Source organism: Scyliorhinus canicula, unplaced genomic scaffold (genome assembly GCF_902713615.1).
Source record: "Scyliorhinus canicula unplaced genomic scaffold, sScyCan1.1, whole genome shotgun sequence".
NCBI lineage: Eukaryota > Metazoa > Chordata > Chondrichthyes > Carcharhiniformes > Scyliorhinidae > Scyliorhinus > Scyliorhinus canicula.
Window position 1 is genome coordinate 5,007,047 of NW_024055728.1, and position 72,089 is coordinate 5,079,135.

Here is a 72,089-nt window from a genome sequence, read left to right on the forward strand (position 1 = left end):
CAAAGGTCCGAATGGCATCCTTCTGATCCCATTTTCTGTGTCCCTTTGAAATGTCAGTGAAACGCTGGTTCATTAAGACAACAAGTCGTGAATCTCAGTACTCCACACATTCTTATTTGATATTTAATAAACTAAATCAGATCTTTTATCGTGAAATGTCAGATTATTGTCATGGCCATTTTGTTGGAAATTTTTGGGTTATTTTCATTTGTTTAAAACTGAACATTCGCGCAGGTTAGATAGGTAGACAGAGCAATACAGCGCAGAACAGGCCCTTCGGCCGACGATGTTGTGCCGAACTTTTGTCGTTGGTCAATCATAGAATTTTGGACACTAAGGTCAATTTATCATGGCCAATCCACCTAACCTGCACATCTTTGGACTGAGGTAGGTGAGCCTTTTGTCAGTGGTAGGGAAATTACTAGAGATAATTCTTCGAGACAGAATCTACTCCCATTTGGAAGCAAATTGTCGTATTAGTGAGAGCCAGCATGGTTTTGTGAAGGGGAGGTCGTTTCTCACTAACTTGATATATTTTTTACAAGAGGTCACAAAGATGATTGATGCAGGTAGGGTAGTGTATGTTGTCTATATGGATTTCAGGAAGTCCTTTGATACGGTCCCTAATGGAAGACTGGTACAAAAGGTGAAGTCACACTGGATCAAGGGTGAGCTGGCAAGATGGATAAAGAACTGGCTCGACCACAGAAGACAGAGAGTAGCAATGGATGGGTGTTTTTCTGATTGGAGGGCTGGGACTAGTGGTGTTCCACAGGGATCAGTGCTGGGACCTTTGCTGTTTGTAGTATATATAAATGATGTGGAGAAAAATGTAACTGGTCTGATTAGTAATTTTGCAGACGACACAAGGATTGGTGGAATTGCGGATGGCGATGAGGACTGTCAGAGGATACAGCAGGATTTAGATTGTTTGGAGACTGGCGGAGAGCTGGCAGGTGGAGTTTTATCCGGACAAATGTGATGCATTTTGGAAGGTCTAATGCATGTAAGGATTATACAGAGAATGGAAGAACCCTCAAGGGTATTGACAGTCAGAGACATCTTGGTGTACAGGTCCACAGGTCACTGAAAAGGGCAATATAGGTGGACAAGGTTGTCAATAAGGCATACGGCATATTTGCCTTCAATGGCCGGGGCATTGAGTATAAGCATTAGCAACTCATGTTGCAGCTGTATAGAACATTAGTTAGGCCACACGGAGAAGGTGTTCAATTCTGGTCGCCACACTACCAGAAGGATGTGGAGGCTTTAGAGAGGGAGCAGAAGAGATGAACCAGGATGTTGCCTGCTATGAAGGGCATTAGCTATGAGGAGTGGTTGAATCAACTCGGTTTATTCTCACTCGAACGTCGGAGGTTGAGGGGCGACCTGATAGACGTTTACATAATTATGAGGGGCATAGTCAGCGGATAGTCAGAGGCTTTTTCCCAGGGAAGAGGGGTGAATTACAAAGGGGCATAGTTTTAACGTGCGGGGGGCAAGGTTTAAGAGGAGATGAACGAGGCAAGTTTTTTTGCACAGATGGTAGTGGGTGCCTGGAACTCGCTGCCGGAAGACGTGGTGGAAGCAGGGACGATAGTGACGTTTAAGGGGCATTTGACAAATCCATGAATCGAATGGGAATTGAGCGACACGGACCCAGGAAGTATAGACAATTTTAATTTTGACGAGCAACATGATCGGCACAGACTTGAAGGGTCTAAGGTTCTGTCCCTGTACTGTACTTTTCTCTGTTCTTTGTTCATGCCTTGGGATGGTGTCTACTTGTGCTTCATCATTCAACCTGAAACGTGCAGAGAAACGGCCTTAAGGATAAAATCACTATGATTCAAACAAACCTTACAAGTTACATGTAAACATACTGGTATTTTCAACTGTTAGTTGAATAAAAGCCGGTTAAGGGCAATACCCGTGGGTCTGAGTGCTGTCTACTGTGTGGAGAAAGAGAAGTTGGATTAATAATGGGATGACTGCCAGATAGATGGCGCTCCGGCGGTTTATGCATGGTAAAAGCCTGAGGGTGTAGAACTTGTCTGGTGTCAGAATGAAATAACATTGCTTTCCACCAGCATTGTTGTGTTGTCCCGCTGGGTTGCAACAGATGCGCCCTCAGGGTCAGGAGACTCAGAATGAGTACTGGAAGGATTTCCTGCTCGGTGTTTTACACTGAACAAGGATAAGCTTATTTGATGAATCAACTCATTATTTGCGAAATGTAATTGTGCCGAATGACAACAGAAACTGACATTAACACGGTTCTGTGCCACATCCGGCTGGAATGGACTACATATACAGTAATCATTTATCGTCACAATTATGAAGTTAATGTGAAAAGCCATTCGTCGCCACATTCCGGCGCTTGTTCGGGTAAGCTGGTATGGGAATTGAACCAGCGCTGCTGGCCTTATTCTGCATTGCTAACTAGCTATCTAACCCACTGAGATAAACCAGCCCCTTACATGAAATGAATTGAAATGAAATGGAAATCGCTTATTGTTACAAGTAGGCTTCAAATGAAGTTACTGTGAGAAGCCCCCAGTCGCCACATTCCGGCGCATGTTCGTGGAGGCTGGTACGGGAATTCCCTGCAAACGACATGGTATGGGAATCCCCTGCACCCTCTCGCTTGCCCATTGCTGCCACATGGAACTCGGCTGTGGGACGCATCAAAGGCTTATCTCACCCAGAGTAGAGGCATCACCACCAGAAATTGTCAGCGTTGAAAGATCAGCAGCAGCGAGATCGAGAAGTAAGTGTCGGCGCCTGGAGTCAACAGTTTCTGCCTCAATGTCATCATCAACGTCTGTAAGCGAACAGAGAAGAGAATGGTAATTTTCACTGCAGCTAATTATACTTCTTGAATAATCAGGATGATTCCCTAGAATGGTAATCCACCAACAAAGAGAAAGGCAGAGAGTGGACTATTTTGGTCTGCAGGATCAGTGAGTTTATCGATTGGAAAATCATTGTGCCACGTCAACTTTGCATTTTTATTTTGTGGTTTATTGTCACTGGATTCCAACGAATGACGGTAACATTTTGAGAGGTGGTGGCAGAGCGGTGTCATAGAATAGAATTTACAGTGCAGAATGAGGCCATTCGGCACCTTACCTAAGGTCAACACCTCCACCCTATCCCCATAACCCAGTAACCCCACCCAAAACTAAGGGCAATTTTGGTCACTAAGGGTTATTTATCATGTCCAATCCACCTAACTGCATATCGTTGGACTGTGGGAGGAAACCGGTGCACCCAGAGGAAACCGACGCACACACGGGGAGGAGGTGCAAACTCCACACACACAGAGACCCACGGCGGAATCAAACCTGGGACCCTGGAGCTGTGAAGCGATTGTGCTCTCCACAATGCTACCGTGTCACAACACAAATAGTTCTCTAGAACCCCAGGGTCATCGGTACATACCCGTTTTCGATCACCCGATGGCACAGAGTGAAATTTGAATTAAATAAATAATAGAAATTTAATGTCCAATGTGTATTAAATAATCTGCTTCATTCCTGCCCCCTGTCCCATGAGGGAGAGCAATCAGCCACCTTGATCTGCTTTGCCGCACATGTGAATCTAGATTTAAATAATTCCGTTTAATCATGAATTCCCGCTAAAATTGTCAGGGCAGGCCCGTTCGGGATGGACAATAACATATGGTCGGGTCAGGGATAAATGAATGCAAGTCAAATAAATATCTGCGCCCACATTTCACTTCTCACTTCCTGGGGGAAAACTACATGAATGGAATGTTTTATATCTCTGTACAACATTCAGCGATCTCTATGAAGTTCATTTCGTCATAAAGTATGTTTGCCGATTTGCTTAAGTTAAATTAAAAACTTCTCCAGGATGTGGATCATTGCTCTTTGCGATATTTACATTCTTATTCTGGATTGAAAGTGTGAACATATCAACTAGAAATTGAGAATCCACCCATCGTGAACACTAGCCGATTGCCAGTTACCGTTTTCTGATTCAGAATCCGTGTCACCCAAACTGTGACTGGTGTAATATTCGATCTGATTCAGGGAGTCAATGGAAGCAGAATCTGTTGAAGACAAAGGACAATGGATTATAATTGTATATATAGATCACCTGGAAACACTTTAGTGGAAAACAACACAGATACATTGTGTTCCTTGGAGGAGAGATAACAATCATTTCACAGTGCCCATATAATTCCCTGGTGTTTGTGAATAAACAAGATGTTGGGAACAGTCACAGTGGGCAATTCAGTGAGAAGAGGAAGATTCAGCAGCATCAGATCAGGACAACCGGAGATAAACAATACATTTAGCTGCAATCCTGTAATAGGCAGGATAACACATAGTGCATCCCAATTAGTAATGTAGTGTATTGTGTAACAGAAAAATATATATAATTTCAAATATAACCCATTATTACAATATCCGTTTGCAGGCTTTCATTCTCCAGAATCATATCCTGACCCCAACGATCTCCCTCACTTTTATTTTAGAGCACTTAAATGGTGACTGGGGAAAGAATTATCTCCGGTAAAATCAGAAGAATTTTTTCTTCTCACGTCAGTTATTCTGGAATGCGCCCGTGGAGCATCTTTGCAATTGGTTTGCACAAGCCCCTGTTAGTTTTTATTTGAATTTGATAACATTCAGACCAGAACCGTAGCCAAATCTCCAAATGCTACCTAACAGATATTGTTTGGTGGTTCTGCTTAACGTCTTTAAATCACAATCACATCAATCTCGAAATAAATGCTTACGTTTGTTTTAATTTTGATGGTGTCGTTATCTGTACCTATATATTTAGTGTTTAGTATATTTGTACACCGAAATCACTTTGTTCAACAATCCAATTAGATTTCTCTCCAGCATTATGTAACATCCAGATTATTATTGCCAAGATGTAAATCATTCAAAGTACGTATGTCGACATGCATTTGGTAATTGTACGTGAAGACTGCAAGTGTTTCATGTTGCATCAACAAGGTGTGTGTTGTTCACTGGTTTAGATACATCAGGAAGCCATTGGGCTGAGGAAATGCAAATAAGAACAAACGCTCAGGTCGCTATTTACTAAGAAGTGGAACACAAAACACCCTTGCAGCAAAAATGGGCAGAAACAATCTTCACCAATTCCATTGTTCTTCTCGTTGTGTACAGAACACTGAAATGACGCTGTTGCATACGAGCACTTTCAATGGTGTTACAATTAAACAGTAACTTGTCCGGTGTATAGTGCATTTAAAATTGAAAATGCAAACCTGATGCACGGGTATGGATTGACTCCTTTCCAGGAGGGATATTGTCAATTTCTTCATAAATTGCCGGTTCCAAAGCTACTGGTGAAACCCAGTCGCCAGTTACGACACCTGGTGGAATGAAAACGGAGCGTTTCATTTGTTGCATTGCACCGCCTTTAGTATTTGTGAATGAAAATAAAGAAAGTTTCAAAGCGACGATAATCAAGAGACCAAAACAGTTAACTTGAATGTGATGGTATGTTATTACATAATTTTATCCTGCGTGTCTGAGACATGGAGATACAACGAGTTGGAGAGTTCGCGAGCAAGGGAGAGAGAAAGGGAGATACATTTCGTGTCTCGGCGAGTGAACCAGTGACTGCCTGTGGGTGTCTGAGATTGAGTGCCGGTGCGAGTTACTGTTTTGTGTGAGTGGGAGAGCGAGCGAGAGCGGGAGAGAAAGATAGACTGGCGTCGATGTCTCTGCAAGTGTGTGAGTGAGCACATATGTTTGTGAGGGAGCGACTGGCGATGTTTATGTCTATGTGCCTATTCGACAGAGAGCAGAAGAGAAAACAAGACACGAAGAGCGTGTGTGTATGTCCATCTGTGCAAGTAAGTCAGTGCGTGTGTGTGGGTGTACGTGAGTGTGCGTGTGAGTGTGTGTGCGTGTCTTTATGTGAGTGTAACTGTATATGTTGCTATTTTTGTCATCGTGCGAGAGGGAAAAAGAGATAACCTGTTCCCGAGTGTCTGTTTGTGTGTGAGAGATAGATAGATAGATAGAAAGATAGATAGATAGATAGAAAGATAGATAGATAGATAGATAGATAGATAGATAGATAGATAGATAGATAGATAGATAGATAGATAGATAGATAGATAGATAGATAGATAGATAGATAGATAGATAGATAGATAGATAGATAGATAGATAGATAGATAGATAGATAGATAGATAGATAGATAGATAGATAGATAGATAGATAGATAGATAGATAGATAGATAGATAGATAGATAGATAGATAGATAGATAGATAGATAGATAGATAGATAGATAGATAGATAGATAGATAGATAGATAGATAGATAGATAGATAGATAGATAGATAGATAGATAGATAGATAGATAGATAGATAGATAGATAGATAGATAGATAGATAGATAGATAGAAAGATAGATAGAGAGAGAGAGACAGGGAGAGGGAGGGAGACAGCGTTTCTGAGCGTTTCTCTGTGTGTGAATGAACAGGTTTGAGGAAATAATACGATAATGTGTAACGAAGTAAATCTATGACTGCTTGTATATGTCTATGTGAGACAGTGTGAATTTCAGAGATAATATGTGCGTGTTGAAACGAGTATGTGTGACTTATTGTATGTGTGGAAGAGGGAATGAGTATGTTTTGGTGTGTGATAGAGTGTGAGTGAGAGGTAGTGTGCATGGGTATTTGTTGGTGTGTGTATATGCACATGAGCAAATTAGTGAGACAGCGTGTACGTGAGTGAGTCATTTCATAAGTGCATGAGAGTGAGTGCGAGCGTGTGTATTTGTGTTTGTTTTCAGGAGAGATGAGTTATGGACGTGTGTGCAAGTGAAACTGCATGTGTGAAAACAGTCTCTGTGTGTAAGAGGCCGGGTGAGTGTGCTTGTAGCAGTGTCTGTATGCGTGTGAGCGAGCATGAGGGACAAATATATAGATTTGGAGAGAGACCATTTGTACCATTAGACATGAATGAGTTAGTGAGTGTGTGCATGTGTGTATATTCGTGCATGTGTGTGAATGCGTACATGAGTGAGTATATAACCAGGGGCTGGTTCAGCTCACTCAGCTAAATCGCTGGCTTTTAAAGCAGACCAAGCAGGCCAGCAGCACGGTTCGATTTCCGTACCAGCCTCCCCGGACAGGCGCCGGAATGTGGCGACTTGGGGCTTTTCACAGTAACTTCATTGAAGCCTACTCGTGACAATAAGCGATTTTCATCTCGTTTTTGATATAGGGTACATGGGTGTGCGTACATGCGCACATATGTCTGTATATGCATACATGCATGTATATGTGGTACATGTATGTGTATATGCATACATGTGTCTGTGTGTATGCGTACATATGTGTGTGTATAGGCGGACATGAGCGTGGAGATCTCTAACTGTGCAGGTCGTTTTTTGTACCATTGTATGAGAGAGATGTGTTCTGAATCTGTACATATTTATCTGAATCCAAAGAGATGACATATAAGTTAAAATGACTTAATTTAATATTCGGGAAAGATCGATTGGTTCTGATTGACATGGGAATATATTGGAAGAGACATTGACATAAACCGTGATTGATCGCTGACGACAGCATCAGGTGGGAAACACGATTGAGGTGGTGATGTTGCCGAAAGTGACACATCTGCGTGAGAACAAATTTGTCCTTTACTTCGAACGGCAGGTTGTTGATGTTTGGGATATTAGTGCAATAATTGCGTTAGGATGCGGAATAATCATTGACTAATTCAGCAAATTACAAATAATTGCCATATTGCAGATATAGTACATAGACATAGAACATAGAGCGCAGAAGGAAACCATTCAGCACATCGAGTCTGCACCGCCCACTTAAGCCCTCACACACCCTCCCCCCGTAACCTGGTAACCCCTCCTAACCTTTTTCAGTCAATAAGGGCTAGTTGTCATTGCCAATTCACCGCACCCGGACGTCTTTGGACTGTGGAAGGAAACCGGATGACCTGGAGGAAACCCACGCAGACACGGGGAGAACGTGCAGACTCCGCACAGACAGTGACCCAGCGGGGAATCTAACCTGGAACCCTGGCGCTGTGAAGCCACAGTGCTAATCACTTGTGCTACCGTGGTGTTGATGGATTCCGGTCAGGGAGCTCGAGGTTAGCAACCTTACCGACAACCTGCACTAGTGGAACGGATACACACGTATAAATGACCTAATTGAATAAAGGAAGAAGAGTGATTAGAATCGGATCACAGGAGCCAGAACGGTTTACTGAAATTTTCTGATCCAAGGCAGGAGCATCTTATGTACGGGCAGATTAACTGCGAACTAGAATTTGCACATTTAGGCAACTGAGTCGACTACTGACGTGAACAAAACCAATGAACAAAACCAGATTAAGATTTTAAATCAGCTTCAAACAAGGAGAAGTGACAGTCTTTTCAAATGGCCAATGAACTAAAGGTTGGTCTGTATATGAATCAATATGCGAGATCCAATATGAATGCACCAGGATAACTGCGACCTCACCTTTTCTATTTGACTTCTTCCGCATTACCAGCTGCAGTGCGATCAACTCACAGATTAACAGGACTCCCAGGGTAATGCAGATCACTACCGGGGTGTAAGTGGTTTCTGCTTCCTGTCCTTAATGAAAGGTTAGAAGACGATTTAACACAGGGACGCCAACTGATATTCTTAATGTTTCTAAAGATCTGAAGCCACACATATAATCTTAAGAAATTATCAACAACAAGAAAACATCAACAAGAAAAAATCAATACTAGTAGGATGCTAACGCAAATACGAAGGATATGTGTTCGTAATAAGTACCTGCAGCTGTGGGAGGAGATCTCTGCGGTAATTCTGGCCATGAGGAATGTATTATGCAAAAGTAATGGACAACACGTTATGAATTTCCTTGAAATAAAACATGCGTTTTATTTTTCCGAAGAGTTATATCAAACACCACAAATTCCAAGCCTCCCGTTCCGCAACAACGCCCACCATCCCTTGTGCCGTACCCTTACCAGAACAAATCACACTAGCATCTTCCTTGTGATGACAATCAGGTTGATTTGCGGCTGAGGATGGACAGTCAGAGAGGATGGATTCGCTTCCGGTGCACCTCACCTCATCGAGCCAGACAGCACCGTCACCCGTGCCGAACGCGGCCCCACCCGGAGCCTGTAGAGCCAGGCCACAATCCAGCTGCCTGCAGACAACATCAGCATCGGCCATATCCCAGGAGTCATCACATACAGTGTCCCAGGTGTTATTACACAATATCTCCACTCTCCCGGAACACCTGGTGTTACCTCCAACCAGCCGCACCTTCAGCCCGGAACCTGGTAAAGAGATCAGTTATTATTGTCCACATAATAAAAGCCAGGAATACAATTCAAACGAAGTAGATAAAATACAAAATTCCAAATACCTGTTTGATCAGTGCATTGCCGTGAACTGTGGGGCTCCGTCTCTATCACACTGGATTCTGTTGCGAAAAGAAACATGATGATTCTATTACATACCAATGTTTACAATGACATCCGAACATCGATCAATGTCTTTCCTGACCTGCTCAGAACTCTGGCAACACCAGGTTGTAGCCCAACAGGTTTATTTGGAATCACTTGTTTTCGGAGCGCAGCTACTTCATCAGGGAAGTCATCATCTCTCCCTGATGAAGGAGCTGCGCTCCGAGAGCTAGTGATTTCAAATTGGACTTTAACCAGGTGTTGCAAGACTTCGTACTGTTTCCAGTCCAGTCCCAGGCCGGTACTTTCACATAATTTTCTTACCTGAACAGACAACACTTGCATCTTCTCGGTGATAACAGTTGTGTTGCCCCCAGGGGTTTGACTGACACTGCCATAGTGTTGACTCATGTGAACCACAGTCTATCTCATCGAGCCAAATCGGACCGGATCCTTCACCGAATGAGCGAGCGTCATAGTTAATGGACATGTGGGGACCGCACTGTAACTGTTTGCAGATCACTTCAGCATCGCGCTTATCCACATTGTCAGAACACAATGTTCCCCAGATCCCATTGTAAAATATTTCCACTCTCCCCTCACAGCGATGCTTTCCATTCACCAGCCGAAGCTCTTTGTGCTCTATCAATTAAACACACACACACACATGGAGTTAGATTGACTGGTGAATGTTGAACCTACATTGAGTCACACTATACGAATTGCAGTCGTTGTGTTCAGCATTTGCTTTCATTACTTCATATCGGTAACAGCAAATGAGCTGAAATTTAATTATACAATCAAGAATGATCGGCACGAATCCCCTCAGCAAACCTTTGCACGACCTCCCGCCGTTGATCATTTGAAAACTTTGCAGGATGGTTAGCCGGGGAATGCAGCGAAGCTCGGCAGGATGATTATCAACATGATTTCGACCAGGCTCGACACTCTGACTTATCAATAGAACTTGTTGAAAAATGTTTACAAAACAATGGTAACTTCGGCGAGCAAAATATTGGACCTGGATTGTCCCTGTGGTCGCCGAAAGTGTACATTGACATCGAACATTTGGACCATCAATCGGAAAAATTATGTCAAGCTGTAACTGAGGAAACTGAGATGTGTATTCAATGCACAAATGCACAAAATACACAAAAAACAATAATACACACCAAAGGCCAGGTCAATTGTGAATTTTTGTGGAGCTGTTAAAGATGCTTCATACTCATTGGAAAATAACAGTCGACATTTCGCAGAGAAAATGCATGTTGTTATACAGAGGGATCTATAGCCCCCCCCCCCTCCGCCCAATTAGTGGAGTTAAATCTATGTTAAGTATGAAAACATTTTGCGCACTGCCCAGAGAACCCGATCAAATTAGTACTTGGAATGGGTAACCTTTGTGGAGAATGGTGCCGATGTATTTGAGGAGAACTTAGAACAGTACATAGGAGAGACAATGAGGAGTTTAAGGAAACATCGAGAGGGGTTTATTAAGTAATATTTTGGGGACAGAGGTGTGCACATGGGATGATCCAAATTGCCAGTTTATCTTCTCTTTGTTCTTACTTTCTCTCTATCTCTCGCACTCTAATTCACTAAAATATCTTCTGTTCGAATTTTCACTGGGCACTGAAGAATATTCAACTACTGAGATCACATTTACCTGAGCACATGACCTTCACATCTTCTTTATGACTGCAGTCATGACTTCCCCGTGATGCTTTGGGACAATCCCAGAGGAAAGATTCGTTCCCGAAGCAATCCAGCTCATTCAGCCAAATTGGCCCAGTGCCTGGTCCACAAGAAGCAGGAAGTGTCAGCTGCAATGCATCTCCACAACCCAACTGTTTGCAAACCAGTCGAGCGGCGGTTAAATCCCAGGAATCATCACAAACTGAGCCCCATTTCTTATTGTAATAAACCTCAACACGGCCAGCACATGGGCTTCCACCGTCAGCAAGCCTTAGCTGCTTGTGTTCTGATAGAAAGAAATACAGTAAAACATGTTATTCCTCATGTGTATTTCATCATTCAATTTGAACGATATGATGTGCAGCTCAACTATTTCTGATCCGCCTCTGACATTCGAATAGATAGATTACACAGACCATCGATCTATACTTACCGAAAAGAAAGATTGCTGAATATACAGACATTTATAATGCTCCTCCACCTGTCCTCGGCGATGGTCTGTTTCCCACTTTGCCTCTGTGGGCTAAATTCATTTGTTTTTAATATAAATTTGCAATACCCAATTCATTTTTTTCCAATTAAGTAGCAATTTAGCATGTCCAATCCGCCTGCCCTGCATATATTTGGGTTGTGGGGGCGAAACCCACACAAACAAGGGAACAATGGGCAAACTCCACAGGAACAGTGACCTCGAGCCGGGGACGGCGTCGTGAGGCAGTAGTGCGAACCCACTGCTCCACCGTGCTGCCTTGTGGGCTGCATTCTGGTTGTACAGTTTTACCAGCAACTGCATGTGTTCTTATTAATCACGCCACTTACACTCTTTTGATTTAACAACTTCCAATGTTCCTTTTTGCTGCGCATTTCTGTCACGTGAACTTCACGTGATCTCTCCACTCAGTAGTTCACATTGGGAAAAATCAGAAATTTCTCAAAATATACAGCATCTGTGAAGAGATCACCGGAGTTGAACTTTCAGGCCGTGACCTTCTCTAGAAACTCAACCCATCTACTGCTGAGATGTTCATCAGAGCCTTAATGTTATGTACTGGGGGATCGTGAAAGCTCGGTAAAAGGAGAGAGTATTTACACTTAGTGGAGAATATAGAACTACGTGGATATTTTAAATTAAGTGTAATCCACGTATCTAACTGAAGTTCACGAGTCGTTGGGAATTTCTATCTGTAAAGAAGCGGAGTGTTTGTATTTTTATGACAGAGATAGATTCTATCTTGATAAACAAGGAGGTGAAATGGTATCTGAACGAGGCAGGAGGCAGCTATAAGACCATTATTGATCTTATTAAATATCAGCGCGGACTCGATGGACCGGGTTGCCGACTCCTCCTAATTGGTCTGTTTCCATGTTGACTGATATTCCGCTGTACAGTGCAGTGGAGGGGGAATGGACGGGAGGGGGGGGGGGAGTGATGGCGATATCGAGGGTAGTAGAGGCAACGAGAGCAAATAAGTGAGAGGCGGGGAGAGATACAAAGATCGAAGAGAGAGAGCGAGAAATAGAGAAAGCGAGAGAGAGCGAGAGAGCGACCGAGAGGGAGAGAGGGTGAAAGAGAAAGAGAGAGAGAAAGAGAGAGAGAGAGCGAGATGCATGGCATTAAGGGTAAGTTAGTAGCATGGATAGAGGATTGGTTAATTAATAGATAGCAAAAAGTGAGGATTAATGGCTGTTTCTCTGGTTGGCAATTAGTAGCTAGTGATGTCCCTCAGGGATCCGTGTTGGGCCCACAATTGTTCACAATTTACATAAATGATTTGGAGTTGGGGACCAAGGGCAATGTGTCCAAGTTTGCAGATGACACTAAGATGAGTGGTGAAGCGAAAAGTGCAGTGGATACTGGAAGTCTGGAGAGGGATTTGCATAGGTTAAGTGAATGGGCTAGGGGCTGGCAGATGGAATACAATGTTGACAAATACGAGGTTATCCATTTTGGTAGGATTAACAGCAAACTGGATTATTATTTAAACGATAAAATATTAAAGCATGCCGCTGTGCAGAGAGACCTGGGTGTGATAGTGCATGAGTCACAGAAAGTTGGTTTACGGGTACAACAGCTGATTAAGAAGGCAAATTGAATTTTGTCCTTCATTGCTAGAGGGATGGAGTTTAACACTAGGGAGGTTTTGTTGCAATTGTATAAGGTGTTAGTGAGGCCACACCTGGAGTATTGTGTTCAGTTTTGGTCTCCTTACTTGAGAAAGGACATACTGGCACTGGAGGGTGTGCAGAAGAGATTCACTAGGTTAATCCTAAAGCTGAAGGGGTTGGATTATGAGGAGAGGTTGAGTAGACTGGGACTGTACTCGTTGGAATTTAGAAAGATGAGGGGGGATCTAATAGAAACATTTAAAATTATGAAGGGAAGAGATATGATAGATGCGGGCAGGTTGTTTCCACTGGCGGGTGAAAGCAGAACTAGGGGACATAGCCTCAGAATAAGGGGAAGTATATTTAGGACTGAGTTTAGTAGGAACTTCTTCACCCAAAGGGTTGTGAATCTATGGAATTCCTTGGCCAGTGTAGCAGTTGAGGCTCCTTCATTAAATGTTTTTAAGATAAAGATAGATAGTGTTTTGAAGAATTTATGGATTAAGGGTTATGGTGTTCGGGCCGGAAAGTGGAGCTGAGTCCACAAAAGATGAGCCATGATCTAACTGAATGGCGGAGCAGGCTCGAGGGGTAGGATGGCCTACTCCTGCTCCTAGTTCTTATATTCTTATGCGAGAGAGAGAGTGGGAGAGAGAGAGAGAGAGAGAGAGAGAGAGAGAGAGAGAGAGAGAGAGAGAGAGAGAGAGAGAGAGAGAGAGAGAGAGAGAGAGAGAGAGAGAGAGAGAGAGAGAGAGAGAGAGAGAGAGAGAGAGAGAGCGGGAGATAGATTGATAGATAGAGAGAGAAAGAGGGGGAGGGAGAGAGGGAGAGCGGGAGGGCGAAGAGAGAGAGATAAAGAAGGAAGAGAGAGGGAGAGAGCGAGACAGGGGGTGGGGGAGAGAGAGAGATAAAGAGAGCGAGAGATAGAGAGAGCAATCGAGAGAGAGCGAGAGAGAGAGTGGGGGAGAGAGGAAGAGAGAGAGAGAGAGAGAAGAGAGAGGGAGCGAAAGTGAGAAAAAGAGAGGGAGAGAGCCGATGAGAACGAGCGCGCATCAGAGAGAGCGAGATAGATAGTGAGAGTGAGAGAGATAGAAGGGGATGAGAGATTCTGAATTGGACATTCTGAATTCTCCCTCTGTGCACTCGAACAGGCCCGGAATGTGGAGACTAGGGGCTTTTCACAGTAACTACATTGCAGTGTTAATGAAAGCCTACTTGCGATAATAATTAAGATTTTCATTATTTTTATTATCATCATCCATAATATTCGTTTTATGCATCACAACTTGCTTCCTGCATAATTTGTGGGCACGATTTAGACGATTGATCAAAATATTTGAATCCCCTCCTTAACGATCATCTCCTTCCCACGCTCAATCACAATGATTTTCCTCATCCTCTGACGAAGACATGAGTCACAGTAACAAGTCGCAATTTTTGGATAAATCTTAATTTAATTTCTGATTATGTAATTGATCCATGCGTTGCTAAAGGCGCAACAGCATTTACTGCTCTGTTTGCTGTTCATTTACTGCTGTCTCCTCATATTCTGCAAACATATTCCACTGTTAATGAGCGTGAGTAAGGACCACAGTTAACCCTTGACGCTTGGGGACCCCACTTCGGAAATGCCCCCTCATTTTTCCGTAAGAGTTAATTTATTACCTGAACACATGACTCCGACGCCGATGCTGTTATTGAGAATCGGTTTCCGCTCAAATGAGCTGCAGTTCCAGAGATGTGATTCATTTCCTCTACATTGGACATTATACACCCACACAGGACCTTCACTCTCGCCGTACTTTGAAGCATTATAAGCGGCTATCGCGCGGCCGCACTCCAGCTGTCGACAGACAACTTTGGCATCATCCATGTCCCAGAGGCTGTCCTGGACTCTGCCCCAACTGTGGTTGTAGTAAATCTCCACTCGCCCCTCACACCGGTTTCCCCCATTCATCAATCTCAGTGACAACATTGTGTCTACAGGATTAAATAAAATGTGTTAAAGGTCAGCAACTTTATCCATTTGTTGTCACTCCTGACCTGGGCGGAATTTTTAACTTAATGTCTTTTCTTGGCAACAGCCAAGCAAAATCGCGCCACTTTGAAAATTCTTGCTCCGTGTCTGGAACAAGTTGAATGATTGAAATGATCCCTGGGATTGTGTTTAATGCACCTGGGAACAATCTAGCAAGCAGTATGTCAGCAGCAGCGGCAGCCTCATTAATCCCAGAATGACTGGGGAGCATAAAAGGGGGGAGAACAGTTGCTTTCGAGATGGTGATGGAGGGAAGACAGACAGCCCTACGACACTGGAGCAGTTTGGCGAGCTAGGGACCAATTGCAGCTGGGATGTCATTGCAGATGAACAGAGCAGAGACAGATATTTTGATTAATTTGCTTTCGAATTAAGTAGGCTTCAACGAATGTCGCAAGGAATTGGGGAGCGGCAGGTAATTTTTGGGTGAAAACAGCAAGTGCGCTGGGAATTTGTAAAATGCAGATGGCATCGCAGAAGTAAAGAGCGTCCTATCAGTTTGTGTAAGAATAATAAGAGAGTGCAACATGACCGAAAGTAGTTTGAAAGTGCTGATATACAAAAATACTGTAGGATAAATTATGTTTTTTGACGCTTCAGCGCAGTTAGCCACTTTCAACTTGATTCCATGGCGCAGGTGGGCCTGTTTAGCTCAGTGGGCTAGACAGCTGGTTTGTAAAGCAGAACAAGACCAGCAGCGCTGGATCCATTCCCATACCAGCCTCCCCAAACAGGCGCCGGAATGTGTCGACTAAGGGATTTTCTATGTAACTTCATATTTGTGACAATAAAAGATTATTATTATGATGGGAGCTTGACTCAACCAGGTGTTGGATTATGTTAACGCCATAGGCCAGTGGACGAATAGAGTGTTTGAAGTAAACAAAATAGGAAAATCTGCCAAAGGAATATTTCATGTGGCTAATACAATTGTGAACATAATAAAATTTAGATGTTTCAGAGGAGAAAAGCGCAATATAAAGAAATAAGAGCAAAACAGGAAAATACAGACAGGCAGGTATATAGATAGAAAGACAGAAGACAGGGTATATATATATATATATATATATATATATTATAGATTAATAGATAGATAGATACGTAGATAGATAGATATTTTTACAAGCATGGTTGTAAAACGTTAAGCACATCAAAGGGTACGTTCGCATAGTCGGTAATAAACAGACTGTTTCAATTCGTCTCAGCTGGTGATGGCAGATACAGTATTTACTTATCCTTTGTTAAATAAGTTATGCAAGTATTACGTTGTTACTATGGGTTATTCCGTGGAACGTTACCAGTTGGCAAATAATTCGAAATAATAATTTGGAACAAAATTCGCAGTCCATTGGACCAATATGGATTAACATAAAGGAACGCAACTCGGTAACTGAAGGAGAAATCCTATTTAATCAGATTCATGAAGTTTGATGATAAGGTGCCAGCGAGTTTTAATGAGGGTGCTACGGCTGATGTGGTTTTTCTGGACTTCCACTATATATATATGTTAAAGGGTCACATAGGATTATCAGGGAAGCTAAGTAATCAAATGGACGAATGCTGCAAGCATGGGCAATTGACTGTTTGACTGGAAACATCTAGCAGTGTTAAATAATCGGGATTCGTTATTTTTCAATGAAAGAAGAGATACTCTGCATTTCAAAATGGTCATTATTTTCCTGAAAGAGATATCAATTAGCCAGTCGTGATATCAAGGTTACAATTTCAAACTCTGCAATTTAAAAAAAAAGCTTGAAGTGCAGTCCACAACGGAACATGTAAACTGCAAGAGGACATCGAGAGACTGGTGCAATGGAAGCAACAGGGCAGATAACATGTAACACAGGAGAATATGAAGTGACTGTTGGAAATAAAGTAATCAGACGTGCACAACAGAAGGATATGCAATGCCTCATAGCACGTTGCTGTAAAAAGCTGTGCGTATTGAAGAGCAGCTGTTGTTGCAATATAAGCACAGCGGGCAGCATGAAATGCCATTCTCCCACAACTGACAAGGCCAACATCACCGCATTATGTGCATTTTGTCATCAGAACACCATGATTGGTGGCATACTGGACAGTGAAGAAGGTTATCAAGGACTGCAAAGGGATCTTGATCAATTGGGCTAGTGGACTGATGAATGGCAGATCGAGTTTACTTTAGATAAATGTGAGGAGATATATTTTGGTCGATTGAATTGGGGCAGTTAATGGTAGGGAGTTGGGGATAGTTACAGAACAAAGAGATCTCGGGGTACAGGTTCATAGAACAAAGAACAAAGAAAAGTACAGCACAGGAAAGAGCCCTTCGGCCCTCCAAGAACGACCATGCTGCCCGTCTGAACTAAAATCTTCTAAATTTTCTCGGTCCGTATCCATCTATTCCCATCCTATTCATGTATTTGTCAAGATGCCCCATAAATGTCACTACCGTCCCTGCCTCCACCACCCCCTCCGGCATCTAGTTCCAGGCACCCACTACCTTCTGTGCAGAAAACATGCCTCGTACATCTCCTCTAAACATTGCCCCTCACACCTTAATCCTCCGCCCCCTAGTAATTGACCCCTCTACCCTTTGGAAACGCTTCCGCCAATCCACTCTGTCTATGCCCCTCATAATTTTGTAGGCCTCTATCAGGACGCCCCTCAATCTCCGTCGTTCTAGTGAGGACAAACCGAGTTTTTTCAACCACTCCTGATAGCTAATGCCCTCCATACCAGGCAACATCTTGGTAAATCTCTTTGCACCCTCTCTAAAGCCTCCACATCCTTCTGGTAGTGTGGCGACCACAATTGAACACGATACTCCAAGTGTGGCCTAATTGAGGTTCCGTACAGCTGCAACATGGTTTGCCAATTCTTACACTCAATGCCCATGCCAATGAAGGCAAACATGCTGTAAGTCTTCTTGACTACCTTCTCCACCTGTGTTGCCCCTTTCACTGACCTGTACACCTGTATACCTAGATCTCTCTGCCTTTCAATACTCTTGAGGGTTCTACCATTCACTGTATATTCACTACCTGCAGTAGATCTTCCAAATGCATTACCTCACATTCGTCCTGATTAAACGCCATCTGCCGTCTCTCCGCCCAAGTCGCCAAACGATCTAAATGCTGCTGTATCCTCTGACAGTCCTCATCGCTATCCGCAATTCCACCTACCTTCGTGCCGTCTGCAAACTTACTAATCAGACCAGTTACATTTTCCTCCAAATCATTTATATATACTGCGAACAGCAAAGGTTCCAACACTGATACCTGCAGAATACCACTAGTCACCGCCCTCCAATCAGAAAAACACCCTTCCATTTCTACTCACTACCTTCTATGACCTAGCCAGTTCTATATCCACCTTGCCAGCTCACCCCTGGTCCCGTATGACTTCACCTTTTGTACCAGTGTACCATGACGGACCTTGTCAAAGATTTTACTGAAGTCCATATAGACAACATCCACTGTCCTACCTACATCAATCATCTTTGTGACCTCTTCGAAAGACTCTATCAAGTCAGTGAGACACGACCTCCCCTTCACAAAACCGTGCTGCCTCTCACCAATACATCATTTGCTTCCAAATGGGAGTAGATCCTGTACTCCAAAGCTCCTTTGAAGTTGGAGTCGCAGGTGGACAGCGTGGTGAAGAAGGCATTCAGCGTGCTTGGTTTCATTGGTCGGAACATCGAATACTGGAACGTCTTGCTGAAGTTGCACAAGATAATGAATTTAATGAAAATTGCTTATTGTAACAAGTAGGCTTCAAATGAAGTTACTGTGAAAATCCCCTAGTCACCACATTCCGGCGCCAGTTCGGGGAGGCTAGTACGGGAATTAAACCTTGCTGCTGGCCTACCTTGGTCTGCTTTAAAAGGCAGCTATTTAGCCCAGTGAGCTAAACCAGCCTCAGATAATAGTGAGGGCACACTTGGAATACAGTACAGTTCTGGTCACCGTATTGTTGAAAGGATATTATTAAACTAGAAAGAGTGCAGAAGAGATGTAATCTAAGATGAAGCTGTTTCCTTATTTAATGCAGCAAGCGGATTAGATCTGGAAGGAACATTGCAGGGAGGTGATGGATAAGGATCAATCGTGTTTCCTAGAAGCTAATTTGACGAATGATGGGAGAGAAACTGGCTTGTCCAGTGGGCGAATGCGGGAGGAGTGACTGGTTGAGTTACTTTTGCTGAACAGCGGAATGGACCGTGTGAAACGCGCGCCTTCTTCCTGTGCTGCGTCAACATCCCTTTATTCTCAGTCTGGAGAGATTCAGCGAACTCACCCGAGCAGACCACATGGACGTCATTCTGGTGTGAGCAGTTAAATTGTTCCGCGGATGAAAGCGGACACTCCCACAACCGGGATTCATTCCCGCGGCACCTGTAGTTCTCCTTCCAGATAGGACCGGTTCCCTTTCCAAACAGAGCGTATCTCGGGATGTCCTTCACCGCCCCGCACTGCAGATGCTCACAGATCACACTGGCGGCTTCTAAACCAAAGTGAACATCACACAGCGTCCCCCATTGCTCTCCATGCAGTACTTCCACCCGACCGGAGCATCTGTCCTCACCACCAACCAATCGAGGTCCATGGTTCCCTGTTTGGATCAAAATAGAAAGACACAAATAACTGGATATCTGATCATTAGAAGTAGATGGTGAAATGTCGAGATGGCCATAGGTTGATCCCATTATTTGCCCCAGGATTCTGTCGACTACGTGCCCGGTTGCGGAAATTTGATCGATCTTCCTTTGCTGGTGGGGGGTGGGGGGGGGGGGGGGGATGGAATAGGACCTCAATCCTAAAGGGCCTTCAATAACAATGCAAGGAGATGGTGATTCGGTCACTAGAGTTTTGGTCAGAAACCATCGCCATCCCACTGGCTACTTCCAGGAATAATCTATTGGCCTTGGAATGCTTTACGGAAATAAATCATATCTGACATTAATAAATATATTATTCTACCAGAATTATAAAACTGTCTTGCAGAATTTCTATCAGGTAGATTCATTCAGTTTAGATGTGTAAAATGTTAAATTAATTCGCTGATAGGCAGCATGGTGGCGCCTTGGTTAGCATTGCTGCCTCACGGTGCGGAGGTCCCAGGTTCGATCTCGGCTCTAGGTCACTGTCCGTGTGGAATTTGCACATTCTCCCCGTGTCTTCGTGTGTTTCACCCCCAGAACCCAAATATGTGCAGGCTAGGTGGATTGGCCACGCTTAATAGCCCCTTAATCTCGAGACGTCGCATTTATGCTTCATCCCGCTTGTTCTTGAGAAAGTAATTGAAAATGTCACGATTGAACGACTGCTCTCCACATGGACAAGGTACATTTGCAATCTATGGGAGCGTCTCTAATTGGGTAATGTGTAGGTACTCTAATTGGCAGGATGTGACTCGTGGTTTACTGCAGGGATCTATATTGGGGCCAATTCTTAACAATATTCATCAGTAACGTGGATAGCACAGAACTACATATATCCAAATTTGCTGGTGATACAAAGTCAGATGGCATTGTCGACATGGCAGATGATAGCAGATATTGGCAGACGACGCAAATGGGCAAAATTGTGACAGGTGGAATTCAATGTCTTCAAGTGTGAGGTTATCCATTTTGGACCAGAAAAGCATCTGACAGATTACTTTCTAAATGGAAAGACGTCGACGTCCAAAACTTTGGAAATACAAGTGCAGAGATCATTCATACACCACGAACAAGTGCAAAATATTATTAGCAAGGCTAACGGAATGCTCGAAGACTGGCGTGTAAATACATTTCGGTTATGCTGCAGCTGCATCAAACCCTAGTTCGACCCATTTGGAGTACTGGCAGCATCAGAGGAATGGCCATTTAGCCTTGGAGGGAGGGAGGCATAGGTTTACAAAACATATATCTGGACGACAGGGGTGAATTTAGGACGAGGTTTTAAGAAAATTAGGTATTTTCCGTTAGAATTTAGAAGGTCAAGGGCTCATCGGATCAAAGTATTCCAGATATTGAGGGCAAAACACGGTAAATAAAGGTAAACAATTTCCACTGGTTGCGGATTCCAAAAGTAGGGGGCATTGTTGCAAAATTAGGAGTGGACGGTTCAGGAGAAATGTTAGGAAGCTCTTCTTTACTCATATCGTTGTAGAGGTTTCGAACTCTATCCCACAAACACATTTGTATCCAGAACAGTTGTAAGTTTTAAATATGAGATAGATATATTTCCCTTGAGCAAATTTATTTGGGGATATGGCCAAAGGCAGGTACGCGGAGTTAGGTCACAGATCAGCCCTTAACTTATTACATGGCGGGACAGGCTCAAGAGACTGAATGGCCTAGCCCTGATCCTATGACAATTGCAAATTGCTACTCCTGTAGCTGACTTTCGCCAATAAAGTCCTTCTCTAAAATAAGAACTGTTATTAACGAAGCAGTTTGTGTTGTTTATCTGCACTTGTAGTTCGTGACGTGACACTTGTTAGTGACATAAAGCAAGACTGGTTAGTTTTTAAGCCAGGCTTCTGTCGAATGTGAAAGCGAAACCCGTTTACACCGCAGCCAGTAAACACATTAGCAGCACATCTGTCCTTTTGCAGAACAAAAGCTGAAATTTTCAAATTTGTAATTTTTAAATACACGGGAATAAGATTAAAGTGAGTCCAAAACAGTCAACATCTGGGAACTGTCAGGTCACGTTTCGATATGGACACTTTCGAGAGAATAAGTGAATACTTGTTTCTTTCAGTTTTCGAAATATTAGCGGAAATTCTCTGTTTCTCAGTGGGTTTCTACTCACCGGAACAGATCACACTGATATCGTTCATGTGGCTGCAACCCTGGTGATTTACTGCAGACAGAGGGCAGTCATTTAGGTTTGTCTCTTTCCTTTACAATCGAAGCTGTCCTTCCGTATAAGCCCAGAACCCTCGCCAAAATATGCGCCTCCTGGCATGCGTACTGCGACTCCACAGTGCCGGTGAGCACAGACCACATTAGCGTCATTCCAATCCCAGTGACGATCACACACTGTTTCCCAGGTTGCACCATTACTGATCTCCAGTCTCCCCGAGCAAAAGTTGTGTCCCGATTCAAGTCGAGGAATTAAGTGGGCTGACAAACAATATATCAATCGAATTATAGTGATTAGTATATTAATACAAGTCTGATGTATTATAATCAATCATGTTTATTGCTCAAGCTACTTCAATTCTTATCCAATACCTTATGTGACCTTCAGCCTCGAATGTTATTGTTTATCCAGTGAGTTCACGCTTCTGATATTTGCGTTATTTGTTGTAAACTCAGATATTTGGCTTCGGTTTATTTTTATACAAGCGCTATGTCACAAGTGAGAACTCGGTGAATTGTCGACTAGAAGATGCGGATGAAATTATTCCACTCTACCTCTGATTTTCTAGCTGCCACGTTACCTTCAACAACTGCCCGCCCCATCCATGTTCTCCTCCAGAAAACAGATGCAGGCAAGGGGTCGCAGGAAACTCCCTCACCCATCCTTCATTTAAGGAGGCGGCACAGTAGCCCAGTGGTAGCACTGTGGCTCCTCAGCTCCAGGGTGCCATGTCCGTTTCCGAACTTGGGTAACTGTACGGAGTCTGTGCGGAGTCTGCACGTTCTCCCCGTGTCTGCGTGGATTTCCTCCGGTTTCCTCCCACAAGTCCCGAAAGATGAATTGGACATTCTTAATTCTCCCTCTGTGTACCCGAACTATCGCCGGAATGTGGCGACTAGGGACGTTTCACAGTACATTAAATGCAGTGTTAATGTGAGCCTGTTTATAGATTTTCGTCGAATTTACAGTGCAGAAGGAGCTCATTCAGCCCTTCGAGTCTGCACCGACTCTTCGAAAGAGAACCCGACCCAGGTTCCACACCTTCACCCTATCCCCACAACCCAGTAACCCCACCCAACAGTAAGGGCACTTTTGGACACTAAGGGCAATTTATCATTGCCAATCCTCCTAACCTGCACATCTTTGGACTGTGGGAGGAAACCGGAGCGCCCGGAGAATACCCACGCACACACGGGGAGGATGTGCGGACTCCACACAGACAGTGACCCAAGCTTGAAGCGAACCTGTGAGCCTGGAGCTGTGAAGCAATTGTGCTAACCACAATGCTACTGTGCGGCCTCCTTGTGACAATAAAGAATTCTGCTGTCACTAAAGAATACAAAGAATACTGTCCGAACACATTGTCTCCCCCACGATTAACCCACCTCATCACAGTATTTGACTTTAAGTCAATGCTACACATTTATTTTGAATAATCAGGGAAATAAATATATTTCCATCCTCTTTTACAATGTTCAGGCCCTTGAGAAAACTAACCCCTATCGCAGTGTGGGAAGAGGCAATTCTAACATTTCCTTACCGGAACACATAATCTTGACATCTTCATGATGCCCACAGTCATGTTCTCCCCAGGGGTCTGAGGAACAATTCCAGAGAAATGGTTCGTCACCAGAGCACTGCACCTCATCCAACCAAATTGGTCCCGATCCTGGTCCAGAAGAAACATGGGACGCATCCATTGCATTTCCACAACCGAGTTGCCGACAAACCACTCCTGTGTCAACATTGCCCCATTCGTCATTACAAACTGTGCCCCACTGTCCACGATAAAATATCTCCAATCGTCCAGCACAGCGGCTTCCACCTTCGGACAGTCTTAACTGAAGATTTTCTGTCAGAGAACGCAACAGGATTATACGTTTCACAAACGGTAAATGCTTCAGTCAATATCAGCTTAACCATCCAGAAAAAATAAAAATTATGTATCACGTCCACGAATGGGTATGAAGCTGCATCCCCAGCATCTGCCTACACGAACCTATTGCTTAGAAATGGTTCTCTGTCTCGGCTGATCTATATTGTTCTGATGTCCAAAATGGGCCTCTTGCCACACCACGTCGCTTACATTCACTGACTACAAGCAAATCCACCCATTCCTCCAGTTTTCACTGTAATCTATTATCTTCAGAAACACCTGCTGTCGCCCAGTCCATTTCGGAAAATTTGGGGGCAAATACAGTTTTGCAGAATTTAGTATTGTTTCAATAAATCTTTCTCTCATGTTGATGGCAGTTGAATTTAGGTCACTGCTCGAGCAGAAACATTATCTTCTTTTTAAATTCCAATCAATCAAACAGTTGTCCAGAAGAAGGAGTTCTGCAAATTACGCCCCACTCGATTATTGACCGAAAAATAAAACATTTTTTTCAGATGCTGCGGACTGTTATACGCGTTCAATTCCTCGAGATTCGATCTACATCGTGTTTCGGCCTGTCTCTGTGTATGGAAACATTATATAACATGAAATTCTCTAAAGAGATCCAATCAATTGTGTGGGTTTAGTGAACTTAATCTCTCTAGTACTTAATAAAATTCCTCGAGTAGTGAACACTGTAAGAAGTCTTACAACACCAGATTAAAGTCCAACAGCTTTGTTTCAAACGCGAGCTCAGGTCCTGGGAAAGGAGAAGTGCATCGAAAGGTTTTGTTCGAAACAAACCTGTTGGGTTTTAACCTGGTGTTGTAAGAGTTCTAACTGTGCTCACCCCAGTCCAACGCCTGGCATCGCCAAATCGAGTAGTGAACAACTGTTAACTGTTGCATATTTCTGAAGTAATTGACTGAAGCCTACATATTAGTGATTTGTGTATCTGAGCCATTAGAACATGCTGCGCATTTCTATCTGTCCTTCCTAAAGGGCTCATAGATTGTCTGCTTGAAACGTTGCATTCCCTCTGATGAGTTATCTTCGTTTCGGATATTGGAGCGGAATCCTGATTATGTGAAGCACTGAGGATGACATGTGCAATCTAAGGATGACATATACAATGTGGGAATGGTATGTCCAATCTGAAGATGACATGTACAATGTGAGGATGACATGTACAATCTGAAGATGACATGTACAATGTGAGGATGACATGTACAATCTGAAGATTACATGTACAATGTGAGGATGACATGTACAATCTGAAGATGACATGTACAATCTGAAGATGACATGTGAAGTATTAAATTGTTGTGAATTGCAGGATCCAGATATCCTGGAGGTGGTGATGTTATCATGAACCTGCTGTGCTTGTCCTGCTAGTCGATATAAGTCGAGATATTCGAAGAATTTACTTGGCAAAGCACGGTAACTGAATGTGGCCGACCTGCTAATGACGAACCATTATCCGAATATATCGCTGTTTCTTATTTATTAAAACATTACTAATCCGGTACTGTGGACAGCATTTTATTAGTCGTGTATCAGGTTATGCTGGAGAGCTTTTGGTAAACCAGGTGTTGAAGTGCTCGTCACAGACTATTCAGATTCTGACGAGCTTCATGAGCCTTCATTTTGTCATCGATGAGGAATACAAGACAGTGGGATGGGGCTACTGTACCTGGGCTCGGATCCCAGACATCAGGCATAAGACTTGAAGAACCCAAGTTCAAATCCCACAATGATATATGATGCCATTTGATTCCAATTAAATCTGGAATTAAATGTCAGATAATTACACTATCATAAAATTCATCTGGTTCACTAAATACCCCTCAGGAAATTTGCCACACTCACCTCGTCTGCATGCACCCGGATCCACAATAATGAAATTAACTCTTAAATCCTATCTAAAATGCACTAGCGAAACAATCAGGTCAAGGGGTAATTATTTATGCACAATTAAATTCTGAACCCGGCCAACGATACAAAAATCGCATGAATAAATAGAACAATCCCACGACATGGAGGCTTCAGATAGACTGAGTATATAGAATTTGTTACTGGCTGCATCTGCGTGATTTAGTGACGTTAGTTCGGATATTGTGTTTTGTCAAATACCGGCTGTAATACATAGAGAACATTTTCTGAACACTATTTCCTCGTGATTGTGAGTCTCTTTAATCTTTTTTTTAGCAATTTAGATTACCCAATTATTTTTTACAATTACGGATTTAGCATGGCCAATCCAACTACCCTGCACATCTTTTGAGTTGTTGGGGCGAAATCCACGCGCTCACGGGGAGAATGTGCAACCTCCACATGGACCGTGACCCAGTGCCAGTACCGGGATTCGAACCCGGATCCTCAGCTCCGTAGGCAGCAATGCTAACTACTGTGCCACCGTGCTGCCCTGGGCCTTTTTAATCTTAGTTGGCCTTATGCTTACTGGGTATACTGCCTTCATGTTAATCACAAATAATTTAATTTTTCCTTTGCATCTGCGTGGGTTTCCTCCGGGTGCTCCTGTTTCCTCCCATTGTCCTAAGATGTGCAGCTACGGTGTGTCCGTGTTTACGGGGAAGTGGGTCGAGGTGGGTGCTCTTTAAGAGGCTCAGTGCACTTTCGATGGGCCTACTGCCCTCCTTCAGCACTGTCAGAAGTTCTTGATTAACTTTCAGAACGCAAACTGAGCCTCGTTAAGTTTGTTATTATTGACTGCCAACTGGAATAATGTCAATGTTACATTGCAACAAGCTGTGAGGATCGGGGTGTAACGGTGAACAGTAATTTATCGGATATGATCTTCTCTACTTTTGACAAACGAGATACATCTCGCCTATTTTCCACATTGTCAGTTAAAAGTCAAAATCGCAGCTATACTGGGACAGGAGGATCAGTGGGGCAGTGATTCCGGCGCACAGTTCTTCACTAATTTGTCCCTATTTATTCTCGAGTCCAGGCCCTTAACAATGTCAGATCACAGAGCATGCTGTCTCATATAGAACATATAACATAGAACAATACAGCGCAGTGAAGGCCCTTCGGCCCACAATGTTGCACCGACATGGGAAGTCAAAAACTAAAGGCCATCTAACCTACACTATGCCATTATCATCCATATGCTTATCCAATAAACTTTTAAATGCCCTCAAAATTGGCGACTTCACTACTGTTGCAGATGGGCCTCACGGTAGCATGGTGGTTAGCATCAATGCTTCACAGCTCCAGGGTCCCAGGTTCGATTCCCGGCTGGGTCACTGTCTGTGTGGAGTCTGCACGTCCTCCCCGTGTGTGCGTGGGTTTCCTCCGGGTGCTCCGGTTTCCTCCCACAGTCCAAAGATGTGCGGGTTAGGTGGATTGGCCATGCTAAATTGCCCGTAGTGTAAGGTTAATGGGGGGATTGTTGGGTTACAGGTATACTGGTTACGTGGGTTTAAGTAGGGTGATCATTGCTCGGCACAACATCGAGGGCCGAAGGGCCTGTTCTGTGCTGTACTGTTCTATAGGGCATTCCACGGCCTCACAACCCTTTGCGTAAAAAACCTACCTCTGACGTCTGTCCTATATCTATTACCTCTCAATTTAAGGCTATGTCTCCTCATGCTAGCCACCTCCATCCGCGGGAGAACGCTCTCCCTGTCCACCCTATCTAACCCTCTGATAATTTTGTATGTCTCTATTAAGTCGCCTCTTAACCTTCTTCTCTCTAACGAAAACAATCTCAAGTCCATCAGCCTTTCCTCATAAGATTTTCCCTCCATACTAGGCAACATCCTGGTAAATCTCCTCTGCACCCGTTCCAAAGCTTCCACGTCCTTCCTATAATGAGGCGACCAGAACTGTACGCAATACTCCAAATGCGGCCGTACCAAAGTTTTGTACAGCTGCAACATGACCTCATGGCTCCGGAACTCAATCCCTCTACCAATAAAGGCCAACACACCATAGGCCTTCTTCACAACCCTATCAACCTGGGAGGCAATTATCAGGTATCTATGTACATGGACACCGAGATCCCTCTGCTCATCCACACTGCTAAGAATTTTGTCATTAGCCAAATTATCCGCATTCCTGTTATTCTTTCCAAAGTGAATTACCTCACACTTCTCTACATTAAACTCCATTTGCCACCTCTCAGCCCAGCTCTGCAGCTTATCTATATCCCTCTGTAACCTGCAACATCCTTCCATACTGTCTACAACTCCACCGACTTTAGTGTCGTCTGCAAATTTACTCACCCAACCTTCTGTGCCCTCCTCAAGTACATTTATAAAAATGACAAAAAGCAACGGCCCCAGAACAGATCCTTGTGGTATGCCACTCGTAACTGAACTCCATTCTGAACATTTGCCATCAACCACCACCCTCTGTCTTCTTTCAACTAGACAATTTCTGATCCACATCTCTAAATCACCCTCAATCCCCAGCCTCCGTATTTTCTGCAATAGACGACCGTGGGGAACCTTATAAAATTATTTACTGAAATCCATATACACCACACCAACTGCTCTACCCTCGTCTACCTGTTCAGTTACCTTCTGAAAGAACTCAATAAGGTTTGTGAGGCATGACCTATCCTTCACAAAACCATGCTGACTATCCCTAATCATATTATTCCTATCTAGATGATTATAAATCGTATCTCTTATAATTCTCTCCAAGACTTTACCCACAACAGACGTGAGGCTCCGGCCTATAGTTACCGGGGTTATCTCTACTCCCCTTCTTGAACAAAGGGACCACATTTGCTATCCTCCAGTCCTCTGGCACTTTTGCTGTAGCCAAAGATGACATAAAAATCAAAGCCAAAGGCTCAGCAATCTCTTCCCTGGCATCCCAGAGAATCCTAGGATAAATCCCATCAGGCCCCGGGGACTTATCTATTTTCACCTTGTTCAGAATTGCCAACACTTCTTCCCTACGCACCTCAATGCCATCTATTCTAATAGCCTGTATCTCAGCATTCTTCTCCAAAACATTATCTTTTTCCTGAGTGAATACTGACCAAAAGTATTCATTTAGTATCTCGCTTATCTCCTCAGCCTCCACACACAACTTCCCACCACTGTCCTTGACTGGCCCTACACTTATCCCAGTCATTCTTTTATTCCTGACATACCTATAGAAAGCTTTTGGGTTTTCCTTGATCCTACCTGCCAAAGACTTCTCATGTCCCCTCCTTGCTCGTCTTAGCTCTCTCTTTAGATCCTTCCTCACTTCCTTGTAACTATCAAGCGCCCCAACTGAAACTTCACGCCTCATCTTCACATGGGCCTTCTTCTTCCTCTTAACAAGAGATTCCATTTCTTTGGTACACCACGGATCACTCGCTCGACCCCTTCCTCCCTGCCTGACTGGTACGTACTTATCAAGACCATGCAATAGCTGTTCCTTGAACAAGCTCCACATATCCAGTGTGCCCAATCCTTGCAGCCTACTTCTCCAACCTACACATACTAAGTCATGTCTAATGGCATCATAATTGCCCTTCCCTCTGCTATAACTCTTGCCCTGCGGGGTATACTTATCCCTTTCCATCACGACCGTAAAGGTCACCGAATTGTGGTCACTGTTTCCAAAGTGCTCACCTACCTCCAGATCTAACACCTGGCCTGGTTCATTACCCAAAACCAAATCCAATGTGGCCTCGCCTTTTGTTGGCCTGTCAACATATTGTGTCAGGAACCCCTCCTGCACACATTGTACAAAGAACGACCCATCTAATGTACTCGATCTATATCTTTTCCAGTCAATATTTGGAAAGTTAAAGTCTCCCATAACAACTACCCTGTTACTTTCGCTCTTTTCCAGAATCATCTTCGCCATCCTTTCCTCTACATCCCTTGAACTATTAGGTGGCCTATAGAAAACCCCCAACAGGGTGACTTCTCCTTTCCTGTTTTTAACCTCAGCCCATACTACCTCGGAAGAAGAGTCCCCATCTAGCATCCTTTCCGCCACCGTAATACTGTCCTTGACTAGCAGGGCCACACCTCCCCCTCCTTTTTTTGCCCCCTTCTATGAGCTTACTAAAACACCTATGGAGTGAATCGCCGTAAGTCAGCATATTACAAATATCATCTTCTCACCTATTGCCCTTTGATAAACAAGGATCATTCCAAACTATTCCTTGTCAAATAAATTAACTTCAAACTAAAATGAAATCTTTTCAATTAAATATGGGAGTAGCTGGTACCGAATACCCTTTGGCCATTAACATACAAACTACCTCACTTCCATCCTTCACTGCAGAGTATTTAAAACTGTTGCTTCACAGCTCAATGGTCCCCAGGTTCGACTCACGGTTTGGGTCACTGTTTGTGCGGAGTCCGCACGTTCTCCCCGTGTCTGCGTGGGTTTCCTGCAGGTGCTCCGCTTCCCTCCAAATGTCCGTGCGCCTCCAGGATAAAAGTTAGCCTAATTGCGGAAGTACAGAGTGGCCATTGAGGCCTCAATAAATCCAGTTGGCCTGTATAAATTTTCTAAATGGTGGCGAGTTAATTTACAGACATGTTTTAATGTGAGGACAAGGGACGGCCTGATAGAAAAATTTCCTCTGGGCATATTCACGGGACATTGTGGCTGCTGAATCGGGAATGAAAATGAAAATTCATCGCAAGACCTGAGGATTAGTGAATCCAATTCCTATAATTTCAATGCCAATTACACGTTGTTTTTCTCGAGAAATGTGGTCAATTTATTAATAAAATTCGTCATATATTGTGAACCAGGGGACGTGCGGAGAAGGACCGATATAAGGCAATTGGCATCAGAATCTAATAGGACTGGAAGAGACACGTATTAATGATCCCAGTAGTTTGATCGTTGGATACATTCGCTGAGGGTCTGGTCCGGGCTTTTCATGGGCAGTGCGGGCAGACACTTGCAAGACTGCAGAACAAGAAACTAGATTCAAGCTTGCTAAATTTTACTTGCAGCGAGAGAGTTTCGAATTGACGGTTTGATCGACTAATACCCTCGTTTAAACAGTGCTGTCGAAACAATGAACACAGGCGCTCAGGCGAGCTGCAAATAAATATCCTCTGTTGATTGCTACATTGAAGAATTCAGGGCTGGATTAAGATGGCAACATTTCTAGTGGCGCAACTCAATGAATGCGGCTTTCGGTGAAGTCCAACTGGAATCATGTTCTTTCTGTTTTGGAAATGTGCCGAGTTACAGATTGCGACTGAACCCATTGGAAGGCATTTGTCAATTCTATGTGATAGTGTCACAACCGGTGGCAGTGGAAACATACTATATTTCAGGTGAAGGAACCTTGTACCTCTGCCAGGCCAGTTCTTCATAACGTTCAGGACTGACATGACGAACGAAGAGAGAAGCAAAGACCATTATGGATTGCAAGATATTTCCAGATTTTTAGCTTTGTTTGCAACCTGAGCAAGTACAAAATGTAAGGGGCTGAATGTCAATTTCATCTTCACGTTATCACTGATTTGTGTGGTTGGAAATCGTTGCTCCTCTGGCGCCAGCAAATGTTTGCCTGCATCTGATTCATCCCAATATGCTTTTAAGTAATGCCACTTATTTGCGTTCTTCAGGAAGGAATATATGTTTCTTATTTGACAAGTTACCTGAAATGGCTAAATGAAGCTGTGCGGGAGGATTGGATGTATTTGTGTTTTGGAAGAGAGCGGTGAAGACTTAATTGAACCATCAAAATGTATGAGGTGTATGCTGAAGAGTTTCCAATGCGCAGATGTTAGTAGACATGAAAGATACAGTAAAATGATTGGTGGAACGATTAGAGTGACGTACGCATCTGGACCTCAATATCTGTGACACAAATCCTGGATAGAGTTAACATGCACCGGCATTTCGATCTCGATACATGGAGATGTGAATTGGTCTTAAATTCACAATGTATTATTCAGAGTGTTAAGTACATCAAGGGTCAAATGGCAGCCTTGTGTGTGTTAAATGTTTTAATGTTTCTTACGGTAGCTTTCATTGGGAAGCGGACGGGAAGCGGACAATGGATAGTTTGTTTTAAAAAAAAGAAAATGCGAGTTTCTGTATTCAATGCAAATGCTAACGCAAAACAATGCCACATAACGTGACAATAAAGTACATTACCTGACGGGCTATCTTCGCTGTTCCCAGGTTCATCTGAAATGAGATGCCAAAAATTAGAGTTGGCTGTGGTCAGAAATTATTGAAACTTTCACGCAGAATTGTCACACATGGAGGAAAATTTAAAATGGCAACTTCCACCAATCTGTGGACTGAATTGCAGAAACGGATTTGTGATCTACTTTGCATTACAGGTCATATTGTTTAGACTGTGTTTTTAAAAATCAATTGGTCAATGAGCCTTAAGCACTTGATCCCGGGTCAAACCAAGAAGGGATAATTTATTAATATGATGCAAACTCAAAGAAATGGAATAGTGAATTCCGAGGCCAGGAGAAAGCCAATGCCGATGTAAGGCAGAGTTATATACAGTGTTGCATAGAACTAACTTGGGCGGGCACATGGTTTCCCCGTTCACAGAGGCAAATAGAAATAATTACTTTTCCTATCCCACTCTCCTCGAGTCTCAGATTCCAATAGATACTGAAAAATCTTACTGAAATTTACATTGAATAGTTTGTTCCAAACCATTATTTAGAATGTTAGTAATCCAGTTTAACTTCTCTCATCCGATATCAGCAATGAAAGGAAAGCAGCACACAGTAATATAAGAAACAATTTTAAACTGACGGTACAATGATGGGAGAAATTTGTCACAGGCTGTGGCTGGGACACGAATTCTAGAATGAGAGAGAACGTCACAAATGGTTCATTGCGTCGAAGAGAGGTGACTTAAAAATGATACAACGCATTCAATGCAGAGCTAAAACGGGAATCGTGACCGAAAATAAATTGAAGTGCGTTATCAATAAGAATAATTATTCCACATTCAGTTTTCATTTCCAGTATTCAGTTGTGATTCTAAATACACTCATCTACTGTTTTGTAATGCATTTTCTTTGCTGAAACATGCATCACTTCTTCTTCACGAGACGTGTAATCAAACTGGAGAGAAATATCTGAGATTAAAGTGTTCCTGTTTCCCTGTTTGAGCTGAGATCTACAAAACTGATTGGAAAAGCAGAGACCCCACAATTAAAGTGGGTCAAATGGAGGTGAAACCAACAATCCGAACTTGTTGCGACAATAGCGTGAACACTATTTTTTAAAATCAAAATGCATCATTACCCGTTAACCCACCCTGTTTAAAGATTGCAGCTATTAGGCATTAGCCAAGGTAAATTGAATATTCTGAAGTGTTGGATAATATACTCTGATCGCTAACTGTTTAAGTTTAATATACAAAGGGGTCGGTGATTTGTTGTTCAGCGCGACCAGATTAGATTCCTGGTGCGTGTCAGCATAGGTCTCACCCCCACAACCCAAAGTAATGCCGGGTAGCTGGATTTTCCATGCAAAATTGTCCCTTAATTTGAAAAGAAAGAATTGGGCCGTTTAAATTTACATAAAAGTTCCCTGGTGTGTTGTGACCAGCTTTGCGGGAGTTCAGAGATACAAGGCAAATCACTTGCAAGTCAATGGACCGGCGATTGACTCTCCACGGTTTCGAAGAATCATGTTGTTGGGCAGCGTTTATTCTCGTGTTTCCTGGAGATAGTAAACTCCGAGTGAATTGGCATCTGCCAAAGTTAGCAAGTGAGTGGAAATTGACAATGTTACGGAATGGATTTGGAAGGCGGAGGTATATAACTTAGAAAATTAAATAGCAATAATTTGGCAGTGTTTAAGGTTAGAGGGATACATGCAATAACTAGGACAAATAAAGATGAGGAGTTCAGTGAATAGATGAATACATAGTGGAATTATGTTTTACCTATTAGAGGAGTGTGGCTTAAAGAGAGATGGGACTATCAGCTCAAATGTGTTCATTACAGGGTTGCAGAACAGATATAGAGGGGATTGAACAAATATGAACGTTGGCAATATCGGTCCAGGAATCATTTTCAGCAGTGACGAGGGTTGTTAGGTTTGAAACCGTCAATTGAAGACTGAATGATTGGACTAGGTAACAGAAAGGGTGATCAAAATATTGAGATTACACTACAAACCCCCAAATATTTAGATGATTAGAGAATAACTGAAAATATAGAACCATAGAATTTCCAGTGCAGAAGGAGGCCATTCGGTCTGTCGACTCTGCACCAGCCCTTTGAAAATGCACCCGACTGAGACCCACGTCTCAACCATATCCCCAAACCCAGTAATCCGACCTCACCTATTTTGGACACAAAGGCGTTATTTAGTATGTCCAATCTACCTAACCTGGAAGTAATTACACTGTGGGAGGAAATAGGAGCAGCCGGAGGAAACCCACGCAGACATGATGCAGCAAAGTAACAAATTGTTTGTAAAAAGTAACATGTTGGTAAAGGTGGACATTTTAACTACCTGGGCATGAGCTGTGACAATGGAACTCTGAACTGAACTGTTGTTCTGAATTTTTTCACGATAGAGTTTCAGGCCGCCTAATAAGTGTCCAACAAAATGACATTTCAGAACGTTCTGGACATTGCTCAATGAAATGAAGCGGAACAGGTAGAAGAGGAAGCAGTGGCAAAATACCAGTTGGCAATTATCACAATTTAGTTTGTTTTGACCAAAAGGTTTCTGATGTGCAAGTATGTAACATTTGCTCAAGTTGTCAGTTCTTGTAAGCAGAATACTACTGAACTGAAGATCCATTGAACAAAAGTCGGGTAGCAGCTTCTTAAAGACAAAGCAGTGCTACATAATCTTGAGACATGCAAAGGGCAGGTTGTCAAACCTATAGACAATTGATGTCAATCGTCTTACAAGGCGAAATGAGGCAGATACGTAGAGCTTAGAGTGCCGTCAAGGCTAAGAAAAAGAAGACGACTATAACACGTGCAGCAGTGAATCAAAAATAAAATTAGTAAAACAACGTGATAACATGAAAAAATGTTGACAAGCAAGCTTCAATAGAACACAACTATGGTTCACAATACCTTATGGAAAAAGGATAATTAAGGAAGGAATAAAGCATTCAACAAGCAAACGGGTGACTAGTATACGAAATTAATGATGTGGGTCTCATTGTAATCTCTTCCGCTCTCCTCGCAGTGTGGAATAATGGGGAGGCAGTGGCGTAGTGGAACACTGAAATAATTTGCTAGGGACCCAGCATAATGCGCAGGGGACCTATGTTCAACTCCCACCACTGTAGATGGTGAAATTTAATTTCAATAAAACTCTGGATATAAAAGTCTAACGATGACCATAAAATCACAAAAAATGCCTGGTTCATTAAGGTCCTTTAGAGAGGAAAGCTGCTGCCCTTACCTTGCCTGGACTACATATAACTCCAGACTAATAGTAATATAATTGACTCTTAACTGCCCTCCTCAAAGGACACTGCGTTTCGGACACAGTGGCGCATCGGGGAAGGTGACATTTTCTTGCAGGCGGTCACACCCCGTAGATTAAGTATTTCAAAAATGGTTAGTAGTCAGGGCCTGGAGGGAGCAATGAGGCACGTGGACAAAAAAATCGATTATTGTCACAAGAATCCCGAATTCAGGAACGGTCCTTGCCCAACAGGTATGAAGTAATTCTCCTTTGTCCAGGTGAGGAAAAGGGCTTTTGGGAGGATCAGCTTGCTGACCACTGCACCGTGCTACACGTGTGGGCAGCAAAAAGACATGGAAGTTGTTGGAGGTACTATCATAGAGGGATTATTAACATCATTTGGAAACAGGATTGAGAGTCTGTATGGTACGTTGCCTGTCCAGTCATCTGGTGAGGGACATCTCTAACGAGCTTGAGAGGAGGAGAATCAAGTTGTTGTTTTCCAGATTGGGTCAATCAACATAGGCGAGATAGGAAAGGAGACCTGTTCCGGGGATTTCAGGCACTTGGAACTAAATTCAAGAACGGGTCCTCAAGGGCTATAATCTCACGATTACTACCCAAGCCACTCGCGAATTAGCATAGGAATGAGAAAATTGGGGAAGGGAATAAGTAGCTGAAGGACTGGTGCGGGAAAGATTGGTTCCTTTTCATGGGACAGTGACATCGGTATAGGAACAGGTGGGTTCTATACCGTTGGTACGGTCATCGCCTGAACTGATCGGCGACCAGTGACCAAGTTGAAATGATAAATAGGGTGGTCACAAGAACTTTAAACTCGCAACGGGTTGCGGGGGTGGGGGGAGGGGGTTGGGCTGAACCTCCGGGAAGGATAATGGCTAATGAGAAGCAAAGCGGCAACTTATAATGTGGGGAGGAGGATTCAACTACAGGGGAACTGATGAAAAAAGTTAAAGAGAAGAATAATTCAGGCTATGTTATTAATGGAGGTGTTAGGATTCAAAGAGAAGGTAAAACAAACTAGCATTAGAGCACCTCATCTGAATGTTAGTAGCATTTTAAACAAAGTGAAGTTGTTGATGGCACAAATCATTGCGAATGAGTGTGATTTAATGGCAGAGTCATGGTTGCAGTGTGGTCACGACTGGCAGTTAAATATCCAGTGGAATCAGACAATTCGGAAGAACAGTCAGGAAGTTAAGGGAGGTGGTGTAGCTCTGATATTTAAGGATGGCATCAGGGCCGTACTGCGAGTTGATGTTGGTTCTATGGAGAAAATGGTTGAATCCATTTGGGAGAAAATTAGAAATAATAAGAAAAGGTGGCTGATTGGCGTAGTTTATTGACCACCAAATAATATTACGGCAGTTGTCATGGAGGATTTTAAACTAAATGTCGACTGGACAAGCCAAGTTGTTCAAGGCAGCCTTGAGGATGAGCTAATGGAATATATGTGCAACATTTTACACGAACGGTATGTAATGGAACCTACGAGGGAGCAAGCTACTCTCTATCTAGACCTGTGTAGTGAGGCAGGAATACATAATGCTCTAAAAGCAAATTCCTGTGGATGCTGGAATCAGAAACGAAAGAGAAAATGCTGGAAAATCTCACCAGGTCTGGCATGATCTGTAGGTAGAGAAAAGCACTAACGTTTCGAGTCCAATGACTCTTTGTCAAAGCAGTTGCCCCTTTGTGAAATACATAATGATCTCCTAGTTAGGGATGCTTTCGGAAGGAACAATCGTAGTATGGTTCAATATAATACACAGATGAAAGGTGAGAAGGTAAAATCCAATACCAGTGTCTTGCAATTAAACAAAGGAGACTACAGTTGGTAATAGGTTGACGGGTTATGGATGATGGGCAGGAGAATGGATTTGAAACTAGCATTGGATCAGCCATGATCACATTGAGGGCGATTCGGCTCGCGTGGCTAAATTTCCTATTCCTGCTCCGAGGTGATGTTTTCTAGGGAGGAGATGACCTGGCTGATTTCGCAATCTAGCTCCAGGACTGTAACATCGTAGGTAGCAGATGAGGAACATATCAGCCATGATAGAATGGAGGAGCAGACTCGATGGGCCGAACAGCCTAATTCTGCTCCTATATCTTATGAACTTGTGAACTTATGAACAATTAGATGAGGGCGTGATTGGCGAAGGTAGACTGGGAGCAAAGACGTTATGGTGGGACAGTGGAGGAACAGTAGAAGGCTTTCAAAGCGATGTTTCACAGTGCTCAGAAATCGTATATACCACTGAAAAGGAAGGACTGCAGGAAAAGGGCTAATCAGCCATGGATATCTAAGGAAATAAAGGAGGGTATCAACTTGAAAAAAAAGGCGGACAAAGTGCCAAAGATAAGTTGGAAACAAGAGGATTTGGAAATATTTAACTATCAAAAGAAAGCCAAGAAGAAAAGCGATAAAGAAATGTACAACAGATTACGAGAGCAAACTCGGTCAAAATATTGGAGAAAAAAACAGGTGCAAAATGTTTCTAAAAATGTATAAAAAGAAAAAGAGTGGTTGAGGAAAACATTAGTCCTTTGGATATTGATAAGATTTAATAAAGGGAAATCAGAAAATATCTGAAACATTGAACAGGTATTCAATATCGGTCTTCACAGTGGAAGATATAAATAACTTGCCAATAATTGACGGCAAAGACGTTATGGCAGGTTAGGATGTAATAACGGTCATTATCATTAAGGAGGTAGTGTTTGGCAATCTAATGGCGCTACACGGTGACAAAGGTCGGAGATCACACTACGATTAGTGGTAAAGTATGCAAAGTACACTGAAAACTGCAGAGGGATATGAGTAGTTTAGGTGAGTGTTCAAGGGCCTGGCAGATAGAATAAAACGTTGGGAAATATGAGGAAATTATTTTTTGCCAGAATAACAGCAAAATGGACTATTATTTAAATGAGAAAAAAATGAAGCATAGTGTTTTACAGAGGGACCTCGATTTTCTTGTGCATGAAACGCAAAATGTTGGTTTGCAGGAAAAGTAGGCATTTAAAAAGGCAAATGGAATGTTGTCCTTCATTGATACAAGGATATTTTAAAACAGAGAGGTTATGTTGCAGTTGTAAAGGGTGCTGGTCAGGCCACCCCTAGAAAGTTGTGTACAGTTTGGTCTCCTACTTGACAAAGGATGGACGAGACTAGAGGGGGGTGCGGAGGTCATACACTAGGTTCATTGCGGAGTTGAGAGGATTGGCTTACGAGGCGAAACTGAGTAGACTGAGACTATATTCATTGGAATTTAGATGAAGGAGATCTGATGGAATCATATAAAATTATGAAGGTAATTGTTAAGACATAAGCAGGGAGGTGTGTCCAATGGGGGGGGGGGGTGAAACTAAACCGAGGGGGCATAACCTTTAAAATAGGGGGGGTGGCGGTTTAGGACTGAGTTGAGGAGGCACCTCTTCACCCAGAGGGTTGTAAATCTGTGCAATTCCCTGCTGAGTGAAGCAGTTGAGGAGACCTCTTTGTACGATTTTAAGGACCAGATAGGTAGATGTTGAAACAGTAAAGGAATTGCGGTTATGGTGAGCGGGCGGTTAAGTGGAGCTGAGTGGACAAAAAGTTATGGTCTGATTGGTTGGCGGAGCAGAGTCGGCGGTCCAGATGGCCTATTCCTGCTCCTATTTCATCTGTTCTTAAGTGAGTGCAAATAGGGATAGGAAATAAATGCTGGCACAGCCTGTCGGTACTGTATTTAAAAAAAAGATTGAATATAAGTCGGATAGAAGAAGGGACAGTATTGTAATCCTTGAAAGTGAGTGAGTTACATGGGTAATTCCAATGTACAAGAGACTATTAATAGAAGCCAGAGTGAACATAACCAACATTTTGACCACGGTTTAGAATCCTCACTCGGTGCAGCTCCTCAGTCTTGTGCACTGCAACTTTACTTAAAAATAGTCTGAGGGGACACCTTAAATGACAGGTAGTTCATCTAACCACGATAGAGGGCTAATAATTGGAAAAAAAATTATGTGAGACAGGAAAAAGTATTCTTAGAAGGGAATGGCCAAAGAGAAGATGGTTTGCAGATTTTCCTTCCGGAGATATTGTGACCGAACATATGGGTTGAAATTTTGAGGAGGAAGTCAGCAGGAGTTGTAATGAGCTGAATGCAGTTTATATGAACTCGTTGGACGTTTTCAAGTTTTTCAAAGGAAGGCTGGTTCAAAAATTGGAGTCAATGGGATCAGGGAGAATGTGACCAGCTCGATACCAGATTGCGTAGTGGCAGGAAAACAGTGCAGTGGTTGTAAAGGTTGTGCGAAGATATTTCTGTGTGTGATTCCGCAGTGTTTAGTTACAGATTCTCCACGTTGTCTTGAGTAAATTCATTAATTGGACTTAATCATCAAGATGTTTACAGAGAAGGCAAACTTCACCGCATGGTCGACAATGAGGATAGACCTGGATAATGAAATCCGATATCATTAATTGTTCCAGTGTGCAGATAATCGGATAATGATATTCAACACGGAAAAGTGAAATGTGATTCATTGAAAGGTCAGACTGGACGAAAGATGGCACTGACACGGGATAATACCGATGTCTAGATGAATTGTGAAACGATGATGTATGCGGTCACAGTTACATGAATGTAGCAGGGAAGGTGGATTACGCAGTGAAGAAGGCAGATGGGACATTATTCTGTTTTACCTAAATAAAATACTGTGGATGTTGGAAATCTGGATTAAACCCAGGAAGTGCAGGAAAACGCATACCATGTGGCAGCATTTGTGATGGGGAACAGAATTACCGTTCCCCGTCCAATGTGACTCCTCTGAGGAATTAAAGAGAGGAGCAATTCCCTCCCTTAAGGTATATACCATAAGAGTAAAGAGATTATGCTGGACAGATTGTAATGTCACTCGGGCCACAATTTGAACACTACCTTCTGTTTTTTGACCTCATTACAGAAATGTTGTAGTTGCGCAAAGGAGGACGGGGTTCCAGAGGAAATTAACGATGATCTTTTCGGAAGTACAACGTTGGAATTCTGAGGAAAGGTTGCAGGGGGTGCTGTTGATTTCCTTAGAACAGGGGAACTCATGATGGGCTTTGATTGAAGTGTGTAAGGTTGTGAGTCGCCTGCATATAGTGAAATGGAGGAAACTTTGAGGGGTAAACAATTATTGTCCATAGATTTAAAATGAAACGCTGAAGAATGACAGTGGAGCAAAGCATTTTAATATTAAAGAAATTGAAGGCTTTGATCTCGACAGCGTTCCCTGAACTCATTTAAATGTAGCTGGCATAAGGCCCATTGGACAAAAAAAAAGAATGTCAGGTTTAGCGGCTGCGTGCTGGGAAATGGCATTAGTCCGTCCGGCGCGTTTTACAGCCTGCCTAGCGAAATACGTTCTACATGTTCAGATTTTCTGACGACCTGAACGGGATAAGAACCTGTGGAGAGAGATGGGGAATGGCAGTGCAGTTGAGATTTTTAATAGAGATATTAAGAGCATAGTGTGCCGAATGACCTTCAACTCTGATGTATACCTTCTCTAATTATATAATTCTGGAAACTGTTAATGGTGATAGAGAAACAGCAGCCAGTGTTCCACTGAACGTGACAGCGCATCGGACCACCAAAATGGGTAAACGTTTCAGGAAACTGAGAAATGAATCTCTACATGATACTCTATGGATACTGCTCCGAATTATAAAGCAATTATAGGGTAACTGAAGAGCTTGACTGAATTAAAATATGATGATTAAAAAGCAACTAAAGCATCAATGCAAATGATCCTTGGCGTCACAGGAATTTTCACCAGCCTTATTCTTTCAAAGGATGCTTGCTGATAATTAATGATAGGTAATACTAACTGAAAGATTATCCTCCCAACTTAATCCAAAATTAGCATTGTAATATTCTCCATTAAATGTTTTAGTAAGTATCCCATCCATACACAAGGACAGACAACATGATTCCTGAGCAATATTGGTGCCACAACTGGCTACTGGATTTAGGCGCCCAGAAATAACTCGTTGTTCTGTGTTCTACACTTGTTGAATTCACTAAAGCATCAGAAACTGGCGCGCACACAAACGATGCAGACTTCAGATGAAGCCACACCGATCTAAAAGCTTAAATTAATATTTAATTGCATGCAGCGTTGGACGTACAGGGCAAAAAGACGTATAGAAGAACATCTCTATATTATTTTATATTAGCTTTTAGGGTTCAAATCTGAGTTTGAGACATATATCACAGGAACCCTATTTCAATCAGATGCCAAAATAACAAAGGCAACAATCCTCATATGAAAATAACTAAAGCAACATTACATCAACGCACAATTTATATGTTAATGTCATTTAATTCCCTCGAATACCCTGTTATTTAAAATAAATTTAGAGTAGCCAATTATTTTTCTTTTCCAGTTAAGTGGCAAATTAAAGTGGCCAGTCCACATAACCTGCACATTTTTCGGTTGTGGGGGTGAAACCCAAGCAGAAACCGGGAGAATGTGCAAACTTCACACGGACAGTGACCTAGGGCCGGGATTCGGACCCGAGTCCTCAGCGCCGCATTGCCAGTGCTAACCACTGCGCCACGTGCCGCCCCCCCCCCCCACGAACAGCCAGCTTGAGTAAAATCCGCTAATTCTAATATGACTATTGCATCTGAGCTCGAGTTCGGTAAATTTGTTTCACAAAACAGCGTGCATATCACGTTGTGTGCACTGTAGTATGATCTGCAGTAAAACAAATCCTTTAAACGTTCAAAAAACAGGACCTGATCTGCAAAGTAGTTCTAGGTAGTAAATATCAAGTTAGTTAAAAGTATGAAGTGTGCAACCTTGGTTCGCTGTCATGTATCAATTTAACAATAAATTGCCAACGGTAAACATCAGTAAACATGATGAGAATACAAACTGGAAATCATGAACCGAGACATCGGGACAAACTCAATAATCACTGTGCAGCAGGTCGAACACATTCAAAAATCTCTTTTAACGCTGCCGATTATTCAAGAAACGTTTGTGGCATGTTTTACGGTGTCGAGATACATTAATTGATCCATGATTGTTCCACATCACATGTACTGTTCAGAAATCTTAAAAATATTACAAATGAGCACATTATGAACTTGCCGCTATTTAGAAAAAAAACGAATTAACACAATACTTGAGGAGGTCTAATAGATTTGGAAAGATTAGGCATTTTGATATTGCACCTGGCCATCATTATACGAAAGCTTAATACAAACTGAAACATGTATTGATTCAGCATTTTGTTCATATTTATCGGGGAATAAGCATTGGAAATTTTCGACATCAAAACGGTGAATAAAGTTATTTTTTCCGGCTCAGCTGGCTGTATCATACAAGGATCAGTCGGTGCATGTACCGACAAATATATCCGCCATAAATGTGTATGTGGGTTCCGCCAGTAGCAGGTGCAGCTTTGACTGATGTTCTTCTCTCAGTTTGTTCACTTACACCAAGGCTGTGAACACTTTATGTAACAACGACTACGCTCAACATGTAACCCGGCAGATTACAACTATCTGATTAAAATTGCCAATCAGATGGGGTTTGCTTCCACAAGATCAACATGGAACATTTTGAAATACACTGTATTAGCTCTTGTCTAATTTGAGGCGAAAATTAATTTCCGTAGAAAACTCAAAATGACATGAATAGGCAGTCTGTTTTTCAATTCAGAGAACCCACTTTTTCCAATTAAGGGGCAATTTAGCGTTGCCAGTCCACCGACCTGCACATATTTGGGTTGTGGAGGCGAAATCCACGCAACACGGGGAGAATGTGCAAACTCCACACGGACAGTGAGCCTGAGCCGGGATCGAACCTGGGAGCTCAGCGCCGTGAGGCAGCACTACTAACTGTGCCACGGTGCTGACCAGGCAAAATTGACCAATATCAAAATATTTAAATTATGTTTAATGACATCGACAGAATGGGAGATCACTCAGTTATTTACTGACTGGAGTTTTCAAACAACAATAACATCAAACATATGTTTTAAGGGCAAGTGTGTAATTACGTGAAATCACGTCGACATTTGGCCCATCGAGCATGCAGAGGCCCTGCGAAGCCCAATCTCCCGCACTTTCTCTCTAACCTCACCTAACTTTTTGGACACAGGGGCAATCCATCCAACCTGCACATTTTTGGACCTTGGAAGGAAACTGGAGCATCCAGAGGAAACCCAGGCAGGCACTGGGATAAATTGCAAACTCCACACAGACAGTCAGCCGAGTTCGGAGTCGAACCGGGTTCCTGGCGCCTTGAGGCAGTAGTGCTAACCACTGTGTCACCGTGCAACACGTTGTTTAAAAGAGATTGATGAATAAGTGCCGATTTCGCATTATGCCCCATGTTGGAGAACATTAAATGATCCTGGGTCACTACCCAATTATCTGAATTTGGAAATTGAATTTATGGTTAACATTCATGGTTTCACGCCACAACCCAAAGATGTGCCGGTAGGTGGATTGACAACGCTAATTTGCCCCTTAATTGGAAAAAAGCGGGTTCTCTGAATTGAAAATAAACTTTGCCTATTCATGTCAGTTTGAGTTTCCGACCGAAATTAATTTTCGCCTCAAATTAGTCAAGAGCTAATGCAATGTATTTCAAAATGTTCCATGTTGATCTTGTGGATGCAAATCCCATCTGATTTACAATGTTAATCGGACAGTTGTAATCTGCCGGGTTACATGTTGGGCGTGGTCTTGTTACAAAAAGTCTTCACTGCCTTTGTGCAAGTGAACAAACTGAGAGCAGAACATGGTTTCAGTTCAGCGATCGCCTCTAAATACACAACATATATTCAGACAGAAAAGAATGCGGTGACTCTAGATATTTCACAATTATTTCGAACATTTTTGAGATTAATATTAATAATTCATACGAGTGGGAAACAAATTGATGGTCCGAAATAATATCGTCTAGTTCCTCTGTATTAATAATCTTTGGCGTTACTCAACATTGGAACCATGAGCAAAAACAATAAGTAATTTTCAATTGAAATCGCTTCATCAACCGGAGGAACAAGCCGTCTTTCTGACACACACCTGGAGAGAACACAATTGTGCCAGTGCACTTGTCTGATATTCCACACTCAGTGAGTTAACTTACAGCCCAAACTCTGCTACATGATTTTACAAAACTGACAAAGACCTATTACTACATTGATTACGTTTGAATTCTGTACATTTTCTGCTTATTGATTTTGGTCAAAGTCGATGCCGAAATAATTCAGAGAGTGAATACACATTCCATATATATTCATCGCTCAGCGATTTGCAGGGTCTGATCTTTAAATTATTTTATTTATTAAATTATTTAAAAAATAAAATTATTTGGGAAATTATGACATTCCTCCAGCCAGTTTTAAGAATGAAATGGTTCAAATGTCAAATGGTGAAACATTATTTTTTACATATCTTTTAACTGTGTGATAACATTTCCTTTTCAGTCGAGCAGAACATATTATTACTGGAGATTAGAGAACGTAAGTAAAATAAAACTGGTTAATGCATTCAATCGAATAACTAAGCACAAAAAAACCATCGAGCTGGAAGGAGATTTGCAAACATATCCCCAGATTTGCTTAACAGAGCATGGAGCAAGTGGAAGGAGATTGAGCGACTTGATAATTACATACTACAGTGATTAGCACTGCTGCCCCACAGTGCCTCGGAAATGGACCGAATGTGACCTTGGGTCACTGTCTGTGTGCACTTTGCACTTACTCCGCGTGTCTGTGTGGCTTTCCTCCGGGTGCTCCAGTTTGCTTCAAAGGTGTGCAGGTAAGGTGGATCGGCTATGCTAATTTGCCCTTTCTTGTTCAATGTGCAGGAAAGATGCGAGGGTGAGTTGCGTGGAGGAGTGGATCATGGTAAAGTGCTCTTTCGTAGGGTCAGTGCATGACTCGATATAGTTCCATATAAATGCATAGAATAGGCAGATGATTTAATAAACAATATGATTTCAAATCTATCATCACAAACTAAACACAAATGTGCTAACCACTGTGCTACCGTCGCGTTAATATGTTAATTCAACTTTTTCCTTCACTGCCCTCCCTTCGTCAGGTAACAACAATAATTACTTTAGAAATGCATTTACTTTAAAACTGACCATCTTTTCAATAGACAGCCGAATAAATTCAATGATGCCACTCACAGTTTAGAAGTTGTAGAAGAAATAAGATTAGGAAGGATTGTAACATCATACCGGGCGCGGGTTACAGTGACGACCTTTAACAAATTCGGCTAACTAATACTGAGCTGTCCTTCCCAGCATCGTCCAAATGACCGTCTGATGCGGAAACCTGTGTTTTCTTATCCCTAACCAATAGATTTTCTCATGCAGGAACCGCGAGTCGCAGTCTGGTGAATTGCACCAATCAGAAATAATGCAACCAGAAATAGACACTTTGAACATTATTCCAACCATCAGCCTATCCTTTTTTTTTTTTTAAATAATTTTTATTGAAATTTTTCGATACAAACATTTACCCCTACTACATTTTAAATTATAACACAACAAATCCCCCCTGGAAAATCCTCCCCACACCCTGCCCCGCGCGCACCCCCCCCCCCCCACCCTCCCCTCCCCCCCCCCCCCCCCCGCGCTACCAGTCTAGCAACCAAACCGTTTTTCCCTTTCTGCCGATGGCCTCGGGCAGTCATTGCCCGCGACCCCCCGCTGACGTGCTCCCTTCGTTGCTATCCCCCCCCTCCCTTCCCCCCCCCCTTTCTCCCCGGGTTGCTGCTGTTTCGGCCTCCAGTTCCTATCTCTGATCCAGAAAGTCAAGGAAGGGCTGCCACCGCCGGAAGAACCCCTGTACCGACCCTCTCAGGGCGAATTTGATTCTTTCCAATTGGATGAAGCTTGCCATGTCGTTTAACCAGGTGTTAACACTTGGTGGCCTTGTGTCCCTCCACTGAATCAAGATCCTTCTCCGAGCTACCAAGGACGCAAAGGCCAATATTCCGGCCTCCCTTGCCTCCTGTACTCCTGGCTCCACCCCAACCCCAAAAATCGCTAGCCCCCACCCTGGTTTGACCCTGGTTCCCACCACTCTCGATACCGTCCCCGCCACCCCCTCCCAGAACTCTTCCAGTGCCGGGCACATCCAGAACATATGTACATGGTTCGCAGGGCTTCCCGAACACCTAACACACCTGTCCTCACCCCCGAAGAACCGACTCATCCTAGTCCCCGTCATATGGGCTCTGTGCAGCACCTTAAATTGGATGAGGCCCAACCTTGCGCACGACGACGACGAATTGACCCTCTCTAAGGCATCCGCCCATGTCCCATCTTCTATCTGCTCTCCCAGCTCCGCTTCCCACTTGTCTTTCAGCTCCTCTATCGATACCTCCTCCACCTCCTGCATTATTTTGTAGATGTCCGAGACCTTCCCTTCTCCGACCCAGACCCCTGACAGCACCCTATCACTCACCCCTCTATCGGGAAGCAAGGGAAATCCTTCCACCTGTCGTCTGGCAAATGCCTTCACCTGCAGGTATCTAAACGTGTTCCCCGGGGGGAGCTCAAATTTCTCCTCCAGCTCTCCCAGGCTCGCAAACCTCCCCTCTATGAACATGTCCCTCAGTTGCCTGATGCCCGCCCTGTGCCAGCTCTGGAATCCCCCGCCAGTGTTCCCCGGGACAAATCTGTGGTTCCCTCTCAGTGCCGCCGCCATCAGACCCCCCACTTCCCCCCTGTGTCGCCTCCACTGCCCCCAGATTTTAAGGGTGGCCGCCACTACCGGACTCGTGGTATACCTTGTGGGGGGGAGCGGCCATGGTGCCGTTACTAGCGCCCCCAGGCTTGTATTGCCGCAGGACGCCCTCTCCATACGTTTCCAAGCTGCCCCCTCCCCCTCCATCACCCACTTGCGCACCATCGATGCGTTCGCCGCCCAGTAGTATCCGGAAAGATTGGGTAGCGCTAATCCTCCACTGTCCCTACTCCGTTCCAAGAAAATCCTTCTCACTCTAGGGGTGCCATGTGCCCACACATAGCCCATAATGCTGCTAGTTACCTTCTTGAAGAAGGCCCTGGGGAGAAAGATGGGCAAGCACTGGAACAGAAACAAGAACCTCGGGAGGACCGTCATTTTGACTGACTGCACCCTCCCTGCTAGCGACAGCGGTACCATGTCCCACCTCTTGAACTCCTCCTCCATCTGCTCCACCAGCCTTGAAAAGTTCAGCTTGTGGAGGGTCCCCCAGTTCCTTGCCACCTGCACCCCCAAGTACCTGAAGCTCTTTACTGCTCTCTTAAAGGGGAGCCGCCCAATTCCCTCCCCCTGATCTCCTGGGTGTATCACAAAGACCTCACTTTTACCCACATTTAATTTATATCCCGAAAAGTCCCCAAACTCCGCTAGTATTTCCATTACCTCCGGCATTCCCCCTTCCGGGTCCGCCACATATAACAACAAATCATCCGCATAGAGTGATACCCGATGTTCCTCCCCTCCCCTTGTCAGTCCTCTCCACCCCCCTGAACCCCTCAGTGCCATCGCCAACGGTTCGATCGCTAATGCAAATAGTAAGGGGGATAGGGGGCATCCCTGCCTGGTACCTCGATGGAGCCCAAAATACTCTGACCTCCTCCCGTTTGTAACCACACTCGCCATCGGGGCCGAATACAGCAGCTTCACCCACTTGATAAATCCCTCCCCAAACCCAAACCGTTCCAGCGTCTCCCACAGGTATTCCCACTCCACCCTATCGAATGCCTTCTCCGCATCCAGTGCTACCACTATCTCAGCCTCCCCCTCCACTGCTGGCATCATAATCACATTCAACAGTCTCCGGACATTTGTGTTAAGTTGTCGTCCCTTTACGAACCCCGTCTGGTCCTCATGGATTACCCCTGGCACACAATCCTCTATTCTGGTTGCCAGGACCTTTGCCAACAGTTTGGCATCTACATTCAAGAGGGAGATAGGCCTGTAGGACCCGCACTGTACAGGGTCTTTGTCCCGCTTCAGGATCAAGGAGATCAGGGCCTGTGACATTGTCGGGGGCAGAACCCCCCCCTCTCGCGCCTCATTGAAGGCTCGCACCAGCACTGGACCCACCAAGTCCACATACTTCTTATAAAATTCCACCGGGAACCCATCCGGCCCCGGCGCCTTCCCCGCCTGCATCTGGCCAATCCCTTTAACTAGCTCCTGCAGCTCTATCGGCGCCCCCAGCCCCTCCACCCGTTCCTCCTGGACCTTTGGGAACCTCAATCTATCGAGGAAGTTCTCCATTCCCCCCCTCCTCCTGGGCGGCTCGGACCGGTACAATTCCCTGTAGAAATCCCTGAAGACCCCGTTCACCTCTTGCCCCTTCTGCACTACGTTCCCTCCCTTCTCTCTCACTCCCCCAATCTCTCTGGCTGCATCTCGCTTGCGCAGCTGGTGTGCTAGCATCCTGCTCGCCTTTTCCCCGTACTCATAGACCACGCCCTGTGCCCTTCTCCATTGCGTCTCCGCCTTCCTAGTGGTCAGTAGGTCAAACTGGGCCTGTAAACTGCGCCGCTCCCTCAACAGCCCCTCCTCTGGTGTCTCCGCATATCTCCTGTCCACTTCTATAAGTTCCCCCACCAGTCTCTCCCTCTCCTGCCTCTCCTTCCTTTCTCTGTGTGCCCTTATGGAGATCAGCTCTCCTCTGAACACTGCTTTCAGGGCCTCCCAGACTACCCCCACCTTCACCTCGCCCGTGTCGTTCGTGCCCAGATATCTCTCAATGCCCTTCCGGACCCTTCCGCACACCTCATCGTCCGCCAGCAGCCCCACATCCAGGCGCCACAACGGGCGCTGGTCCCGTGCTTCCCCCAGTTCTACCTCTACCCAGTGTGGTGCATGGTCCGAAATCGCAATGGCCGAGTACTCCGTGTCCTGCACTCTCGAAATCAGCCCCCTGCTCAGTACAAAAAAGTCTATTCTGGAGTACACCCTGTGGACGTGGGAGAAAAAAGAATACTCCCTCGCCCTTGGCCTGCCAAATCTCCAAGGGTCTACCCCCCCCCCCCCATCTGCTCCATGAACCCCCTTAGCACCTCTGCCGCTGCCGGCCTCCTATTCGTCCTGGAACTCGATCTGTCCAGCCCAGGGTCGAGCACTGTATTGAAGTCCCCCCCCATGATCAGGCCCCCTGCCTCCAGACCCGGAATGAGGCCCAACAGGCGCCTCATAAAACCCGCGTCATCCCAATTCGGGGCATACACATTCACCAGCACCACATTCTCTCCCTGCAGCCTACCCTTCACCATCACGTACCTACCCTCCTTATCTGCTACCACCTGCGCCGCCACGAACGACACCCTCTTTCCCACCAAAATCGCCACCCCCCGGTTCTTTGCGTCCAAGCCTGAGTGGAACACCTGTCCCACCCACCCCCTTCTCAGGCGTACCTGGTCTACTACTCTCAAGTGAGTCTCCTGCAACATTGCCACATCCGCCTGCAGTCCCTTTAGGTGTGAAAAAACCCTTGATCTCTTGACCGGCCCATTCAGCCCCCTCACGTTCCAAGTAATCAACCGGGTCGCGGAGCGACCCGTCCCTTTCCCCTGTCTATTAGCCATGTCCTGTCCCCTGTTCGCCCCGGGTCGACCCTCCCCTTCTGACCCGTTCCCCATGGCGATGGCCCCCCCCCTCTCTCCTCCCGTTCTTCCCTTCCCTTCCTCGGCCTTTCCAGCAGCAACCCGGTATCCCCCCCTAACCCCCCTTCCCCCCCCCTCCCCCTGGCTAGGACCCCTCCTAGCCGCGGTGTATCCACCATCGTACTCCCGAGAGTCAGCTGGTTTTCGCTGACCCGGCTGCCCCTGCCACACTCCGACTCCTCCCGATGTGGGGGGGGAGGGGCCTCCCCCCCCCCTTGCCATCCCTCTCTGACCCCGCTTCAGCGCGGGAAAAGCCGCCATTGCTGGCCACACCCCACTCTTCTCTCCTCCCCCTTCCTCCGTCCCGCGCGCGGGAAACAGGGGAAAGCCCGCGCTTTCGCCCGGCCACACCCTACCCCGCCATCTTCAATTCCACCCCCGTCCCCATCCAAGCCCATAAAAAAGCCCCCTTAAAACGAGAGGAAGAAAAAAGAGAAAAAGAAAACACGCATAACCAACTTGCACCCCCCCCGTCCCGCCTCCCCAACTTAACAATATAACAATATAAATAACAAATCTCAAATAAATACATAAATACATAACTATGCCTGCATAACTAAATAACTACCCAATTATAACGTATTTAACCATCACCCTCCATCGAACAGAACAGTAACCATAACCCTTAAAGAACAGATCAAAAAACAGTAAAAAAGCCCCCCCTACAACAACAATAATTAAGGGAAGTTGGCAACGGGAAGAGACACACAAAAAGGAACAAAGAAACCCCCCATAACACACGTTTCAAAGAAACCAAACGATCCATCAACTTTAACCAAGTTCCGACCTGGCCTAAGAAAGACATGGGCCACTTGATCAGTCAAGGGTACTCGGGCGGCCTCGACCGCCGGCGTTCCCAAGTTCTAGTTCAGGTCCAGCTTTTCCTCCCGAACAAAAGTCCATGCCTCCTCTGGGGTCTCAAAGTAATGGTGCTGGTCCTTGTAGGTGACCCACAAGCGCGCTGGCTGCAGCATTCCGAACTTGATCCTCTTTGCGTGCAGCACCGCCTTCGTCCGGTTAAACCGGGCCCGCCGCTTTGCCACCTCCGCACTCCAGTCCTGATATATCCGCACCATCGAATTCTCCCATTTGCTGCTTTTCTCCCTCTTGGCCCACCTCAGCACTTTCTCCCGATCACAGAAACGCTGGAATTGCACCAGCACCGCCCTCGGGGGCTCGTTCGCCCTAGGTCGCCTAGCCATGACCCGATATGCTTCTTCCAGCTCCAGGGGCGATGGACCGGCCCCCTCTCCCATCAGGGAGCTCAGCATCTCCGCTACATATTTCGGGAGATCAGGCCCCTCCAGGCCTTCTGCTAGGCCCAGGATCCTCAAGTTCTTCCGCCTCATTCGAGTGTCCAGCTCCTCAAAGCGGCTCTGCCATTTCAGGTGGAGTGCCTCGTGCACCTCCACCTTTCCCACGAGGACCGTGGCCTCCTCCTCCCTTGCAGTCATCTCCTGCTGCAGCTCTCTTATCGACGCCTCTTGGGTCGCCTGGGCCCCCATCAGCCTTGTGGTCGTCGCGTTCATAGACTCTAAGAGTTCCACTTTCAGCTCCGTAAAACACCGGAGGAGAGCGGCCTGCTGCTCCTCCGCCCATTTTCTCCAATCTTCTAGTGCGCCACCGGCCGCCATTTTGGTCCTCTTCCCCCGCTTTTTTCGGGGAGCTGCTGCCGCTTTTTTTGTCGCCCCACTCCGAGTACCGACCATAAAGTTGGTCTCACTCTCCTCAGGGAGCCTTCCCCCACCGGGATTTGTCTTTACAGTACCGTCGGGGCCCTCCAATCGGCCCTTAAACACCTTTGTCGCAGGAGCTGCCAAATGTGCGACTTAGCTGGTCATAGCCGCAACCGGAAGTCACCATCAGCCTATCCTGAGAGGAAATGATGTTTTACACTGAAATAGAAATGAGTCCTCGCTCTGGCACGCAGTTTAATGAGTCAGTTCAGCACAGCAGGAGGCTTGTGGACTCGTTTGCCCTCATTTCAAAGTTGTTTCTGAATTTGATTTAGTGAACGTTGCTTTAACTCAGAATGCGTTCGACGTCTTCAAATATATGTCCAATAGCCTTAAAATAGATGCCATGGATCCCCCCAGCGCATCCCTACCAACCTTGCCACACGCCCGCCCCCGACGAAAGAGACCCCCCCCCCCCAACCCCCTCCACCCACCCCCACCCCCACTACAACATCAACTTCCACCAACCGCCCAGACACCCCATGCGATCCGGTCTGATCCAAACCCACCTGGACGGAACGCTTCACGAGCCATCCCAGGGTCGTAACCCCTCCCCCTCCCATGGAGTCCGACACCACTATCCTGGGATCCGACCGTCAAGCCCTCCTCTCCTGTCCGACCGTCGACTCCCCATTCAGCCCGACCCCTTCCCCCACCCAGTGGACAGTTCGCCCACGACAATCCTGCCTGCGAGCGCTTCCTTTTTCCTGTCTCAGACAGCCTGAGTGAGGGAGATTGGTTGAGAAAGTGGCTGAGGAATTACAACGCCTGACATTCATGTTATTGTATGATCATTTTTTTAATTACGCATAATCCACTCATCTAAAAAAATTGCCCACTTAATTCTGTCGAACTATATCGAGCATTTCTTTCATTCCTCTCGAGCTGATGACACACTGATTCAGAAGCGCCTTTTCAGAGAACCTAAGAATCTTTGACACTGTTTGCCTTTTGTGGTGTTCTGCAGTCTTTACGAGGGGGCAATTGGAAGGAACCCGGTATTGGTTGATTCAATTCTTTGCTCTGATGTTTCTGTCAAAGTAACTCTAAAATCTGCCACTCGCTCTTTGGAAATCTTTGGCACCATTCTTTGTGCTTGGCTTGGCTGCTCCTTCACTCTCTTATTGGTTGTTGGTGTCCCAAATCTATCAGATATGTTGAACCTCTCCCACACGCGAGTTCAAATCCGTGCTGATGCATGTCTCCAGTCCAGAGTCTGCGCAACGTCTATGGGATATCCACCGTGCTCTTGCCTCACATATTGAAGGGGATCTCGCAGGGATATGAACTCATTCTTCCTGCATCACTTGTCCAACTTGTCTATCTTCCTGGCACTGTATTCCCTTGAATATGGCTCTGCGATTAATCAAGAAAGAATCAGCTTTCCCGTCCTGTTCTCACCTATATCTTCCTGCCCATGTTATCTGTCGAATTTTTCTACTTATTTTATTTCTTGCAACTGAACCGTAACTTGCGCTTCATCTTTGTTGGATCAGCGATATGCTTTTCTGTGTTACACAGGCGTTACATAAAAGACTGCAGGTACAGGGTCCCATTCCGCTGAATATAGAATCCTCTATAATATCTGGGTCCGTGCAAACTGTTGTCCTTCACTGTGAGCCGAGCCCTACATTTTGACTTGGAATGGTTTCTAACTACATTCCCTTTAAGTGTTGTTGCACTCTGTGATAGTAAGCACAGACAACTTATATCAAAATATCAAAGAACAAAGAACAAAGAAAATTACAGCACAGGAACAGGCCCTCCCAGCCTGCGCCGATCCAGATCCTTTGTCTAAACCCGTCTCCTATTTTCCAAGGTCTACTTCCCTCTTTTCCCGCCCGTTCATATACCTGTCTAGATGCCTCTTAAATAATGCTATCGTGCTCGCCTCTACCACCTCCGCTGGTAAAGCGTTCCAGGCACCTAACACCCTCTGCGTAAAAAAACATTCCACGCACATCTCCCTTAAACTTTCCCCCCTCACCTTGAAATCGTGACACCTTGTAACTGACACCCCCAGTCTAGGGAAAAGCTTGTTGCTACCCACCCTGTCCATACCTCTAATAATTGTGAAGACCACAATCAGGTTCCCCCTCAACCTCCGCCTTTCAAACGAAAACAATCCTAATCTACTCAACCTCTATTTATAGCTAGCACCCTCCATACCAGGCAACATCCTGGTGAACCTCCTCTGCACCCTCTCCAAAGCATCCACATTCTTCTGGTAATGTGGCGACCAGAACTGCACGCAGTATTCCAAATGTGGCCGAACCAAAGTCATATTCAACTGTAACATGACCTGCCAACTCTTGTACTCAATACCCCGTCCGATGAAGGCAAGCAGGCTGTATGCCTTCTTGACCACTCTATCAACCTGCGCTGCCACCTTCAGGGTACAATGGACCTGAACTCCCAGATCTCTCTGTACGTCAATTTTCCCCAAGGCCCTTCCATTGACCATATAGTCCGCTCATGAATTTGATCTTCCAAAATGCATCACGTCGCATTTGCCTGGATTGAACTCCATCTGCCATTTCCCTGCCCAACTCTCCAATATATCTATATTTTGTTGTATTCTCTGACAGTCCTCCTCGCTATCTGCAACTCCACCAATCTGAGTATCATCTGCAAACTTGCTAATCAGACCTCCTATACCTTCCTCCAGGTCATTTATGTAGATCACAAACAGCAGTGGTCCGAGCACGGATCCCTGTGGAACACCACTAGTCACCCTTCTCCATTTTGAGACACTCCCTCCCACCACTACTCTCTGTCTCCTGTTGTCCAGCCAGTTCTTTATCCATCTAGCTAGTACACCCTGAACCCCATACGACTTCACTTTTTCCATCAATCTGCCATGGGACACCTTATCAAACGCCTTCCTAAAGTCCGTATATGACATTTACAGCCCTTCCCTCATCAATTAACTTTGTCACTTCCTCAAAGAATTCTATTAGGTTTGTAAGATATGACTTTCCCTGCACAAAACCATGCTGCCTATCACTGATAAGTCTATTTTCTTCCAGATGTGAATAGATCCTATCCCTCAGTATCTTCTCCAACAGTTTGCCTACCAATGACGTCAAGCTCACATGTCTATAATTCCTTGGATTATCCCTGCTACACTTCTTAAACAAAGGGACAACATTATTAATTGTCCAGTCCTCCGTGACCTCACCCGTGCTCAAGGATGCTGCAAAGATGTCTGTTAAGGCCCCAGCTATTTCAACCCTCGCTTCCCTCAGCAACCTGGGATAGATCCCATCCTGTCCTGGGGACGTGTCCACCTTAATGTCGTTTAGAATACCCAAAACTTCCCCCTTCCGTATGACAACTTGACCTAGAGTATTTAAACATCCACCCTAGCCTCAACATCCGTCATGTCACTCTCCTTTGTGAATACCGATGCAGAGTACTCATTAAGAATCTGACCCATTTCCTCTGAGTCCACGCATAAATTCCCTCTTTTAGCTTTGAGGGGACTAATCCTTTCTCTAGTTACCCTCTTGCTCCTTATATTCGAATACAAGGCTTTGAGATTTTCCTTAACCCTGTTAGCCAAAGATATGTCATGGTCCCTTTTAGCCCTCTGTATTGCGCGTTTGAGATTCGACCTACTTTCCCGATATTCCTCCAAAGCTTCATCAGTTTTGAGTCGCTTCGGTCGTATGTATGCTTCCTTTTTCATCTTTGCTAGTCTCACAATTTCACCCATCATCCATGGTTCCCTAATTTTGCCATTTCTATCTTCCATTTTCACAGGAACATGTCTGTCCTGCACTCTAATCAATCTTTCCTTAAAAGGCTCCCACATTTCAAATGTGGATTTGCCCTTAAACAGCTGCTACCAATCCACATACCCTAGCTGTTTCCGAATTTTGTTATTCTTGGCCTTTCCCCAATTTAGCACCCTTCCTTTCGGACACGCTTGTCCTTGTCCATGAGTATTCTAAAACTTACGGAATTGTGATTGCTATTTCCAAAGTAAACACCGACTGAAACATCAACCACCTGGCCGGGACAATTCCCCAATACCAGGTCCAGAATGGCCCCTTCCCGAGTTGAACTATTTACATACTGCTCGAAAACAAACTCTCCTGGATGCTCCTTACAAACACTGCTCCATCTACGCCGCCAACACTACACGAATGCCATTCAATGTTGGGGAAGTTAAAATCTACCATCACAACCACCCTATTGCTCCTGCATTTTTTTGTAATCGGTCAGCATATTTGTACCTCTACTGAATTCTCGCTTTTGGGAGGCCTGTAGTAAAGTCCCAACAACGTTACTGCACCCTTCCTATTTCTCAGCTCCACCCATATTGCCTCAGTGCTCGAATCCCCCATCGTGCCCTCCTTAATCACAGCTGTGATATCGTCTCTGACGAGTAATGCAACTCCTCCACCCCTTCTACCTCCCTCTCTATCCCTCCTGAAGCATATATGCAGAGATATTCAGTTGCCCGTCCTCAACCCTTCCCTCAACCAAGTCTCAGTAATACCAATAACATCATATTCCCAGGTACTGATCCAAGTCCTAAGTTCATTTGCCTTACCTGCTACACTTCTCGCATTAAAACAAATGCACCTCAGACCACCTGTCCCTTTGCGTTCATCAAAGAGAGAGGTACAGGGAGAGAGATGCAGTCGTAGAGATGCACACAGAGAGGGAGAAAGAGATGCAGCGAGAGAGGGGTACAGGGAGAGATTGAGATAGAGAGAGAGAGATGGAGTGGGATAAGACAGAGATAGTGGGAGATGCAGAGAGGGATAATCAGAGAGGTACACATAGAGAGATACAGACATAGAGATACAGAGAGAGATACCGAATGAGATGCAGAGAGAGATACAGTGAGATCTAGAGACAGAGAAATACTTAGAGAGATACAGAGAGAGAGGGAGATACAGAGACAGAGATACAGAGAGAGATACAGAGAGACAGAGGGAGAGATACAGAGACAGATACAGAGAGAGATTGAGAGAGATAGAGAGAGAGAGGTAGAGAGAAACAGAGACATACTTAGAGATACAGGGAGAGATACAGAGATACAGAGGGAGATACAGAGAGAGATGCAGAGATAGAAATACAGAGAGACATGTACAGAGAGAGATGTCCAGAGACAGAAACAGAGACAGATGCAGGGAGAGGTGCAGAGATACAGAGAGAGAGATAGAGAGAGGTTCAGAGAGAGAGACAGAGAGAGATGCAGAGAGAGATGCAGGGGGAGATACAGAGAGAGAGATACAGAGTGAGATTCTGAGAGATACAGCGAGAAAGATACAGAGAGAGACAGAGAGATACAGAGAGAGTGATACAGAGAGAGGTACAGAGAAAGATACAGAGATAGGTACAGAGCGAGGTATAGAGAGAGATACAGAGAGAGGTGCAGAGAGAGGTATAGAGAGAGATACAGAGAGAGATACAGAGAGATGTCCAGAAAGAGATACAGAGACAGGGAGATTCAGAGACAGATACAGATTCACAGAGACAGCGATGCAGCGACAGACAAAGGGACAGATACACACAGACAGAGAGGTACAGAGACAGACAAGGATACAGATACACACAGACAGAGAGATACAGAGACAGACACGGGGACAGATACAGAGAGAGATGCAGAGAGACGCACAGAGAGAGGTACAGAGAGAGATAGAGACAGACACAGGGACAGACACTGGGACAGATAGGTGCAGAGACATACCCAGGGGCAGAAACAAGGACAGATACAGAGATAGACACAGGAACAGATACACACAGACAGAGAGAAACAGAGACAGACAAAGGGATAGACACAAAGACAGACACAGGGACAGATGCACACAGACAGATAGATACAAAGACAGACCCAGGGGCAGACACAGGGACAGATACAGAGACAGATACAGAGAGATAGAGAGAGAGGTACAGAGTGTGATACAGAGAGATATACAAAGGGAGAGATACAGAGAGAGACACAGAGACAGATACAGAGACAGTTACACACAGACAGAGAGATAAAGAGGCAGACACAGAGACAGATACACAGAGAACGAAAGATACAGAGACAGACACAGTGGCATATACAGAGAGAGATAGAGATACAGAGACTGACCCAGTGACAGACACAGGGTCAAGATACTGAGCCAGACACAGGGACAGATGAAAACACACACACAGACACAGGAATGCCGTCACTGGTTCTGCTGGCCACGGATGACACCATTTCCTCCTTGCCAATCTTTCCCAGGCCCTCCGTTCTGACTCTAGAAATGTCCTGGTGACTAACATTATAGCAACTGCTCTGTCACTCCAGGGTTTATCCCTCTCTCCTTTTATAAACAGGGTGGGACATTGAAAATCCCCCAGTACCCTGGCACCACTCAGATATTAATGAGGGTTGAATATAAGGGTCAGTGTTTGCACTATTTCCACACTGCATCCCTCAGTCACTGTCACACAGCCAATCCAGACCCGGTTAATCTTCTATTTCATTATGATATAAAAACTATTGGATTGAAAGGGGTTAACTGAGCCGGTTTGTTCAGTGAGTGTGATTAATGTCAGTCTCCATGGATCCTAACTGTGTCACTGGAGGGCTTCTCGCTGCTATTAATAAGCGATTCCATTCACTGTGTTATCCCAAACTGTCAGCGGGAGTGTCAATTCCAACACTTCCAGAAATCAGCGGCTCCAGAGAGACTGAGAGGAGGGAGCAGAATCTGGGTACCATCCACAGGAACGGTACAGCAACGGTTCAGAATCTGGGAACTATCCACAGGAACGTTACAGCAATGGATCACAATCTGGGAATTATCGATGGGAACGTAACAACAGTAGACAGGAGTTTATTCTTGGGTCTTATCTATATCTCTACCCAGTCTTTACCAGACCAGATCTGCGGCGCACTGATGATAATTCAGGCGGGTTATTTTCCCCTCCTGGCTGTTGTCGGTGTCCCTGGTAAGTCTCCCAGTTCAGTTATTCATTTAAAAAAACACTTGAAGAGTATTATTGCTCTCGTCATTCACATCTTGGGAAGATTGAATCCACGTTCTTCAGTTGATAAGTGGGTTAGTTCATAAGGTACAGGAGCAGAATGAGGGCATTTGGCCCATCGCGTCTGCTCCGTCATTCGATCTTGGCTGATCTCATCCTCATCTTAACGCCACCGTCCTGCCCATTCTCCAAAACCCTCAACCCATTCCCAATTCAAAAATCACAAACCTGCCTCCCATCCATGGACTCCATCTACACCTCCCGCTGCCGGGCGAAAGCGGGCAGCATAATCAAGGAACCCTCCCACCCGGCTTACTCACTATTCCAACTTCTTCCATCGGGCAGGAGATGCAGAAGTCTGAGAACACGCACGAACAGACTCAAAAACAGCTTCTCCCCCACTGTCACCAGACTCCTAAATGACCCTTTTATTGACTGACCTCATTAACACTACACCCTGTATGCTTTATCCCATGCCAATGCTTATGTAGTTACAGTATATACCTTGTGTTGCCCTATTATGCATTTTCTTGTATTGTCTTGAATTTTGTTTAATTCCCTTTTCTTCCCATGTACTGAATGATCTGTTGAGCTGCTTGTAGAAACATACTTTTCACTGTACATCGGTACATGTGAGAATAAACAAATCCAATCCAATAGAACCTGGAGCCTCACACCAGGGTGTGGATGGTCCTGTCAGCTGCAGTTAACGGCACAGTTCCACTGACCTTCTCTGTATCCGGAATTAAAAAGCCCGTCTCAGTAATGGTGACCATGACACTGTGGTGGTTTGAGGCAATACTGCAGGGGCTTCTTGTATAACAGGAAAGGATTTTATTGAGAAGAAGAAAATGGTTAACTATATACAGGTACAGAGATCTTTGAAATAGCTTTTTAATTGGGGGCTCCCGGACCACACTGTCGGTCCCCTGCTCCCAGGGATTATTGAGAAGTAAATGGTTAACTATATACAGAACAAACAACGTAGAAGGATGGGTGAGTAAATTTGCAGATGACACTAAAGTCGGTGGAGTTGTGGACAGTGCAGAAGGATGTTACAAGTTACAGAGGGACATAGATAAGATGTAGAGCTGGGCTGACAGGTGGCAAATGGAGTTCAATGCAGAAAAGTGTGAGGTGATTCATTTTGGAAGGAATAACAGGAAGGCAGAGTACTGGGTTAAAGGTAAGATTCTTGGTAGTGTGGACGAGCAGAGAGATCTCGGTGTCCATGTCCATAGATCCCTGAATGTTGCCACCCAGGTTGACAGGGTTGTTAATAAGGCGTACGGTGTTAAGAAGGCGTATTGGTAGAGGAATTGAGTTTCGGAGCCATGAGGTCATGTTGCAGTTGTACAAAACTCTGGTGCGGCCGCATTTGGAGTATTGTGTGCAGTTTTGGTCGCCACATTATAGGAAGGATGTGGAAGCATTGGGAAGGGTACAGAGGAGATTTACAAGGATGTTGCCTGGTATGGAGGGAAGATCATATGAGGAAAGGCTGAAGGACTTGAGGCTGTTTTCGTTAGAGAGAAGAAGGGTAAGAGGGGACTTAATTGAGTCAGACAAGATGATCAGAGAATTTGATAGGGTGGACATTGAGAGCCTTTTTCCTCGGATGTTGATGTCCAACACGAGGGGACATAGCTTTAAATTGAGGGGAGATAGATATAGGACAGATGTCAGAGGTAGGTTCTTTACTCAGAGAGTAGTAAGAACATAAGAACTAGGAGCAGGAGTAGGCCATCTGGCCCCTCGAGCCTGCTCCGCCATTCAATGAGATCATGGCTGATCTTTTGTGCTCAGGGCATGGAATGCCCTGCCTGGACCAGTAGTGGACTCGCCAACACTAAACGCATTCAAATGGTCATTGGATAGGCATATGGACGATAAGGGAATAGTGTAGAGGGACTTTAGAGGGGTTTCACATGTCGGCGCAACATCGAGGGCCGAAGGGCCTGTGCAGCGCTGTAATGTTCTATGTTCTATGAAACAGCATTTTAATTCGTGGCTCCCGAGGCCACATGCCTGACCCCTGCCCCCAGGTATTATTCCGCATTAGTCGGGGTTCACACACTCACACACGATTGGCCCCGAGCGGGTAACGTGGACCATATGGGATCACCCCTGAAAGAGGAGGCTTTATCAGATTCCACACCCTTACGTCCCTCAGTAACACATAAACAACTTGAGTCATTGACGGTGAACTGTGTTGAAGAAAAGCCGGAGACATTATAGTGGGGCAGTTCAGAACGGACCTTCACAGGGGAAACCTGAGGCATGGTGGATCACCTTGGGGCCCCATCCGGCTCCTCAATGGGATAGTGTTGTTCTGAGCAGCAGGATGTTGCCTCGAGGATTCGACACCACTTCGGGAACACCCCCCTCTCCAGCTCCATTGGGGTCACTGGTGAGTTCTCTCCGGATTTACCTGAGGAAGGAGCTGCGCTCCGAAAGCCAGTGATTCGAAACAAACCTGTTGTACTTTAACCTGCTGTTGTCAGACTTTTTAACTGTTCTCTCCGGTTCCCTCGGTCGGTTCCGGCTCTGCGGCGGGGGCAGTGGTGATGTCAGCTGGCTCCAACTGTTAAGACATTGGCTATGTGACCTCTCAACTCCTTAAATGGTCTAAGTACTTCCCAACCCGTCTGCCTTGTAATTCCACCATTTCTGACAGTGAACCATCTGCCTGGTAATTCCACCATGTCTGACAGTGGACCTGTGCCTGGTAATTCCTGCATGTCAGACACTGAACCGTCTGCCTTGTAATTCCTGCATGTCAGACACTGTACCATCTGCCTGGCAATTCCACCATGTCTGATACTGGACCGTCTGCCTGGCAATTCCACCATGTCTGAGACTGGACGTCTGTCTTGTAATTCCACCATGTCTGACACTGGACCGTCTGCCTTGTAATTCCACCATGTCTGATCCCGGGCCAAACTTCAGTATAATTCTGCCATGTATCCAATGTGGGCCTGAATAAAAGGGTGGGTGTGGGGTTGTATAATTTGATAGAAGGATGTGAGCCACCTCGATGTTTAATTGTCTGTTGGATTTCACCACTGCCGACAACATCTGATCTGCTCTCCGACAGTCCACCGGTGCCGTGTGCTGCGGGGTTGTTGCAATGTGGTGGATGCCGGTTGTATTGACAAAGTGCTGACATTTCTCCCCGGTGAACACAGTCACATTGTCGGACAACAATTCATCTGGGAGGCCGGGGGTCGCAGTCAAATCAACGCAGACCCTCTGTGGTGAATTCTGGGATGGCCGTCCACATCTCCTGAACATTGAAGCAGCTCCAGTGGGCGTCATCTAGGTTCAGGAACATTATTCCAGGAAAGGATTGGTGAAATACATATGTAACTTCATCAAGGGAAGGGCAGGATATTTCCTTGGATACAGGTGGGCTGTGAGTGGCAACGTTTACTGTGCCTGGACTAAATCTCAATTGGGGAACAATTTGCTCAATGTCCTTATCGATGACGGGCCACCGACTGCAGCTCCTGGTCAACATTCCCATCTCTGTTTATCCAGGGTGTGCTCTATATAACTCCTGCAGCAGTGGCTGTCTCGTTGTGGGTGGAACCACCACCCGGTAGCCCAGAGGAATAGTCTGTCCTCACAACGCAGTTCATGGTTTCTGATGAGGTGGGACCTTGGCTGTTCTGAATTCTCTGGATGCCATCCGATGAGGATCATTTGCATCTCCCTGGAAAGGACTGGATCGCGGTGAGTCCAGATCTTTATATGGACCAACGAGACCAGGGGGTGTCTGTAAAAGTTAGCAGCCGGACAATGTCCTGCCGAACGGATTTGGATGTCAAACGTTTGGGAAGCTGGAGCCGACTCTGGACATGGGCGTTTGTCATCTGCATCCCCGGCTGATGCTGGGAAATGGAGCTGGAGGCCGCCACAAACAAATCCACCGCAGGACCCTGACTGAGGCAATTTGAGGAATTGGCTTGTCTTCACCCAGGAGCCCCAGCAGTGACTAAGAGTCTGTTAGAATGGTTAAAGGACGGCCCTGCATGTACTGGTGGAATTTATTCACATCATTATTTACAGCGGTGCCGTCTTCTCTCAATCTGTGCAAACTTCCATTAGGCGTCGGTGACAGTTCGGGGGACAAAGGCACTCGACCTCTCTGAGTCATCCCCCATCCCATGGGACAGGACCACACCTATTCAATAACACGGTGCCGCAGGACAGGCTGATTAGTTTACTGGGATCAAAGTGCACATACAGCTGGGTGACTGTCGGGCCTGCTGGACGTGGTTCAAATCCTTTTCTTGTGGTTCTTTCCAATGCCTGAACTGGTGTTTCTTTAGCAGGAGCTGTCATGCAGCCAATGTGGGTGTCAGATTGCGGATGAACTGACCATTGCAGTTTCCTGTCGCTAAAAACATTTTATTTCTGCCACATTATTTGGTGGCAGCTCTTCCTCTCTGCCCCTCACCTTGTCCTCAGACTGTGCAGGCCTTTTGAGGCCACTTTGAATCCTAAGTGTGTGACCTCACTGGCCAGGTGCCAGGTCCCGGAGGGATACTCCACATATGCATACTGAGGGTTAGCGTGGAGTAACTGGATTTGTTCCACCAATGGGTCGGACTTGTGCACCCGCATATGCTTCCGGAGTAAGATGGGTCCGGGGGCGGCCAGCCACGTCGGGAGAGGGGATCCAGAGGACGACTTCCATGGCAGGGTGAACAAAGCTTTCCGTGCTCCCGGAGTCCAGCAGGCAGCCCGTCTCGTGGCCGTTGAGGTAGATGAGCGTTGTCGTTTTGGCGAGCGTGCGTGAACGTGACTGGTCGAGCTGAATGGCCGCGAGCCGTGGAGAAAATCCGTATTCATCGTCATCGTCCGAGTAGATGCTGGAAGAACCTTGCGTGACAGTCCCGGAAGGTCGGGATCCCCAGACGGCGGCGCCCAGGAACCGTACGTGGAGTTGGGGCACCAGGATGGCGGCGCCCAGAAGACGCACGTGGAGTCGGGGCCCCAAGATGGTGGCGCCAAGGACCGGCGCGTGGTGTCGGCGCCCCAAGATGGCGGCGCCCAGGGCCCTCACGTGGAGTCGTCGCCCCAAGTTGGCGGCGCCCGTGGGGCCCTCGTAGTTGCTGGGGGCGGGGTTAGCGGTGGCGGCGGGCCGTTCGGAGCGGCTGGGAGCGGGAGCAGAGAGGCGCGCAGGCCAGGCGCGGGGGCCCGGGGGCGGCGAGTGGAGAGTTGCGCGGTGCGCTGGAGAGGCCCTGAAGGGCCCAGAGGAGAGAGAGAGACGCGCAGACCAGACGCGGGGCCCGGAGGAGGGGGGGAGAGAGTTGCGCGTCTTCCAGGAGGGTACCGAGAGAGAGGCGCGCAGGCCGGGCGCTGGGGCCCGGCGGCGGGGGGGGGGGGGGGGGAGAATGTTGTGCGGCGTCCAGGAGGGACCAGCAAGGGCACGGACCGTGTTGGCCTGGCAGACAGTGGAGAAGTGACCCTTCTTCCCGCAGCTCTTGCAGCTCTGGGCAGCGCGAGTGAGGTTGTTTCGTGAACCCGCAAAAGTAGCAGCGGGGCCCAGTGGACTTGTCGGGGTGTCCCGCGGCGCAGGCCTGGGGGAGGTTGGGAGAGGCGGATGGCGGTGTGGAAGCGTGCCAGGAGGCCCAGGATGGTGCAGCACAGCTGGGGACATAGGTGCGGGCATTTAGATAGGCGATCTCCAGGGAGGTGGACAGAGTCCGTGCCTCAGTTAACCTGAGGTCGTCTTTCTCCAGCATCCGCTGGCGGATAGCGGGGGATTGCATCCCAGCCACGAAAGCGTCTCTGATCAGCAGTTCCATGTGCTCCGTAGCTGAGACTGCGAGGCAGGAGCAGTTCCTCCTCAGGTTGGCGAGGGCCTGGTAAAATTGGTCTAATGACTCACCGGGGAGCTGTTGTCTGGTTTAAGGAATTGTCCATTCAGCTTTAACATGGCGGCATCGTAATCTTTCTCCTCCTTGATTATCGCGTAGGCTGCAATACCCACGCTGGAGTGGAGGATGTGAAGCTTCTGTGCCATGGTGGGGGGGGCTAGCTGCAGACTCCAGATATCCTTAGAGACATGCCAGCCAATGTTGAAAAAGTTCTGCAGAGCTCGGAGTTTGCAGGCTGATGCGGAGGCATTCGGGCTTTATCCGGAACTGCATCTTCAAAAATCTAGCTTATTAAATTGATGAACCATCAATTGCACGAGAGACGAATTGCTGTACAAAAGTTAGGCTTTAATAAGCTACAACTTAGCCCTGCGGTCGACTACAGCAAAATGGACGACCGTCGGGCGTTCTGACTATTTATACCTCGGTATGGAGTCCTGGTTAACTCAGCCTCTCGACCAATCGGAGAGCCGTCACATGACTGGTCTCAATCAATCGGTCGAGAGGCACATGACCGACCAGGGCCAATGGTAAGCCGGTGTTCTGCACCAATGGCAGACAGTTATGCAAATCATACCACCACAAGCAGTTATATGTTTCATTTGGTACGAAGGGGATCTAAGGATAAGGGGGTGGGGGTGGGAACAGCGGATGCGTTGGATAGTCATCCATGATCATAATGAATGGTGTTCTCGGCATGAAGTGAAGAATGGGCCCTTCCTGCTCCGGTTTTCTCTCGTTCGCTGTTTATATGTAGTTACACAAGTAGTGCTGTTAAGGAGGGAGTTGCAGGATTGCTATTGAAAATCAGTTGCTCCATGTATTGTAGGTAGATGCACAGTGTAGCTCAGAAGGGAGTACTATGACTTTTATTGTCATATAGGTGGTCAATAGGACTTTAAGCTAGAGATTGGGGGGGAAGGGAAAGTCAGGGAACCAAGAGGTGAAGGAGTCAGTGGGAAGCGTAGCCACTTAGGATTACAAAAAATCAGGAAAAGACAGAGCTCAGGAGAGGTTACGATAGTCCCCATCTCACAAAATATGACACAGTGTATGGAAAGGCTCAGTAAACCAAGGTCCACCACACTAAGAAAACAAAAAGGGACAGTCAATATGGAATTAAAGGTGCTATATTTAAATGCCCGCAGTGTACGGAACAAGGTAGATGAGCTTGTGGCCCAGATTGTGACTGGCAGGTATGATGTGGTAGGTATCACAGAGACGTGGTTGCAGGGGGTTCAGGACTGGCAGTTAAACATCCAGGGATTTACAACCTATCGAAAAGACAGAGAGGTGGGTAGAGGGGGCGGGGTTGCCTTGTTAATTAGAAATGAAATTAAATCATTAGCACTAAACGACATAGGGCCAGACGATGTGGAGTCTGTGTGGGTAGAGTTGAGGAACCACAAAGGCAAAAAAACCATAATGGGAGTTATGTACAGGTCTCCTAACAGTGGTCAGGACACAAAATGCACCACGAAATAGAAAGGGCATGTCAGAAAGGCAAGGTCACAGTGGTCATGGGGGACTTCAAAATGCAGGTGGACTGGGTAAATAATGTTGCCAGTGGACCCAAAGAAAGGGAATTCATTGAATGTTTACAGGATGGCTTTTTGGAACAGCTTGTGATGGAGCCCACGAGGGAACAGGCTATTCTGGACTTAGTGTTGTGTAATGAGCCAGAATTGATAAAAGATCTTAAAGTAAGGGAACACTTAGGAAGCAGTGATCATAATATGGTAGAATTCAGTCTGCAATTTGAAAGAAGGAAGGTAGAATCAGATGTAAAGGTTTTACAGTTAAATAAGGGTAATTACAGGCGCATGAGGGAGGAACTGACGAAAATCGACTAGAAGCAGAGCCTAGTGGGAAAGACAGTAGAACAGCAATGGCAGGAGTTTCTGGGAGTAATTGAGGACACAGTGCAGAGGTTCATCCCAAAGAAAAGAAAGGTTATCAGAGGGAGGATTAGGCAGCCATGGCTGACAAAGGAAGTCAGGGAATGCATCAAGGCAAAAGAGAGAGCCTATAATGTGGCAAAGAGTAGTGGGAAGTCAGAAGATTGGGAAGGCTACAAAAACAAACAGAGGATAACAAAGAGAGAAATAAGGAAGGAGAGGATCAAATATGTAGGTAGGCTAGCCAGTAACATTAGGAATGATAGTAAAAGTTTATTTAAATACATTAAAAACAAACGGGAGGAAAAAGTAGACATTGGGCCGCTCCAAAATGACGCTGGTAATCTAGTGATGGGAGACAAGGAAATAGCTGAGGAACTTAATAAGTACTTTGCGTCAGTCTTCACAGTAGAAGACATGAGTAATATCCCAACAATTCAGGAAAGTCAGGGGGCAGAGTTGAATATGGTTGCCATCACAAAGGAGAAAGTGCTAGAGAAACTAAAAGGTCTGAAAATTGATACATCTCCGGGCCCAGATGGGCTACATCCTAGAGTTCTAAAGGAGATAGCTGAAGAAATAGTGGAGGCGTTAGTTATGATCTTTCAAAAGTCACTGGAATCAGGGAAAGTCCCAGAGGATTGGAAAATCGCTGTTGTAACCCCCCTGTTCAAGAAGGGAACAAGAAAAAGATGGAAAATTATAGGCCAATTAGCCTAACCTCGGTTGTTGGCAAAATTCTAGAATCCATCGTTAAGGATGAGATTTCTAAATTCTTGGAAGTGCAGGGTCGGATTAGGACAAGTCAGCATGGATTTAGTAAGGGGAGGTCGTGCCTGACAAACCTGTTAGAGTTCTTTGAAGAGATAACAAATAGGTTAGACCAAGGAGAGCCAATGGATGTTATCTATCTTTACTTCCAAAAGGCCTTTGACAAGGTGCCTCACGGGAGACTGCTGAGTAAAATAAGGGCCCATGGTATTCGAGGCAAGGTACTAACATGGATTGACGATTGGCTGTCAGACAGAAGGCAGAGAGTTGGGATAAAAGGTTCTTTTTCGGAATGGCAACCGGTGACAAGTGGTGTCCCGCAGGGTTCAGTGTTGGGGCCACAGCTGTTCTCTTTATATATTAACGATCTAGATGACGGGACTGGGGGCATTCTGGCCAAGTTTGCCGATGATACAAAGATAGGTGGAGGGGCAGGTAGTATTGAGGAGGTGGGGAGGCTGAAGAAAGATTTAGACAGTTTAGGAGAGTGGTCCAAGAAGTGGCTGATGAAATTCAACGTGAGCAAGTGCGAGGTCTTGCACTTTGGAAAAAAGAATAGAGGCATGGACTATTTTCTAAACGGTGACAAAATTCATAATGCTAAAGTGCAAAGGGACTTGGGAGTCCTAGTCCAGGATTCTCTAAAGGTAAACTTGCAGGTTGAGTCCGTAATTAAGAAAGCAAATGTAATGTTGTCATTTATCTCAAGAGGCTTGGCATATAAAAGCAGGGATGTACTTCTGAGGCTTTATAAAGCACTAGTTAGGCCCCATTTAGAATACTGTGAGCAATTTTGGGCCCCACACCTCAGGAAGGACATACTGGCACTGGAGCGGGTCCAGCGGAGATTCACACGGATGATCCCAGGAATGGTAGGCCTAACATACGATGAACGTCTGAGGATCGTGGGATTATATTCATTGGAGTTTAGGAGGTTGAGGGGAGATCTAATAGAAACTTACAAGATAATGAATGGCTTGGATAGGATGGACGTAGGGAAGTTGTTTCCATTAGCAGGGGAAACTAGGACGCGGGGGCACAGCCTTAGAATAAAAGGGAGTCACTTTAGAACAGAGATGAGGAGAAATTTCTTCAGCCAGAGAGTGGTAGGTCTGTGGAATTCATTGCCACAGAGGGCGGTGGAGGCCGGGACGTTGTGTGTCTTTAAGACAGAAATTGATAAATTCTTGATTTCTCGAGGAATTAAGGGCTACGGGGAGAGAGCGGGTAAATGGAGTTGAAATCAACCATGATTGAATGGTGGAGTGGACTCGATGGGCCGAATGGCCTTACTTCCGCTCCTGTGTCTTATGGTCTTATTGGTCATCAGTCAGTCCACGTGATGTGTTAGGGAAGGAGTATATGGATTATTATTACACATTAGTCTGTCAATGTGATGTATGTACACCCACAGTGCTGGTAGAGAGGTTTCCAGGACTGGTATCGGACAATCAGTCTATGTGGTGAATGTACACCCACAGTGCTGTTAGAGAGAGTTCCACGGCCGTTATTGTACATCCGTACGTCCATGTGGTGTAGATGGCACCTTAGTGCTGTGAGAGAGGGATTTCCAGGATTGTTAATGGACATTCAGTTCATGTGGTGTATGTACACCCAAAGTGCTGTTAGAGAGAGATTTCCAGGATTCTTATTGGACACCAGTCGGTCCATTAGGGGGGTTAGTGTGTGTGTGGCATTAGTGTGCGTGGGGCAGGTTAGTCGGTGTGTTTGAGGTTAGTGCGTGAGTTAGTTTGTAAATGTGGGTGGGGGTATTAGTGTGTTTATGAGGGGGTGACTGGGTGTGTGTATGTGGCGGAGGTTAGTGTGTGTGAAGGAGTTAGTGTGCGCGCGGTGGCTGTTAGTGTGTGGGGGCTGCGTGTGCGTGGGTGCTAGTGTGTGTGTGGGTGGCGTTAGTGTTTGGGGGCGAGTGTGTCAGGGTGTTAGTGTGTGTGGGGGTTAGTGTGTGTGGGGGTTAGTGTGTGGGGGGGTTAGTGTGTGTGTGGTGGGTTTAGTGTTTGTGTGTGGGTGATTAATGTGTGTGTGGGGGGGATAATTGTGTGTTTGGGATGTTAGTGGCTGTGGGTGGGTTAGTGTGTGTGTGAGGGTGTCAGTGTGTGTGTTTGGGAGGGTTAGTGGGAGTGGGGGTTAGTGTGGGGTTCAGTCTGTGTCTTTGGGGGGTGAATGGGTGTGGGTGGGTTCGTGTGTGTGTGGGGGGATCAGTGTGCGTGGGGGTGTTTAGTGTGTGGCTGTGGGGGGGGTTAGTGAATGTCTGTGGGGGGTTAGTGTGCATCTGTGAGGGGATGTTAGTGCGTGTGTGTGGGGGGTAGTATGTGTGTGGGGCTAGTGTCTGTTTTCGGGGGGGTTTGTGTGCATGTGTCTGGGGGTTTCGTGGGTCAGTGGGGAGGTTTAGTGTTTGTGGGTGATTTAGTGTGTGTTGGGGGGTTAGTGTGTGTGGAGGGTTAGTATATGTGTGGGGGCGGTTAATGTGTGTGGCTTGGTTAGTGTGATTGTTTGGGGGGGTTGGGTACGTGTGTGGAGCGGTTACTGTATGTGTGGGGGAGGGTCAGTGTGTGTGTGTCTGGGGGGAAGTGTCTGTTTGTGGAGGGCTTAGTGTGTGTGTTGGAGGGGTTTGTGGGTGTATGGGGGATTAGTATGTGTGTGGGCGGGTAGTGTGTGGGGGGTTAGTGTGTGTGTGTGTGTGTGTGTGTGTGTGTGTGTGTGTGTGGAGGGGTTACTGTGTGTGTGGGGGGTTTAGTGTGTGTGTGAGGGTCAGTGTGTGCGTGGGGGTTAGTGTGTGTGGGGATTGTTAGTGTGTGTGCGGCGGGAGGGGATGTGCGTGTTTGGGGTTAATGTGGGCGGAGCTAATGTGTAAGTGTGCATGTGGGGGAGGTTAGTGTGTGTGAAGGGGTTAGTGTGTGTGAGGGGGTGTTAGTGTTTCTGCGGGGTGGGGTTAGTTTGTGTGGGTGGGGCACGTGTGTGTGTGGGACGTTAGTGTGTGCGAGGGGGGGTTAGTGTCTGAGGGGGGGTTAGTGTGTGTGGGGGGGGTTAGTGTGTTGGGGTTATTGTGTGTGGGGGGTGTTAGTGTGTGTGTTTGGGAGCTCAGTGGGTGTGGGGCGGCTAGTGTGTGTGGGAGGGGCGTCAGTGTGCGCGCGGTGGTTTAGTGTGTGTGGGGCTTGTGTGTGGGAAGGATAATGTATGTTTGGGGGCTTAGAGAGTGTGGGGTGTTTGGTGTGTGTGATGGGGGTCAGTTTTTGTCGCTGGTGTTTAGTGTGTGTGGGGGGTTAGTGTGTGTGGGGTCACGGTTAGAATGCATATGGGGGTTAGTGTGTGCTGGGGTTTAGACTGTGTGGGGTGGTTAGTATATGTGAGTGGGGGGTTAGAGTCTGTGTTGGGGGTAAGTGTGTGGGGGTTCGTATATTTGTGTTGGGGTAGAGTGTGTGTTAGTGCGTGCGTGTGGGTTAGTATGTGTGTGGGTGGGGTTCGTCTGTGTGTGTGGTGGGTTCGTGTGTGTGGGGATTGTTAGTGTGAGTGGGAGGTTAGAGTTTGTGTGTGGGTGTTAATGACTGTGTATGTGAGGGAGTTAGTGAGTGTGGTGGTGTTGGTGTGTGTGGAGGGGTTAGTGTGAGTGGGAGGAGTAGTGTGAGTGTGGGGGTGTTAGCGTGTGTGGGGTGTGTGAGTGTATGGGGAGGGGTTAGTATGTGGGAGTGTTAGTGTGCGTATGGGGAGTTAGTGTGTGGGGGTATTAGTGTGCGTTTGGGGGGTTAATTTGTGGGTGTGTTAGTGTGTGTGAGGTGATAGTTTGTTTGTGTGTGTCCGGGGGGGTTAGTGTGTGTGGGCTAGGGTTAGTGTGTATGTGTGTGGGCGGGTTATTGGGTGTGTGGGTGGGATAGTGTGTGTGGGGGTGGTTAGCGTGTGTGGGGTATGGGTAGTGTATGTTTGTGTGGGTGTTAGTGTGTGGGGGGGTGGTTCGTGTTTGTGGTAGGTTAGTGTGTGTGGGCGGGTTAGTGTGTGTGTGGCCGGGTTAGTGTGTGTGGGCGGGTTAGTGTGTGTGTGGGGGTCAGTGTGTGTGTGGGCGGGTTAGTGTGTGTGTGGGGGGTTAGTGTGTGTGGGGGTTAGTGTGTGTGTGGGGGTTAGTGTGTGTGTGGGGGGATTAGTGTGTGTGTGGGCGGGTTAGTGTGTGTGTGGGGGATTGTGTTTGTGTGTGGGGGGTTAATGTGTGTGGGTGTTAGTGTGTGTGTGGGCGGGTTAGTGTGTGTGGGGGGGGGTTAGTGTGTGGGGGTTTAGTGTGTGTTGGGGGTTAGTGTGTGGGGGTTTAGTGTATGTGGGCTGGTTAGTTTGTGTGTGGGGGAATAGTGTTTGTGTGTGGGGATTAATGTGTGTGTGGGCGGGTTAGAGTATTTGGGGGTTAGGTTGTGTGTGGGGGGTTAGTGTGTGTATGAGCGGCTAGTGTGTGTGGGGGGTTAGTGTGTGGGTGTTTAGTGTTGTGTGCGAGTTAGTTTGTGTGTGGGGGATAGAGTTTGTTTGGGCGGGTTAGTTTGTGTGTGGGGGGTTAGTGTGTGTGGGGGGGGTTAGTGTGTGTGGGGGATAGGGTATGGGAGGGGTTAGTGTGTGTGGGGGTGTTAGGGTGTGTGGGGTGTTACTTTGTGTGTGTGTGTCTGGGGTGTTAGCGTGTGTGTGAGGTTGGTGTGTGTGGTGGTTGGTGTGTCTGTTTGGGGGG

At 45.7% G+C, this 72,089-nt stretch overlaps 1 protein-coding gene across 1 annotated transcript; it reads right to left on the reverse strand.

The window, feature by feature from the left end:
• Window positions 1-1,760: 1,760 nt before the first annotated feature.
• LOC119960739 (deleted in malignant brain tumors 1 protein-like) lies at window positions 1,761-27,840 on the reverse strand (the record flags this gene model as incomplete). The annotated part of the gene is made up of 12 exons (XM_038788353.1): window positions 1,761-1,804; window positions 2,705-2,824; window positions 3,995-4,078; window positions 5,273-5,380; window positions 9,019-9,336; window positions 9,426-9,482; window positions 9,790-10,107; window positions 11,132-11,446; window positions 14,932-15,246; window positions 19,586-19,900; window positions 23,684-23,984; window positions 27,829-27,840. Coding segments are annotated over 12 exons (2,268 nt in total), but the record flags the coding sequence as incomplete, so codon positions are not given.
• Between the last annotated feature and the right edge of the window lie 44,249 nt (window positions 27,841-72,089).